General features: G+C 38.0%; 3 annotated features.

Moving 5' to 3' along the window:
- Positions 1,422–2,621: an enhancer, noted in NCBI's record as "P300/CBP strongly-dependent group 1 enhancer chrX:143882879-143884078 (GRCh37/hg19 assembly coordinates)". NCBI's record gives its function as "activates an origin of replication core promoter dependent on BRD2, BRD4, P300/CBP, MED14 and CDK7 cofactors, with strong dependence on P300/CBP, by STARR-seq in HCT116 cells {active_cell/tissue: HCT116}" and the evidence as "EXISTENCE:reporter gene assay evidence [ECO:0000049][PMID:35650434]".
- Positions 29,638–30,139: an enhancer, noted in NCBI's record as "NANOG hESC enhancer chrX:143855361-143855862 (GRCh37/hg19 assembly coordinates)". NCBI's record gives its function as "activates a minimal SCP1, AML or CMV promoter by ChIP-STARR-seq in naive H9 embryonic stem cells {active_cell/tissue: H9 hESC(naive)}" and the evidence as "EXISTENCE:reporter gene assay evidence [ECO:0000049][PMID:30033119]".
- Positions 50,043–50,619: an enhancer, noted in NCBI's record as "NANOG hESC enhancer chrX:143834881-143835457 (GRCh37/hg19 assembly coordinates)". NCBI's record gives its function as "activates a minimal SCP1, AML or CMV promoter by ChIP-STARR-seq in naive and primed H9 embryonic stem cells {active_cell/tissue: H9 hESC(naive and primed)}" and the evidence as "EXISTENCE:reporter gene assay evidence [ECO:0000049][PMID:30033119]".

The following is a 72,089-nucleotide window of genomic DNA, read 5'->3' as shown; positions in this document are numbered from 1 at the left end:
CAAACCTGCACATTCTGCACATCTAAAATAAATAAATATAACAAGAAAAAAAATCTGTATATAAATTTTGGCTCCCTGAAAAATTACTACTAATAGTATACCGTTGACCAGAAACTTTATCGATAACATAAACAGTTAACACGTATTTTGTATGTTGTATGTATTATATACTATATGCTTACCATAAAGTAAGCTAAAGAAAAGAAAAAGTTATCAAGACAATCATAAGAAGGTGAAAATATATTTACTATTCAGTAAATGTGGGTCACAGTAAAGATCTTCATATAAAGTGGAAGTGGATCACAATAAAGATCTTCGACCTTGTTGTCTTCACACTGAGTAGGCTGAGTAGGAGGAGGAAGAGGAGTTGGTCTTACTGTCTCAGGGGTGGCTAAGGTGGAAGAAATCCATGTATAAATGGGTCCATGCAATTCAAACCCATGTTGTTTGTTGTTCTAGGTTCAACTGTGTATGTATGTATGTGTATATATACATATATCCTCATAGTCTCTTTTTAGTATTAATTACTGAATCAGTGATAACTTTTACAAACTTCTCTACTGCAATGATCTAGGACTTTACACATTTTTTTTTCAAAATGATGTTTCTGTCATTATTATTATCATCATTATTATTTACAGATGAGAAATTAAATGTCCAAATATGTTAAATCACTTAATTTAGGTCACATAGTTTGTATTTGGTATAGCAAGGGTTCAAACTTTGGTATGTTTACTTTCAATTCATGTACCTCTTCTACTATACCACATTTTTTTTTAATTCAACAAGTATGTTTTGAGAACTGACTATGTGCCAGGTACTATGCCAACATGAGAGTATAGTGATGTATAAAATTGACATGGTCACTACTCTCAGGGAACTTATAGTCTAGTGGGGATGCATAACAATAATAAGTCCACAAGTAAAATTTATGTTAAATTTAAATAGTGGTAAGTGGTATAAAGAAGATAAAACAAGGTAAAGATAGAGGGTGACTAGGGAAGAACATTAGATAATGTTGCCAGATGGACCACTTAGAGGAGATTTGAGCTGAAATCTGAATAAGGAGAATGAGTTAACCATATGAAGAACATAAAGAATGTTCAGAGAGGAAGTGATTACAAGTACAAAGGTCTTGATTCAGGACCAAACAACATAATTTAGAAAGAGAGCTATGGTGGATGCAGATATTTGCAATGTGTTCAGGCAACCTGAAATCTTGAAGCCTTTCCTTTGTTTTGAGAAGTCTTGTCTTTTTTTTTTTTTTTTTTTTTTTTTTTTTTTGCAGTTGCAAGATTTAATAGAGTGAAGTCTTGTCTTTTTAACTCTTTATGCCTCTTTCTTCAAGAGGTGAAATATTAAGTATTTAACTTTTTGGCCTTTCTTGCTGTTATGTTTAATTTTAGATGTCAACTTGACTGGATTAAAAAATACCTAGAAATTTGTTAAAGCATTATATTTGGGGTATGTGTCAGAAGAGATTATCCTGTGAGTTGAGTGAACTAGGTGAGAAACGTCTGCCCTCTACGTAGACAGGTACCATCCAATCTTCTGAGTGCCCTGAGACAACAAACACAGAGAAAGGATAAATGTTTTGATCCATCTGCTGAAGCTGTGATATACCCTTTCTCTTTTCCTTGGACAACAACTCCAGGCTCCGCAGCCCTTGGACCCCAGGACTTGTACCAGCATTGCCCTGAGTTCTCAGGCCTGTGATCTTGGACTGGGAGTTATACCATTGGCTTTCCTAGTTCTGAGGCCTTCTGACTTTGACTGAGCCAGCATCTCTAGCTTGCAGCTATCATGGGACTTCTTGGTCTCCACAATTGTGTGAGCCAATTTCCCAATTAAATCCTCTTTCATCATTCTCTCTCTTTCTCTGTCTCTCCCTGTCACCTATCTCTTATTAGTCCTGTTTCTTTGGAAAGCCCTTACTAACACGCTTAGACATAGGGTACGGAAGTATGACTCAGGCTTCAACAATCAGACACAGTCATTTGAAATTTTGATTCAAGAGATAGAGGCCCGGGGAGGGGTCATTGGCCTTTTCTCTTTAGCAGTCATAATGATGCTGCAAAGTTACGTTCCTGGCTCAGAAATGATGTGGTACATATTTAGTGCTCAATAGCTGCAGTGATTCTCTCATGCCACCAGTTCTGAAGATAATTTTGGCTGCTATTTCTGTATGTATAGCCTGGAGCCTGATTCTTTAATCCTTCCAACAATTTTTAAAAATTTATTTTAATAAGCTCATTTTCTCATTAATTATTCAGCATACATCCCTGTTACTTTTAATTTAAAACCCTGAATGATACAGTTAGGGTGGCTGAAGCATAATGAGAAAGGAGACAAGTTATAGGAGATTGTGGTAGGCAAAATAATAGCTCTAGAAAGTTATCTACATCCTAAACCCCCAAAACTGCAAAGATAATTACCTTACATGGCAAAAGTGACATTGAAGATGTGATTAAGTTAAGGATGTCGAGATGTGGAGATGATCAGAGACTATCTAGATAAGCACAATGTAATGACAATGGTCCTTATAAGAGGGAGGAAAGAAGGTTAGAGTCCAATAAGAAGATGTGATGATGGAAGCAGGGGTCAGAGTGATGTGGGGTTATAAACCAAGATGTTTATGGAGCCTCTAGAAGCTGGAGAAGGCAAAGATTTGATCCTTTTTTGTAGTCTCCAGAAGAAATACAGCCTTGCCAACTTACCTTAGACTTCTGACTTCCATAACTGGAAGACAATACATTTGTGTTGTTTTAAGTCACCAAGTTCGTGGTAATTTATACAGCAAAAATTGGAAACTACTTCAGAGACATTGGAGAAGAAAGCACAGGGTTTAAATCTATCACTGAATATTTAGAGTGAACTGTAGTCTAAGTCCTGGGCTGAGGTTATAAAAGGAAATTAAAATTAAATCAGGCTGGATGATTGACTTGGGACTGCTAAAGCAGACACATAAATACACTAAACAACTCGTGTACATTGTCTATACCACTAGTAATGTAAGATAGCAACTGAAAAAAAATCCTATTTAGCTATGTGCTGTTCTAACCCTATTTAGAGTACTATGGCTCTTTCTAAGAACCACAGCACTAGAAGAGTATCGCCAAACTAGTACATTCAGAATAAGCCAAAGAAGGAGATAAAGTATTTAGAAATCATTTCATGAGAAATAGTTGGAGAAAGTGGGAATGGTTAGCAAATACTTATTTTCATATATTTAAAACTGTGTTATGTGAAAGAGTAGTCACTGTTTACATGGAGATAATACTGCCTAATGTATAGAGTTCTTTTCAGAATTAGTATATTTCTATATGCATATCACTATTTCTGCTATTATTAATACACAGTTGGCCTGTGAACAACACACGTTGGAACTGCATAAGTCCATTTATATGCGGATTTGTTTTCAACCAAACCAGGATCTGAAACACAGTATTCATGGGATGTGAAACTTGTATACACAGAGGGCCAGCTTTCCATATATCCAGGTTTTGTCAAGCCAACTGTGTGACTTGAGTGTGTGCAGATTTGCGTATTGTGTGTGTATGGTGGGGGTCCTGGAGATCTGAAACCAATCCCCCAGATATCTGAGGGATGACTGAATTCTGATTTTTCTAGAGGGAAGAACCTGGAGGAATACAGTTATGACAAATTAAATTTCAGCCAAAAATAAAGAACACTATTCTTGAATAACAATGCTAAGTGTCTACATATAGGACACTTAGGTACTGAGATCACTTCCCTTGAAAGAACCTAACCAGAAGGCAGACTTGTCAGGACAATTCAGAGGATATTCCCATTTTCACTGGGCAGTTACAGAAAACTGATCCTTGGAGTCACACACACACACACACACACACACACACACACATACACACACACACACACACATACATATATATATATTTTAAATGAAGATAGTTATGTTTTAATATTTTCTTAAGGGCCATAAGACAAGAGAACAAAAGAAACATGGTTTTTTTTCTTTGTAATAGCCGTTAGCTGTGTTTGCCCCACACATTGTTTCTTTTTCTGGGAACAAACATACAGTGAATTAGTTCTGTCTGATGAGTGTGAACAGAGTTGACTGTGTCCCTTCCTCACTGCATCATTTAATTAATAATGTCATACATTGTAGAGTCTTCTTTTCCCTCTGGTATAGTGGCAAGCAATGTTACAAGATGATGGCTGTTTCTGACAACCTGGGGGGAATGAGTAGCTACAATAGATGAGCTTCCCTGTGAAACAATGATGGATATGTCATCTGAGGAAGAAATAACTTCTTATTTTAAGTCACAGAGATCTGAAATGTATTTGTTACTGTAGCATAACCTAGCCTACCTTGGTCAATATAACCATATTGAATTCTAAATATTTTAGTGACTTGTGCGAGTTTAACATAGAGAAAATATTAGCATACCCTAAGAGAAATTGAAATAATTAACATTTTGATACATTCAATATGAATAACATTTTTCACTCTATTTTTGTTTTAACTGTGTACTTCCCCACCTTCTGCTACCCCTAGTTCCAGTTCCAGATAAAAGACGGAAGTGCAAGGAAACTTGAATTGCTCCTTAAGGCTTCCTGGTGTGGGAGATGACATGCAACTCTTTGTGGGAAGTCAAAGACTAGACAGTATATCATGACATATTATTTCCTTCACTTGAACAGAAAAGTGGAAAGTAACTGAGAGAAAAATAAGACACAATGGTGGGCTGTTAGAGATCTAAAAACTAGCATATTGTGAGATGACTGAAGCAAGCTTGATGGAAAGTTTTGTGAAGAGAAGTGAAACCAACCAAAGGGAAGCTTTATGAAAATTCTAGCACGTCTGGCTAGAGGGGAGTATTTGGACAATTGCGATGCTATGTGCATAACTTTTTTGTAGACAGTTTAGCCTATAAGCAAAGAAAGATGATGAATATAGGCAATTAAATTACATTCAATATACTCTTGTTATCATGGTAATTATCTTTTTATAACACATGAGACAGCATTCATTTTATCTCTATATTTGATTGTAAATATAATTTCTTTTATAACTGCCCTTAAGATGAGGGAGGCAAAGCCACTGAACATATTAAAACAAAGACAGGATTACTAAAATGTAATGGATTTGTTAAAGTCAAATCAAAGAATATGGAAATTTATGCTAATTCTATCAAACATTATCATCATCTGTTACTGTCCCACTGTTTCATTTAGCTCTCACCTTGCCAAATAACAGTTGTCCCAGATTGTATATTTCTTTTGTTTACCTGGAAGGATTTTGATGGTACCTCCATCTACTACCAACTCTGCCGTTAACCTGCTTTATTCATTTGGAAATGTCACATTTTTTAATGCTGGGTCTTGATTTCCTTCACTGCAAAAAAAAAAAAAAAAAAAAAAAACGGGGGGAGATGAAATGATATTCTAAACCTTTTGTTAGAAATCAAATTCAATTTATTTCCCAAAAGATAGAAGTATGGTGTTACTTTTGAGAAGCAAATTTTTGAAGAAAGCAATGATTATTTTTAATATAAAATAAAGGCACATAAAATAAAATTCAAGGAAGTGGTTAAGAGCTGAATATCCTTGGGTATCTGTAGATGAGGCCTGATGATAGTCCCAAAGGGAAATTAGATGCTGTAGGATTATATTTACCTCTCAAGAAACAGCAGGAACCATTAAGCATATACCAAATGTCAGCTAACAACTGTTATTAAGGAGGATTTAGCTGTGAATTTGTATATTTCTTTGTAAAGTAAAGGTTAAGGCTTAATAAGATACTCTGCATTTTGAATTACCTAGCAGAAGATATCAGCACCGATATTATCAAAGTATATAAAAATGCCTCACAATATTACGCTCTCAGGAGTGAAAGATTCACCTCCAAAAGTTTAAATTGTTCTGTGCCAGTGCCTTCTACATTATCTCCATGGAGAGACCTTGCAGAGTGAAAAGCTGAGCAAGTAAATGTCCTGATACATATCCCCTCATTTTACTTAGGACCTAGACGTGCTTTGTAGCCTCTGGCCCACTCTACTTTTCTGCCTCAGTGATAGCCGAGGGTAAAGGTAATCTAGACTATGTGGTGGAGAAGAGAGAATAAAGATAAGTGCCAGTTATGTTCCTAAGATCAATTACAATGCCAGAGATTGTAGTTTGTTCACAAAACTCTTGTTTTTAAGATTTCTGTCAGGAAGACAGAACCCTGGGAACAATGGATGATGTTCTAAAAACTTGCTTGGACAAGTGGATTCGTTTGGCACAAGGGGTAAATTGCAGGGTCATGAAAATGTGCCACTCAGATGTCATGCTTCAGGTAGCATGGTAGACTGATGGTCCCTGCTACTCTCCTTGTGAATCTACCACTACATGCCTGCCAAAGTCTCACTGCCCATGGGCTTCACCCAGCCAATGACTGAGCAGAGTGAAGATAGTAAGGTCTGTTGTGGAGGAACATAGAACTCCTACAATGGAAGACTTTAGTTTGATGTCTCCACATGGTCCTGGCTAAACGACCGTTGGAACTGCCCTGTAATCCTAGCCTCTGTCTACTTAATTCTCTTTCCTTTTCTCTCCCCTTTCAGAGGTGTCAGAACTGAATCACAGTATGAAGGCTCTCCTCACCTCCTGTTCCTTCCATAAATAAATATTTGGCATACCTCATCTTGTCTTGCAGTTTGCTTCTCAGGAGACCCAAGCTAAGGAAGCAGGGAAGATTGGAAGTACAGGAAAATGAACAGCTTCAGAATCAGCTTTCAAACAGTGCAGGTAGAAATAAAAGGACAAAGGCTTTCTCTTTCCATAATTTTGAGTCAATTTTTGTATTTCTTTTTAAAGTAAAGGTTAAGGCTTAATAAGATACTATGCATTTGGAATTATGTAGCAGAAGATATCATGTATGATATACATCATACATTGTGTGTGTATGTATATATGTATATATATACACACACACATACTGATAGATAGATAGATAGATAGATAGATAGATAGATAGATAGATAGATAGCATTGGTACTCCATACACGTCTAGGGCTCCCCACAAAGCTTTTAGGGAGTCTGCAAGATCAAAACTATTTTTTTTCACCGTGTAGACATTTGTACTGATGGTGTAAAACCAATGGTAAGTAACACAGCTTGCACCTTAGCATAAATTAAGAAAGTGGCATCAAACTGCACAAGTGGTCATGTTTTCTTCACTGTCATGCACTTTCAGTTTTAAAAATTCCAGTTTCACTGAAGAATGTACTTGATGAAGCAGAAAGCATGATTAATTTTAATTACTGTTCCACTCTTGAACATGTCTTTTTAGTAAGCCATATGACAAAATGAGAAGTATACATAAAGTACTTCTAAATCACATACTGATGTGAGATGGTTATCTTCAGAAAAAGCATTTGTATAATTATTTGAGTTATGAACTGCATTGGCGGCTATATTTCATGGAACATCATATTTTCCCTAAAAAAAAAAAAAACAGAAAAAAAATGATGCTTCTTCAGACTTGGTTATTTGAAGATATTTATAAATGAAATGAGTATGCCACTTCAATGAAAGCAAGGGATAGTAGCTACTGCCAATGATAATACTTGACAATTCACGGAAAATTAAAACTTTTGCAAATTTTGTATCTACCACCATGAGTTTCAGTTTCCCAATATCTCAGACCTTTTTTCATAAGATGCATGATGATATTTACAAATGTGAAGCAGTATTTTTACATGACCTTGCAGACATTACAAAATCATCCATGTGAAGAAAAATCCATTCACCACGCTAAATGTTCACTGAAACAGTTTCAGATTTCACACTGTAGTAACCTTTAAGAGACTCCTACCAGTTGAGTTTTGTTGTAGTATCACAGGATATTTAAAATTGTTGAAAAGGCAATTAAAATATCCTTTTCTTTTTCAGCTAGTAATTTGTGTAAAGCTGAATTGTCTTTGTATGCATCAAACAAAGCAACATCTCATTACAGACTAAATGCAAAAGCACATATGAGAATACAGTTGTGTTCTATTAAATGAGGTATTAAAGATATGTGCAAAAATTTTAAACAATGCCACTTCTCTCAATATATTTCATTTTGAAAATATAGTTTCTTCTTAAAATGTACTATTTATGTTAACATGTCATTGGTTTATTATTAGTATTACATTAAAGTCAATTAATAATTTATTTTCAGTTTAATTTCTGATGTGGCAAATAGCAACTGATATAACCTCTGTAAACAAAAGCTTTTTAGGCTTTTTAATAATTATCAAAAATGCAAAGGGGTCCTGAGACCAAAATGGTTGAAAATTGCTGATCTAGAAGATTGCTTTTAATCATCATCGTGTTGCAGAATTACAAAGCATGATGATGTCATTATTGTTTAACCATTCTCCCATTTGAGCAAATTCATGGTATTTTTTATCTTTGCCACAATTTCAAACGTCTTTTTTTCTTCCTCTTGGTGTCTCATGAGTAGGTCACCCTGTCTCATGACTTTACACATTTTTATGCCCCATCTAGGAACATACTTATACAGATTTTTGATTTGAAGCCCTGCTTAACCTTTAGCACTCAGGTTAAGTGCCACCTGAATAGTCGTAATCCACACAAACTAAACCCTTTTCTTCTTTCCCTGTCTCATTGTTTTCACACACTGATACATTCCTGCTTGCTGGAATAAGTTCCCAAGTCCTTATCTCATGCTTGTTTTATGGGAACCCAGATTATGATACTATCTGGCCCATAGTAGGTACTCACTGAGAGATTATTACTAGCATTTTGACTTTCCAGCATGATGATTAAGGGTAAGTTACATAGAGTTATTTTTAACTGGTCTGCCATACCACCAATAAATCACCTAAGTTGTGAACAGAACTTAATTGTTTAAATGAGGCACTCTAAAGTACCTCTCTGTGTTATAATATCTATGTGGTTAGTCTTGTGATATCCCTACTCCTACATTTCAGAAGGCCTCTGACCTCTGACCCATGATAAGACTGACCAGTTCTATCATTGGTATATTATTACTTCTTCCTGGAAAGGCTTCTTAGACCACCTGAGGACAGAGAATTGGACTTTTATGTGTTACAAAGATTCATTATATGTTTTTTTGTCTGTTTCTTCATTAATGTAGGTTTAACACTGATTGATCTAACTAGTTTTATTTTACAATAGTAACCTTTTAGCAAGATTATAGGGTAGAGAAAGTGTAGACCTTGCCTACCTTGAACTGGGGGAGGCTAAGACGTATACCAGAAGAACATAATGATTACTAACTGCACACATTGTCATAGGACAGTTGGTAGCACCGTGTCTTCAAGTCAAAAGATTCAAGAGGATAAAATATAAAAATATCTCCTCTTCTGATGGCAGAAACACATCAAAGAAACATGAGAGTTTTTCTACAGAAAATAACGTAATGAAAGATAGCTGGTTCATTGAAGACTATATAGCAACACGTCAGAGTTTCTCATTTATTTTTAGTGGCACAAGTAATGCTCAGTCTGAATAATCTCCTTTTCTCTTTTTATAAAAACAGCTCTATTAAGATATACTTTATATGCCATACAATTCACCTGCTTAAAGTATATGATTCAGTAATCTTTGTTACGTTGTATTATTACATTTTTTAATTTTAGTAAAAATGTATACAACATCTGCCAATTTAACCATTTTAAAATGTACAATTCAGTGACATTGTTCATACAATGTTGTGAAACCACCACCAAGATATCTTTATCCTTTTTTTAAAAAGTGCATGCATGTAGCTACTGTTTTCACTCAACATGTTACATATTTTACTCTACTCTCTTCTTGCTTGCATGATTGCCTTGGAGAAGTCAGATGCTATTCTAATCTTTGTTCCTCAATATGTACAGTATTATTTTATAAAAATTAATTATTTTTTTACATTTTTATTGGTACATGGTAGGTGTATTATTTATAGGGTACCTTAGATGTTGTGATACAGGCATGCAATTTGAAAGGAGGACAGCATGGAGAATGGGGTATTAATTCCCTGAAGCATTTATTCTTTGAGTTAAAAACAATCAATTACATTCTTTAAGCTATTTTAAAATATACAGTTAAGTTATTATTGACTATAGTCACCCTGTTCTGCTGTCAAGTAGTAGGTCTTATTCATTCTACTTTTTTTGTACACATTAACTGTCCCCACTGATATGGTTTGGATTTGTGTCCCCGCCGAAATCTAATGTCGTGTTGGAGGAGGGGCCTGGCGGGGGTGATGGAATCATGGAGGCGGGTTTCCTCCTTGCTGTTCTCAGGAGAGTGAGTGAGTTCTCACAAGATCTGATGGTTTAAAAGTGTGTGGCACTTCCCCCTTCTCTCTCTCTCTCTCTATCCTGCTGCCATGAAAGATGTGACTTGCTTTCCCTTCACTTTCCGCCATGATTGTAAATTTCCTGAGGCCTCCCTAGCCATGGGAAACTGTGAGTCAATTACTCTTTCCTTTATAGATTACTCAGTCTCCGGTAGTTCTTTACAGCAGTGTGAGAAGGGACTAATACAACCACTTTGCCAAAACACCCCACTACCCTTATCAGCCTCTGGTAACCATCCTTCTATTCTCTATGTCCATGAGTTAAATTGTTTTTATTTTTAGATCTCACAAATAATTGAGAACATGCAATGTTTCCCTTTCTATGCCCGACTTATTTAACATGATGATCTAAAATTCCATTAGTGTTGATGCAAATGACTAGATATCATTTTTTATACCTGCGTAGTATGCCATTGTGTATGTACCACATTTTCTTGATCCACTCATCTGTTGATGAAGAGTTAGATTGCTTCCAAATCTTAGCTATTGTAATCAGTGCTACAACAAACATCAACAAACATAGGAGTGCAGATACATCTTTGATATACTGATTTATTTTCTTTTCGGTATAAACCCAGCAGTGGGATTACTGGATTACATGGTAGCTCATTTCTTGTTTTTTTTTTTTTTTTTCTTTTTTTGACCCTCCAAACAGTTCTCCATGGTGGTTGTACAAATATACATTCCCACCAAGAGTGTACAAGGGTTCCCTTTTCTTTACATTTTCTCGAGATTTGTTTTTGCCTGTCTTTTGGATATAAGCCATTTAAACTAGGGGGAGATATCTCATTGTAGTTCTGATTTGCATTTATCTGATGATCAATGATGTTGAGCACCTTTTCATATGCCTGTTTACCATATGCATGTCTTCTTTTGAGAAATGTCTATTCAAATATTTTGCCTATTTTTGGATTGGATTATTAGATTCATTTTTACAGAGGTGTTTGAGCCCCTTATATGTTCTGGTTATTAATCCCTTGTCAGATGGGTAGTTGCAAATATTTTCTCCCATTCTGTTGGTTCACTCTTCACTTTGTTGATTGTATTCTTTGCTGTGCAGAAGCTTTTTTTAACTTGACGTGATTTCATTTGTTTATGTTTGCTTTGGTTGCCTGTGCTTGTAAGGTATTGCTCAAGAAGTCTTTGCCCAGACCCATGTCCTGGAGGTTTTCCCCAATGTTTTCTTGCAGTCATTTCATAGTTTCAGGTATTAGATTTAAGTCTTTAATCCACTTTGATTTGATTCTTATATTTGGTGAGAGTTAGGGGTCTAGATTCCTTTGTTTGCATATGGATATCCAGCATTTTCAGCACCATTTATTGAAGACTCTCTCCTTTCCCCAGTCTATTTTCTTGAAGTCATTGTCACAGATGAGTTCACTGTAGGTGTCTGGATTTGTTTCTGGGTTCTCTATTCTGTTCCACTGGTCTATGTGTCTGTTTTTATGCCAGTACCTTGCTATTGTTAATATAGCTCTGAAGCATAATTTGAAGTATGGGAATGTGGTTCTTCCGTTTTTGTTCTTTTGCTTAGAATAGCTTTAGCTATTATGGGTCTTTTGTGGTTTCATATAAATTTTAGGATTTTTTTTTCTATGTCCCTGAAGAATGTCATTGATAGTTTTATAGGAATTGTATTGAATAAGTAGATTGCTTTGGGTAGTATGGACATTTTCACAATATTGATTGCTTCAATCTATGAACATGAAATATTTTTCAATTTTTTGGTATTCTCTTAAATTTCCTTCATGACTTTTTAATTTTTATTATACAGATCTTTCATTTCTTTGTGTGGGAAAGAGAGTTTCTGGGATGCCAGATGATATGGTCTCCCCTGTGTGAGACACCCCTGGGGAGCCATGGGCGGCCTCTGTGGAGAAAAGTCTCCTTATTGCCTTCATATCTTTATGTACCAAGAGCATAACAGCTCAGTGGCATGCCACAGGTTGCTTGGGGAGATAACACTCCCTTGAAGCAGTGGAGTGTAATCAAACATCTTGGCTTCTCCTGAAAGCCACTCCCACCCATTTCAGTCCCAATAAGTTAAAGATCTTAAGTAGTTTAGCCACACGCCTTTGCTCAAGGAAATTCAGAAACCACCACTGCTATACATCTTATTGAGTGACTCACAGGTTCTCCTGATTAATCCTTTTAATCCTTTTCCTCATTCCTTCCTACCCCTCCCATTTGCCCTAAGAACAAAGAGCTTGTAAACCAATAAATTAGGCGGAGCTGAAGAGCTCTGGGCTGTGAGCAAGCCTCCGAGGCTCCTGTCCCCTGGCCCGCCTTTGAAAATCTTATTCTGTCTCTTTCTAATTCCTTTGTCTCCACTGGATTCGGGGTACCAGCTGGGTGGTGTAGGGCTGGTTTCCCCAACACTTTGGTTAATTTATAGGTATTTAATTTCATGTGTGGCTATTGTAAATGGGATTACATTGTATTTCGTCAGATAGTTTACTTTTGGCATGTAGAAATGCTACTGATTTTTGTATGTGGGTTTCGTATCCTGCAACTTGACTGAATTTATTAGTTCTAATATTTTTGTGTGTCTGTGGAGTTGAAACAGGTTGGCTCTGTGTTTCCACCCAAATCCACCTTGAATTGTAGTTCCCATATTTCCACATGTTGTGGGAGGGACCCAGTGGGAGACCCATAATTGAATCATGGGGGCAGTTTCCCTCATACTGTTCTAGTGGTAGTGAATAAGTTTCATGAGATCTGATGGTTTTATCAAGGGTTTCCTCTTTAGCTTGGCTCTGATTGTCTTTTGTCTGCCACCATGTAAGACATGCCTTTTGCTTCCCACCATGATTGTGGGGCCTCCCCAGCCACGTGGAACTGTGAGTCCATTAAACCTCTTTCTCTTTATAAATTACCCAGTCTTAGGTATGTCTTTATCAGCAGTGTAAACATGGACTAATACAGGAGTCTTTAGGTTTTCTCAAATATAAGATAATATCATTCACAAACAACAATAATTTGATGTCTTTTCTTCAAATATGTATATCCTTTATGTCTCTCTTGTCTGACTGCTCTAGCTAGGACTTGCAATACTTTGTTGAATAACAGTGGTAACAGTGAACATTCTTGTCAGGTTCTAGATCTTAGAAAAAAGGCTTTTAGTTTTTCCCCATTCAATATTACACTAGCCATGGTCCTGTCATATGTGGCTTTTATTATATTAAGGTATGGTCATTCTATACACAGATTTTTGCATATTTTTGTCATGAAGGGATGCTAAATTATATAAAATGCTTTGTCAGCATCAATTGAAATGATTATGTGGCTTTTATCCTTCATTCTGTTGATATAATGTGTCACATTGATTGATTTGCATATGTTGAACCATCCTTGCATTCCAGAAATAAATCACACTTGGTCGTGACGAATGATCTTTCTAATGTATTGTTGAATTTAATTTGCTAGAATTTTGTTGAGGTTTTTTGCATCAATATTTATCAGAGATATTAGTCTGTAGTTTTCATTTTTTTTATGTGTCCTTGCCTGGTTTTGGTATTAGAGTAATACTAATACTGGTATCATGGAATGAGGTTGGACATATTCCCTTCTCCTCTATTTTTCAGAGTAGTTTGAGTAGGATTGGTATTACCTCTTCTCTAAATGTTTGATAAAATTTGGCAGTGAAGCCATAGGGTCCTGGGCTTTTCTTTACTGGGAGACTTTTATTATGGCTTCAATCTCATTATTTATTGGTCTGTTCAGGTTTCAGATTTAATCTTGGTAGATTGTATGTATCTAGGAATTTGTCTATTTCTTCTGGATTTTTCAATTTATTGTCATATAGTGCTCCAGGGTTTGGTGCATATATATTTAAAATTTTTATATGCTCTGGCTGAATTTACCTTTTTATCATTATATATTGACCTTCTTTGTCTCTTATAGTTTTTGTCTTGAAATCTATTTTGTCTAATATAAGCATAGTGACTCCTCTTTTTTTATTTTCATTGGCATGAGATATCATTTTTTATTCCTTTATTTTCAGCCACATGTGTGTCTTTATAGATGAAGTGTGTTTATTGTAGGCAACAGATCAATGGGTCTTGCTTTTTATCCATTCAGTAAGTCTATATGTTTTGATTGAACAGTTTAGTCCATTTATATTCAATGTTGTTTTTTATATGTAAGGACTTACTACTGCCATTTTGTTATTTGTTTTCTTTTTGTTTGTGGTCTTCTTTCTTTTCTTCCTGTCTTCCTCTTGTGAAGGTAATTCTTTCTGGTGATATAATTTAGTGCCTTTTTATTTTTGTGCATCTGTTGTGTTTTTTGGTTTGAAGTTACAATGAGTCTGCAAATACCATCTTAAAATTCATAATTTCAACCGAATAACAACTTAACACTATAGGAATAAACAAACAAACATATAAAAAATAAAGCTAATAATCTAAGCCTTAACTTTAACCCCTTGCTTTTTAACTTTTTGTTGTTTCTAATTATATCTTATGGTAATTAATATGTCTTGAAAAGTTGTTCTACTTATTATTTTCGATTGCTTTATTGTTTACTCTTTCAACTTAGCATAGAGGTAGTTTATACACTACAGTTACAGCGCTATAATATTTTCTGTTTTTTGTATACTTACTACTGCCAGTAACTTTTATATTTTCAAGTGATTATTTATTGCTTATTAATGTATTTTTCTTTCTGATTGAACTGCTCTCTTTAATTGTAGGATGGGTCTGGTATTAATCAAATCAGTCAGCTTCTGTTTGCCTGGTAAAGTCTTTAATTTTCCTTCATGTTTGAATGATATTTGCACCAAATATACTATTCTAGGGTAATTTTTTTCAGCACTTTAAAATGTCGTACCACTTTATCTTGGTCTATAAGTCTTCCACTGAAAAATATTCTGCCAGGTGTATTGGAGCTCCATGGTATGTTATTTGTTTCTTTTCTCTAGCTGCTTTTAGAATTCTTTCTTTATCCTTGACCTTTGGGAGTTTGATTATTAAATGCCTTGAAGTAGTCTTTGGGTTAAATCTGCTTGGTGTTCTGTAGCCTTCTTATACTTGGATACTGATATGTTTCTCTAGGTTTGGGAATTTCTCTGTTATTATCTCTTGGAATAAACTATCTACCCCTATCTCTTTCTCTGCCTCCTCTTTATGGCCAATAATTCTTAGATATTCCCTTTTGAGGATATTTTCTAAATCCTATAGGCTTACTTCATTGTTTGTTTGTTTGTTTGTTTCCTCTGACTGTGTATTTTCAAATAGTAATCTTTAAGCTCACTAATTCTTCTGTTTGATTAATTCTACTGTTTAAGGACTCTGATGCCCTCGTTTGTATGCCCATTTCATTTGTCAGCTGGAGAATTTCTTCTTGCTACTTATTTCAATCTCTTTAATTATTATTAAAGTAATTATTTCAATCTCTTTGTTAAATTTATCTGAATTTATTCTTTGTGTTATTTTGAATTTGTGTTTTCTCAACATACCTATTTTGAATTCTCTCTCTGAAAGGTGACATATCTCTGTTTCTCTGGGATTGGTCCCTGGTGTGTTATTTAGTTAATTTGTACAGGTCATGTTTTCCTGGATGGTGTTGATACTAGCAGATATTCTTCAGTGTCTGGGCACTGGAGATCTAGGTAATTATTGTAGTCTTCACTCTCTGTGTATAACTGTAGCCTTCCTTTTTGGGAAGGTTCTTCAATATTTGGAAGAACTTGGGTGTTATGATATAAGCTGTATCTGCTTTAGGGGGAACCCCACGGCCAGTAACACTGTGATTCTTGCAGACTCTTAGAAGTACTGCCTTGATGATTTTGGACTATATCTGGGAGAATTTTCTGGATTACCAGGCAGAGACTCTTGTTCTCTTCCCTTACCTTTTTCTAAACATATGGAGCTGCTCTCTTTTTTTCTGAGTCATCAAAAGCTGGGGGTGGAGTCACACAAGTACCCATGTGACCACCACTGCTATGACTGCACTGGATCATACCTGAAGCCAGCATAGCGTTGAGTCTCACCCCAGGTCTGCTGTACCCACTCCCTGTATACTATCTATGCTCACTCAAGGCCCTTGGGCTTTATAATCAGCAGTTTGCAAAGTTTGCCAGGCCTGTGTTTTTTTCCTTTAGGTTGACAAGATCTCCCAACTTTTGGGTGAGTCCAGAAGTGCTATCTGGGGGTCAGGGATTAGATTCAAAAACCTCAGAAGTTTACTTGGTGTTCTATTATATTGCAGCTGAGCCAGGTGCAGTTTTTCTTACTCTTCCCTCCCCTTTCTGAAGTCAGTGAAGCCTCACCCTGCAGCCACAGCCACCTAGGCCACAAGGAGTACTGCCAGAATACTGCAGATGTTCCCTCAAGGTCCAAGGGCTCTTCAGTTAGCTTGTCATGAGTGCTGCCTGGCCTGGGACTCACCCTTCAAGGCAGCAGGTTCCACTCTGGCCCAGGGCAGATCCAGAAATTCTGTGTAGACCCCAAGGATCTAGAACCAGAAATACCATTTGATTCAGCAATCCCATTACTGGGTATATACCCAAAGGATTATAATGCATTCTACCATAAAGACACATGCACATGTGTGTTTACTGCAGCACTATTTACAATAGCAAATACTTGGAACCAACCCAAATGCCCATCAATGATAGACTGGATAAAGAAAATGTGCCACATATACACAGAGGAATAGTATGCAGCCATAAAAAAGAATGAGTTCATATCCTTCGCAGGGTCGTGGATGAAGCTGGAAACCATCATCCTCAGCAAACTAACAGAGGAACAGAAAACAAAACACCACATGTTCTCGCTCATAAGTGGGAGTTGAACAATGAGAACAAATGGACACAGGGAGGGAAACATCACACACTGGGGCCTGTTGGGGGATGGGGGACAAGGGGAGGGATAGCATTAGGAGAAATACTTAATGTAAATGACAGAGTGATGGGGGCAGCAAACCACCATGTATACTTATTTAACAAATCTGCACATTCTGCACATGTATGCCAGAACTTAAAGTATAATAGAAAATAAAAATAAACATAAATGCTGTATAAGAGTCAAGTCCTAAAATTGGGGACCCCAAGAGCCCACTTGGTGCTCCTCCCTCCTGTGGTCATGCTGGTACTTAATTTTTGGCTCTAATGAAGGTATTTTTTTTTCAGTGTAGAGTGTTGATAACTTGTTGTCTTTGTGGAATGGATTATCAGTGGATCTTTCTATTTCATCATCTTTCTCTCCCCTCTCTCTGTGGTATTATTTTCTCCTGGCTTTTTTTCAAACTTTTTCTTCATTTGTAATTTTTTATAGCTTTAAAACAATATGCCTAGGTGTAGGGTTTCTTTGGCATTTTTTTCTTCTTGATGGTCTCTGAGCTTTTTGGATCTCCAGTTTGGTGTCTGACATTAATTTGTGGAAAATGCTCAGTTATTATTTTTTCAAATATTTCATTATTTTCATTCTCCTTTCTTCTCCTTCTGGTATTCTTGTTTTGCATATTTATACCTTTTGTAATTGTTTTTTTCAGTAATTATTCTCTTTGGTTTTTATCAATTTTGTAGGGTTTTTTTTTAGATATCTTCAAGCTTAGAGATTATTTCTAAGATGTGTCTAGTCTACTAATAAGCCCACCAAAGCCATTCGTGATTTATGTTATAGTGCTTTTGAGCTCTAGCATTTTTTTTTATTCTTTCTTAGACTTTCTATCTCTCTGATTAAACTGCCTGTCTGTTTTTTCATGTGGTCTACTTTATTTGAGCCCTTAGCATAGTAACCATAGTTGTTTTAAATTTGTAGTCTGATAATTTCAACATCTCTGCTATATCTGAGCCTGGTTCTGATGCCTGTTCTGTCTCTTTACATTGTGTTTTGTGTTTTTAGTTAGTCTTGTACATTTTTACTGATAGCCAGTCATGATATACTAGATTAAAGAAACTGCCATACATAAGCCTTTAGTAACATGAGGAAGGAAAAGTATTCTATAGATTTATTATTAGGTCCCAGTCTTTTAGGGAGACGTACCTCTGGAATATGATCTTCACATGTGCTTCTCAGACTCACTCACCATCCCTTAGGTGGGACAGAATAGCTAGAGTAAACTGGAGTTTGGGATTTCCCTCTCTCATTTGAAAGACTAGAGGAAGCTGGAGTTGGCCAGTCCTCTTTCCTCAGGTCAGTTGGCTCTGATAAAACCACATCCAGTTAGGCTCTAGTAAGTTTATGCTGAGGGAAGACTATTAAGAAGAACAGAATATTCTAAGCATATTTCATATGTATATTTTTTCTCCTCCCCTTGTCAAAATCATGAGAGAATATTTTTCATAAGAACCTGGTCAAATCCCTAAATGTAAAACTCACAAAAATGGGGAGGAGGGTCATCCTCCATTACTGGCTCCTTCCTAGAGATTTAAGTCTCAGATTGTTCCACAGTGAGCCTCCAGCAGTTTGTCAATTACACATCAGGTTTTACTACCTTGGCACTGGTTCACAAAGGAATTTCTAGTACTGAGTTTCTGCTTTGGAATTGTGTCCGGAATTGGTGGGTTCTTGGTCTCACTGACTTCAAGAATGAAGCCGTGGACCCTCGCGGTGAGTGTTACAGCTCTTAAGGTGGCGCGTCTGGAGTCTGTCCCTTCTGATGTTCAGATATGTTCGGAGTTTCTTCCTTCTGGTGGGTTTGTGGTCTTGCTGGCTCAGGAGTGAAGCTGCAGACCTTCGCGGTGAGTGTTACAGCTCTTAAGGCAACGCGTCTGGAGTTGTTTGTTCCTCCCGGTGGGCTCGTGGTCTCTCTGGGCTCAGGAGTGAAGCTGCAGATCTTCGCGGTGAGTGTTACAGCTCATAAAAAGCAGCGTGGACCCAAAGAGTGAGCAGTAGCAAGATTTATTGCAAAGAACAAAAGAACAAAGCTTCCACACTGTGGAAGGGGACCCGAGCGGGTTGTCACTGCTGGCTCGGGCAGACTGCTTTTATTCTCTTATCTGGCCCCACCCACATCCTGCTGATTGGTAGAGCCGAGTGGCCTGTTTTGACAGGGCGCTGATTGGTGCATTTACAATCCCTGAGCTAGATACAAAGGTTCTCCATGTCCCCATCAGATTAGTTAGATACAGAGTTTGGACACACAGGTTCTCCGAGGCCCCACCAGAGCAGCTAGATAAAGAGTGTCGATTGGTGCATTCACAAACCTTGAGCTAAACACAGGGTGCTGATTGGTGTGTTTACAAACCTTGAGCTAGATACAGAGTGCCGATTGGTGTATTTACAAACCTTGAGCTAGATACAGAGTGCCGATTGGTGTATTTACAATCCCTGAGCTAGACATAAAGGTTCTCCAAGGCCCCACCAGAGCAGCTAGATACAGTGTGTCGACTGGTGCACTCACAAACCCTGAGCTAGACACAGGGTGCTGATTGGTGTATTTACAATCCCTGAGCTAGACATAAAGGTTCTCCAAGGCCCCACCAGAGCAGCAAGATACAGAGTGTCGATTGGTGCACTCACAAACCCTGAGCTAGACACAGGGTGCTGATTGGTGTGTTTACAATCCCTGAGCTAGATATAAAGACTCTCCACCTCCCCACCAGACTCAGGAGCCCAGCTGGCTTCACCTAGTGGATCCCGCACCGGGGCTGCAGGTGGAGCTGCCTGCCAGTCCCGCGCTGTGCGCTCGCACTCCTCAGCCCTTGGGTGGTCGATGGGACTGGGCGCCCTGGAGCAGGGGGCGGCATTCGTCGGGGAGGCTCGGGCTGCACAGGAACCCACGGAGGCGGGGGAAGGCTCAGGCATGGCGGGCTGCAGGTCCCGAGCCCTGCCCCGTGGGAAGGCAGCTAAGGCCCGGTGAGAAATCGAGCACAGCGCCGGTGGGCTGGCACTGCTGGGGGACCCAGCCGCTGGCCCGGGTGCTAAGTCCCTCATTGCCCGGGGCCAGCAGGGCTGGCCGACTGCTCTGAGTGTGGGCCCGCCAAGCCCACGCCCACCTGGAACTCCAGCTGGCCCACAGGGGCCACACGCAGCCCTGGTTCCCACTGGCGCCTCTCCCTCCACACCTCCCTTCAAGCTGAGGGAGTGGGCTCCAGCCTTGGCCAGCCCAGAAAGGGGCTCCCACAGTGCAGTGGTGGGCTGAAACGCTCCTCAAATGCCGCCAAAGTGGGAGCCCAGGCAGAGGAGGTGCCGAGAACGAGCCAGGGCTCTGAGGCCTGCCAGCACGCTGTCACCTCTCAGAATGGTGTAACTTTATTTATTCTCCTGTTACACTTTCCAATTTGGGGGTAACAGTGTGCCGTGTGGCCTCACTTTTATTACTGGTCTAAGAAGAGTTGTTGCTTTTTCAGTTTATTTACCTTTTACTCATTAGACTGAAGTGCAAAACTACAAGATTCTGTATACTGGAAGTCTCTTCTGCTTTTTTATTTTAAAAAGTAGATTTTTTTGTACTCATGCATAAATGCTATCAGGTTGTATGTTATTTTTTATTTAAAACTTAGTTGGCTTCCACACAAAGCAAGAAAATATTTTACAAAATGCTTTCAGTAAATGTCTTAAAATTTATCTCATAAAACTTAAAATAACATCTGAAACAGTCTCAAATATAAAAATATCAATCAAAAAATCTTAATCTGAAGCTCCTTTCTACATCCTGCCACTAACTAACTTGGCTTTCCTAGAGGACACCTTTTCTGTTCTGGGCTCTATTTTCCTTCTCTGTAAAATGAGATGAAATAAGTTGGTTTCTAAGATTTTCTAAGCCCTTATATCTCTAAAACAACCATCTGAACAAACATCTGTTATATGAAGGAAAATGCCAGATGCTGTAAAATACAAACAAACTTAAGATTCTGCTCTTGAGAAGCAATTTAATTAGAAGCTAAATGCAAGTCAAATGCTAATACATGAAACAAAAATCCAGGAGTATTGAGAAGTATAAGCAGAAGGTATTACACAGTGTTACATCATGAGTAAGCAATGGAAGCCTAGAGTTTTGAGGACTCGTGGTTGTCCAGGAATACTTAAATGACTTGATATGAGGGGAATGAAAATGACAATATCTTGTTAGAGCCAGTGATATTTGTCAATGAAGAGTTAGGGATGGATTAGAGATGAACTTAGAAGGAATCAGATCATAAATAATACAGAAGTCAAAATTGATATGCTTAAATCAGACTTTGGACGCAGGGAAATTCATACTAAGGGGAATAAAGTACCATATGACATTGATATACAAATTTGTATTCAATAATTAACGCCAAGAAAGTAATATTTGAACTAAGATTCAAAGGAAGAAATAATTTGAAGAGGTAAAGAATGCCATTTCAACCAAAGGAAATGCAGTGTGTAAAGGCACAGAATAGCAAAAATGTACTACATATTTGGGAAATGAAGAGAAGTCTGTTATAGTTGGACAAAGGAGAGTATCACACAGTATAGTGAAAGAAAAAACTGTAAAGATAGGTGGGGCTCAACGTAAGAGAGCTCAGAATACCACACCAAGGTATTTTGTTTTCTATCATTATTATTATTACTATTATTATTATTATTATTATTAAGACGGGATAGACAGGGTCTCTGTCACCCAGGCTAGAGTGCAATAGCATGATCTCAGCTCACTGCAGCCTCTGCCTCCCAAGTTGAAGCAATTCTTGTGCCTTAGTCTCCAGAGTAGCTGGGACTACAGGTACAGGCCACCACACTTGGCTAATTTTTGTATTTTTACTAGAGATGGGGTTTCGACATGCTGTTCAGGCTGGTGTCGAACTCCTGACCTAAAGTGATCCACCTGCCTCAGCTTCCCAAAGTGTGGGATTATAGGTGTTAGCCACCACACCCAGCCTTGGTTGTTTTTTTGTGTGTGAAGGAAGCTTTCAAGATTCTTAAAGAAGAGAGTGACATGATCTGAATGCATTTTGGTAAACTCAGAATCCTAACAACTCTATCGGCAACGTAAGAACAACAATAAAAATGGTGGATATTACATTGTAATAAGGCAAATAAGAAATGATGAGGAATTGGATAGAGAAAGTAAAATAAGAAAGAAGGAATAGATATGCAAGTGAAAACTAAAATAGCAGCAACAGGATTTAACAATGCAGGAAAGAAGTTGATGCCAGAGTAATACAGCAGTAGTGATAATAAAAGAACGCTATTAATACTAATAGATACAATTTTTTTATGTGTATGTGTTTTTTTTTTTTAAATTATACTTTAAGTTCTAGGGTACATGTGGCACAACGTGCAGGTTTGTTACATACGTATACATGTGCCATGTTGGTGTGCTGCACCCATTAACTTGTCATTTACATTAGGTATATCTCCTAATGCTATCTCTCCCCCTCCCCCCACCCCATGATAGGCCCCGGTGTGTGATGTTCCCCACCCTGTGTCCAAGTGTTCTCATTCAATTCCCACCTATGAGTGAGAACATGCGGTGTTTGGTTTTCTGTCCTTGCGATAGTTTGCTGAGAATGATGGTTTCCAGCTTCATCCATGTCCCTACAAAGGACATGAACTCATCCTTTTTTATGGCTGCACAGTATTCCATGGTGTATATGTGCCACATTTTCTTAATCCAGTCTATCATTGATGGACATTTGGGTTGGTTCCAAGTCTTTGCTATTGTGCATAGTGCCGCAATAAACATACGTGTACATGTAGACACAATTTTTTATGATCACTATTTGCCAGAAACTGTGTCAGGATCTTTACATATATTATTTCATTTAATCCTTACAATTACTCCTTGACAGAAATCATCCAATTTTACTAATGAGGAATCTGAGACTCGGAGAGGTTAAGAAATTTGCGTATGGTCACACAGCTTGTATAAAAAATAATTCTCAAGCATTTTGATATTTCTTACTTATTCTTTAGTCTTTCAGCAAAGGTTCATTGACCTCCTCACATCAATGTAAGTATTCTTTCTCCCACAAACTTTTCACATCATACGTAAATATTGTGTCTTTGTCAACTCTCTCAAATTTGGGGGTAAGGAATCATATCTGTGTATCACAATACCCTCAATTTCTAATATGTTTCTCAGTCAATAGGGGACACTCAACAATAATTCTTCATTTTTTTTGGAAAAATATATATAACATAAAATTTACTAACTTAACCATTTTGGATGTACAGTTAAGTAATATTATCTACATTCACATTGTGGTGCAAGCAATCCTCACAACTCTTTTTAGATTGCAAAAATAAAACTCTATATCCATTGGTCAACAACACTCAGTTGATTCTTTCACCAGCACCTGATGATTACTGTTCCATACAAATCTGTCTACTTTTGGTACTGCATATAATTAGAATTATACAGTATTTGTCTTTTTGTTACTGGCTTATTTATCTTAGCATAAAATCCTTGCCCTAGTCCACTTTGTTTTGCTATAACAGAATATCTGAGGCTAGATAATTTATAAAGAAAATAGGTTTATTCAACTCATAATAATGGTGACTGGAAAGTCCAAAAGAATAGTTCTGGCATCTGCTCAGCTTCTGATGAGGGCCCTGTGCTGCATGACAACATGGCAAAGAAGGAGGAAGAAAAAGCATGTACATGAAAAGAGACGAAACACAAAAGGTAACCTCCCTTTATAATAACCTGCTCTCATGGAAACAAATCCGTTCTAGTAATGTCTAATCCAGTCTCTTAAGAATGACATTAATTTATGTTTAAAAACCTAATCACCTCTTAAAGGTACCACATTGTAACATTGCCACACTAGAAATTCAGGTTCCAACATGAGTTTTGATGATGACATCCAAACCATAGCCATCCTTGAGGCTTATCCATGTTGTAGGTTACATCAGAATTTCCCTCTATTAAAAAGATAAATAACATCTATTATATGTATATATCACGTTTTATTAATTGATCCATGATGAACACTTGAGTTGCTTCCACGTTTTGCCTATGGTGAATAATGCTGCTATAAACATGGGTGTACAAATAGGTTTTCAAGACCCTGCTTTCAATAATTTTGGGTAGATACCAAAAAGTAGAATTGCTGAATCATATGATAATATGATTTTGTATTTTTTGAGGAACCACTATACTGTTTTCCATAGCAGCTGTACCATTTTTATATAACCACCAACAGTGCACAAGGGATCTTATTTTTCTACATTCTTACCAACAATTGTTATTTACTATTTGTTTTTCTCAACATAGCTTACCCATATCCTAATGGGTAAAAAGTGGTGAACAATAATTTCTGAATGAATAAATGAGTGCTTAACAATTAAAATGAATGTTTTTTAGCCTAATTTTTTCTTTAATTCATTTCATTCTTTCTAGAATAGTTATGGATTCCATTAGCTCTAATATATTTTATTCTGTGTTTTGCTTAGGCTGTATGAAAATACTGCTGAAACTTCCCAAGTAAAAGTAATTTTAGATTTTGTAATTTTTCTTCTCTTTTTGGTATGCATCCTACAAAGATGCCTTAAGAATACTCAGCTGACCTTCACAGTCTACCCATGGCATGTTTGGGTAATTTGCAAGTTTTAGATAGGCTCTGGACCTTGTTTTTCATGAGTAGGCTTTTATAAATCCTTGGGTTGGCAAAAATATAATTAATAAAATCTAATGGGTAAGAGCCACTTTATGTCTTTGTCAAGCCAGTGAAATTTTGTTTGTTGTACATGCATTGTAAAATTAAAATGCAGAAAATCATCTATAGAGATTTTCTTTAGAGGGAATGAATATGTTGTTTAAAATATGCTGCACAGCATATAAAACTTGGAGACAGTGATTTTAATTTCAAACAGAAAATTATCTATGAAGGTGCTGAAGAGTATTGCCTGTGTGCTTTCTTAAAGATCCATATAAGTAAAAACTTTGGTCTAATGTGCTTTTGCAAAAGCAAAAAAAATGACTTTCATAAATATATGTTTACCCAGTATTTTTAATTTGGCATTTCTACTAACACAAAAAGAGTGCTCCAGCTATCAGTTGTTTCTTCACCATTTTTTATTCACTGTTTAGAGGGACTGCTTTGGATTTGTAGTAACAATTTTATCTTTTTGTTTCCATTGGTAGAAAATAAATTTCTATCCAAACAAAACATCTATCTATATGTTATAGATGTCTATATATAGTATATGATATATAGATACGTATAGATTCATATAATGTATGTATAATTATAACATACAAGATATGATATATAATCTGTATAACTATGTATAACATATAAGATATATAATCTATATGATACATATTTAAAATCGAATTATTTATAATTCAAACAAAAGAGAACACAACCCCATTTACAGTGGCACCAAAAATAATAAAATAGTAATAAACCTAATTATGGAAGCAAAAGAATTATATTCTGGAAACTGAAACATCACAAAAAATAAAGGAGACACAAATGAAAAACATTCTGTGATCAAAAATTAAAAGCATAGTCTCTTCAAAAAATGGTTTTGGGAAAAGTGGATATCCACATGGTATTGGGAAAACCTGATTTCCAGATGCAAAAAAATAAAATTGGACCCATATCTTAAAACATACACAAAATTCAACTCAAAATAAATTTAAGACTTAAAAACAAGACATGAAACTGCAAATCTCCTAGAACAAAACATAGGTGAAGACCTTAATGGCATTGGTGTTGGCCTTAATTGATTGATATGACACCAAAAGCACATGCAACAAAAGGAAACGTAGATAAGAGAAACTACAAGTTTCTGCACATCAAAGGATACAAAAGTTGCCTTTTCATGAGTGAAAAGGCAACTTTTGAATGGCAGAAAATATTTGCAAACCATATATCTAACAAAAAGTTAATATCCAAAATATTCAGCAACTCAACTCAATAGCAAGAAAGCAAATAACCTGGTTAACGAATGGGCAAAAGACCTGTATGAAATAATAAGAAATATAAATATTAGTCTATTCACCCAGTGCCTGGAACAGAGCTCTTAAATGCCTCGTAATTTACTGAGTGATGGGATTCTAAGAGCATCTTTTAGTCTAGTATTTGGCCTCTGCCCCAGTTCCTGAGACAGAAATTGTAATATTCCCTTGCAGGTTGGGGTGCTAGGCAAATCTTTTGTTCTGACATTCGATCTTTGACTTCCAGTTTCTGACACAGAGCTGCTAAAAGCTTTGAGATTTCCTAGGTGATTAGAGCATCTTTTCTTCTAATGAGATGACTTTTGGTGAGTTCCTGGGTAGCCTTAAGATGGGGGTTGGTTGCCAGGGAAACCATTCCTGTAATTAGAGGATTAGAACTTTGAGCCCCACTCTCTGACCTCTAGGGAGGGCAGAAAGTTGACTTGATTACCGATGGCTAATAATGTAATCAATCATGCCTACACGATGAAGCCTCCATAAAAACTCAAAAGGACAAGAATAGAATGAGCTTCCAGATAACTGAACATGTGGGTATTCCTGGAGAGTGGCACGTGGGAGAGGGTATGAAAGCTCCATGAGCCTTCTCTCATACCTTGTGCTAGGCATCTCTTCTATCTAGGCGTTCATTTGTATCTTTTGTAATGTATTTTATGATAAATGGCTAAATGTAAGTCGCACATTTCCCTGAGTTCTGTAAGAACCTCTGGCAAATTCATTGAACCCGAGAATGGGTTATGGTAACTCTGGTTTATAGACAGTCAGTCAAAAATGTAGATGACAACCTACTACTTGTGATTAGCATTTGAAGTGGAGGGCGGGGCAGTCTTGTGGAACTGAACCTTTAATCTGTGGAATCTGATGCTATCTCCAGGTAGATAGTATAATAATTGAATTGAATTAAAGGATACCTATCTGGTGTCTTTGGAGAATTGTTTGCTTAGTGTGGGGGAAAAAAACACACATTTGATATCTGAGGTGTATTACTTAGGTAGTGAGAGTAGGAAAAGTACTTTGTTTTTGCTTGGTTTTAAAAAATATTATATCTCTTTAATTTAAATAGGCATGTCTCAAAAGAAGACACACATATAGCCAATAGGTATATGAGAAAATGCTCAACATCACTAATGTGAAAGGAAAATAAATTTTGGGACCCCAAAGTCACTAAGCTAAAGGGAAAAGTCAAGCTGGAAACTGCTTAGGGCAAACCTGCCTCTCATTCTATTCAAAGTCATCCCTCTGAGGCTCACCTGAGACAAATGCATATCTGATTGCTTCCTCTCTCCTATCGTTTATATAAAAATGCAGATTCACTGAGCCAGGCTAAATTGTGTAAGCAGTGGAAGGCTGATCAAGGACTCAAAAGAATGCAACCCTTTTGTCTGTTATCTGCTTCTAACCTGGAAGCCCTCACTTTAAGTTGTCCTGCCTTACCGGCTGGAACCAATGCACATCTTACACGTATTGAGGCTGGAACCAATGCACATCTTACACGTATTGATTGATCTCTCATGTCTCTCTAAAATGTATAAAAGCACACTGTACCCCCAACCACCTTGAACACATGTCTGAGTCTGTGTCACAGGTGTGTTCTTAACCTTGGCAAAATACACTTTCTAAATTGACTGAGACCTGCAGATATTTGGGGTTCACACTAATTATCTGAAAAATGCAAAGGAAGCCCAGAAAGGGAACCCTTGCTCACTGTTGGTGGTAATGTGAATTAATAGGGCTGTTATGGGAAATAGTATGAAAGTTTCTCAAAAAAAAAAAAAAAAAAAAAAAAAAAAAAAAAAAAAAAAAAAAAAAACAACAACAACAACTACCATATAATCCAGTAATCCCACTTCTGGGTATATATCCAAAGAAACTGATATCGACTTGTTAAGGGGGCATCTGCACTCTCATGTTCATTGCAGCATTATTCACAATAGCCAAGATATGCAATCAACCTAAGTCCCATCAACAGATGAATGGATGCAGAAAGTGGGGTGTATACACAACAGAATACTATTTAGTCTTTTTTTAAAAAAAGATGTTGGCATCTTTTTTTAAGATGATACAATCCTAAGCTTACTTGTAGGACAGATGTTGCACAGTAATGGGAAAGTCAGGAAAACTAGAAGCTACCACCTCTACTTAGCTCACTGATCAAAAACAGGCATGTCACTTTGAGACAAGAAGGCCATTGTCCCCATCCCCAGATTTGGACTAGTGGCACAGAGATATTGCCCGGAAGAGAGGCAAATCATAACAGAGATCTCTGGAGCTCTTTTCAAGATAAGAGATTTTGTTGGAAACATGTGAGGAAGTTCAAGGCTAAAAGGGCTTGAAAAAGATGCAAATTCTGCTGGTAAACAATGAAGAAGCATAATGGCATCTTCATGAAAACAACAAGCTAAACTGTAGGCCAGTTAGTTTATCAGAGAGGTCTCAGGAAAGAGGCAACTAAGAAGAGCCCTCCATGGGTCAGAACAAAATTTCAAGACTGTTTTCAAAGACTACCACTGCAAAGTGTCCTGAATTTAACTGTATTACACTGAGTAGCAGTTTATGCTTCACAGCATTATTGAAAACAAAAGAGTAATCAGTGGCAATTTGTATTGCTTAACAGCTGACTGTGATGCCTAAACAGACAGCTTAACAAAGAGACAGGGGAAAGACACAGGCCAAGACAGCCCTGATAATAACACTCTCATCCCAGGGTAAAATTATGCATGGCCAAAGTTCCCATTTTGAGGAGCAACATCAGAGGATTCAGACTGAAAAGAAAACAGACTTCACTAAAATAGCCCAGATAAGTCACTAAACAAATAAATAAGCAAAAAACAACAACAACAACAAACCAAGCAGGTGGAGGTGTGGATAAGTGTCAAAACTGGCTATAATGTTTTATGAAAAATATCCAAATTTCAACAAAGTATTATGAGATATGCCAATAAATAGGAAAGTGTGATACAGACACGGGGAAAAAATAGACAATAGAAACAGCCTGTGAAATGGCATACATGTTGTTTTTAACAAACACTTCTAGCAACCATTATACACATGTTCCCAGAACCAAAGAAAACCATGTTTAAATAAGAAATGGAAGGCATAATGACAATTACGGACATAGAAATTATAAAAGCAAAAACAAATTTAAGAGTTGAAAAGTATAATAACTGAAATTAAAAATTTACTAGATGGGGCTTAATAGAAAAATTGAATTGGAAGAATAAAAAATTAGTGAACTTGAAGATAAATTAACAGAGATTATGCAATCCAAACAACAGAGGGGAGAAAATAGAATGAAGAGAAGTTATGAAAGACTCAGGAAAATGTAGGACACCATTAAGTACACCATCATATGTGTAAGGAGAATAATACAAAGAAGGGGAGAGAAAAAGAAGTGGAAAAAATTATACAAAAAATAATAGCTAAAAAAATTAATTAAAAAAAAGTCATTAATCTACAAATGGAGGAAACTCAGAAAACTCCAAGAGGATAAATGCAGATTGTGAACCCATAAATCTGAGAAAGGTTTCAGTTAATTTCAAAAGTTTATTTTGCCAGGGTTAAGGATGCATGCCTGTGACTAAGCCTCAGGTTGCCCTGATGACATCTCACCAAGGGGGTCAGAGCACAGTTTGGTTTTATACATTCTGGGAGACATGAGACATCAATCAATATAAGTACAATGAAAAGGTGGGACAACTTGAAGCAAAGGCAGAAAGACTCAAGCAGGCAGGAGGCTTCCAGGTCATAGGTAAATAGACAAATGGTTAAATTCTTTTGAGTTTCTAATTAGCCTCTCCAAAGGAGGCAGTCAGATATGCATTTATCTCAGTGAGCAGAGGGATTTCTTTGAATAGAATGGGAGACAGGTTGGCCCTAAGTAGTTCCCAGATTGACTTTTCCCATTAGCTTAGTGATTTGGGGCCCCCAAATTTATTTTACTTTCAGAAGATCCAGACACAGAAACTTTACGGAAAAATATTGAATACCAGATACAAAGAGCAAATCCTTGAAGCAGCAAAAGAAAAATACAACATGTGTATACAGGAGAATCATAATAAGATTTTTTGCTAACTTCTCATGAGAACCAATGGAGACCAGGAGGCAGTGAGATGACGTATTTAAAGTGTTATAAGAGAAAGAAACATTCAATCAAGAATTTCATATTCAAACTGTCTTCATAATTGAGAGAGACATCAATTGAACTAATATTCGAGAGAGACAGAGATACGTAAACTTTCAGAGAATTCAAAAGAGCTGCCTTGAGGAAACTCAACAAAATTCAACATGACACAGAGAAGGAATTCAGAATCCTATCAGAAAAATTTAACAAAGAGATTACAGTAATTAAAAAGAATTAGACAGAATTCTAGAGTTGAATAATGCATCAGAGTCCCTTAATAGCAGAAATGATCAAACAGAAGAAAGAATTAGTGAACTTGAAGACAGGCTATTTGAAAATACACAGTCAGAGGAGTCAAAAGAACAAAAAGAATGAAGCATGTATATAAGATCTATACATACAACGGAGCTCCAGTACGCATGGCAGCAGACTTCAGTGGAGACCCAATGAGCCAGGAGAGAGTGGCGTGACATATTTAAAGTGCTGAAGGAGAAAAAGTTGTATCCTAGAACAATATGTTGAGGGAAAATATCCTTTAAACATGAAAGAGAAATAAAGACAGTCCCCCTCAAAACAAAATTTGCTGAGGATTTTATCAACACCAGATCTGTCCTACAAGAAATTCTACAGAGAGTGCTTCAGTCTGTTAAAAAAGAAAAAAAGAAGAAGTTTAATGAGCAATAACAAATCATCAGTAGGGACAAAGGTCACTGGTAACAGTAAATACACAGAAAAACAACAGAATATTATAACATTGTAATTGTGATATATATGCTACTACTATCATGAGTAGAAAACCTAAAAGGTGAAACTATCAAAAGCAATAACTACAACAACTTTTTAAGACATAGATAGTATAAAAAATATAAATAGAAACAACAAAAAGTTAGTAACCAAGGGGATGAGCTTGAAGGGTAATGTCTTTATTTGGGTTTACTTTGTTTGTAAGTTTTTCTGTTTATGTAATCAGCATTAAGTTATTATCAGTTCAAAATAATGGGTTATGACATATTATTTGAAAGCCTTATGGTAACCTAAAATAAATAAATATATATAACATAAACACACACACACAAAAGTAAGAAATTAAAACATACCAACAGAGAAAATCATGTTCACTAAAGGGAAGACAGGAAGGAAGAAAAGAGGAAGAGAAGACTACAAAACAACCAGAAAAAAAAATCTAAGTGACAGAAGTAAGTTCTTACTTACCGATAATAAAAATAAATTTGATTAATATTAATGCAAAAATCCACAACAAAATACTAGCAAACCAAATTTAACAACACATTAAATATATCAATCATCATGACCCAGTGGGATTTATCCCAGGGATGCAGGGATGGGTCAACATATAAAAATCAATCAATATGATATATCGTATCACCAGAATGAAGGACAAAGCAATATGATCATTTCAACTTATAGTGAAAAATCATTTGATAAAATAGAACGTCCCTTCATGATTAAAAAAATAAAAATACTGGATATAGAAGAAAGATACCTCAACACAATAAATGCCATATATGACAGACCTACAGCTCGTATTATACTGAATGAGAAAAAACTAAAAGCCTTTCCTCTAATATTTGGAACATGACAAGGATGCCCACTTTCACCACTTTTATTCAGCATAGTATTGGAAGTCCTAGCTAGAGCAATCAAACAAGAGAAATATATAAAGGGCACTCAAATTGGAAGGGAAGCGTCAAGTTATCCAGTTATCCTTGTTTGCAAATTATGTGAGCTTTTATTTGGAAAAATCTAAAAACTCCACCAAAAATCTATTAGAACTGATGAATAAATTCAGTAAAGTTGCAGGATACAAATCTACATACAGAAATGAGTAGCATTTTCATATAACAACAGTGAACGTTCTGAAAAATAATTCAAGAAAGTAATACCGTTTATAACAGCTACAAATAAAATAATATCCCTAGAAATAAAACTTAACCAAATAAGTTAAACATATCTACAATGAAAACTATGAAAGGTTAATGCTAAAATATTGAAGAGGACATGAAAAAAATGGAAATATATTTTATGCTCATGGATTGGAAACATCAATATTGTTAAAATGTACATACTACCCAAAGCAGTCTAAAAGTTCAATGCAATCCCTCTCCAAATACCATTGACATTCTTCACAGAAATAGAAAAAAAATCCTAAAATTTATAAGAAACCACAAAAGACCCAGAATAGCCAATGCTATCCTAAGCAACAATAGCAAAACCGAAGAAATCTAATTACCTGAATTCAAATTATGCTACAGAGCTATAGTAACCCAAACAGCATATAACTGGCATAAAAGTAGACACATAGACCAATGGAACAGAATAGAGAACTCAGGAATAAATACAGACATCTACAGTGAACTCATTTTCAATGAAGGTGCCAAGAACACACCCTGGGGAAAAGATGGTCTTCAATAAATGGTACTAAGAAAACTGGATATCCATATGCCAAAGAATGAAACTAGGCCCTTATCTCGCACCATATACCAAAATCAAATCAATGTGTTAAAGTCTTAAATTTAAGACCTCAATCCTGAAAATACTACAAGACAACATTGGAGAAATTCTTGAGGAGATTGGACCGAACAATGATTTCTTGAGTAATACCCCACAAGCACAGGCAATCAAAGCAATAATTGACAAATGGGATCACATCAAGTTAGAACGTTACTGCAAAGCAAAGGAAACAATCAAAGTGGAGAGACAACACACAAAATGGTAGAGAATATCTGCAAGCTACCCATCTGACGAGGGATTAATAACCAGATTATAGAAAGAGCTCGAACAACTCTATAGGAATTGGAGGTCATTATATTAAAATAAGCCAGGCACAGAAATACAATCTTCACATGTTCTCACTTATTTGTAGGAGCTAAAACAATCAAAACAATTGAACTCACAGAGATAGAGTAGAATGATGGTTACCAGAAGCTGGGATTGGTAGTAGGAGGAGGGGAATTGGGGAGGTTTAGTGGGTACAAATATATAGTTAGCAAGAATAAGATCTAATACTTCATAGCCCACAGTGTGAGTTCAATCAAAAATTTATTGTATATTTAAAAGAGGACAATTGCATTGTTTGTAACGCAAAATAGGGTAATTGGTTGAGATGATGGATATACCATTTATACTGATGTTATCACACATTGTATGCCTGTATAATAATATCTCATGTACCCCATAAATATATGCAGCTAGTATGTAGCCGCAAGAATAATAATTTAAAAAGGAGACAAAATAATTACATTTTCTTATAAACAAACACACAGAGAATTTCTTGTTAAGAGATCGGACTTACAAAAAATACTGAAGGAATTTCTTCAGGCTGAAAGCAAGTGACACAGACAGTAATTCAAATCCATACAAAATACCAAAGAACACTAGGTTAAGGTAATTATGTAAATATCAAAGACAATAGAAGTACGTATTTCCTCTCCTTTTAACTGACTTAAAGCAATTTGTATACAATTATATGTACATAGTGTGCAACACTTAAAATGTAATATATTTGACAAAAACAGCACAAAGGAGGCAGTAGATGCAAAGTTATAGTAAGGAATTGAAACCACATGGTAACTCAAATCCATAGGAACAAATAAAGAGAACTAGAAATAATAAAGTTAAGAAAACATATTCCAGAAATATATAATTTTCTGTTTTCTTCTCTCAACCTCTTTATGTTACATAAAATCATATAAAGTGGTAAAGCAATGTATTCTCGGATTTCTAACATATAGATTTCTTATAGGTATATTATTTATAGGACAAAAAAGGAAAAACACAGTTATATAGGAGAAACAGTTCTATGTATCAGTGTAATTAAATTAGCGTACATTTGAAGTACATTCTGATGAGTTAAAATATACAGAGTAAGCCCTAGAGCAATCACTAAAAAAAATTATCAGGCATAATGTGAAAACATCATTTAAGGAGTAAAATTTTACACTAGAAAACACTCACTTAATGTAAAATTGCCCTTAGTGTTTTCAGAGATAAGAGAAGACATATTATCCATAACTAAATAAAAGTTTTCACTAAAAATGGAACAGAGCGTAATAAATAGATCTTAGAAATTAAATATATGAGAGCAGAAATTTAAAGGAATCAAATTCTTAATTTAGAAGATAACATTGAAGAAATCTCTCAGAAATTAAAACAAAAAACACCAGAGAAGATACATGAGATAGAATCGTTTTTTTAGGAAAATGTTTAAGTAGGGGATTATTTCAGCATGTCTAACCTCAGAATGACAGGAGTTCCAGAAAGAAAGAATAAAGAAAAAAGAGAGAAAATTTCTGAAGTAAATACATTCATACAAGTGAAGAGTATGGCTTTCCAGATTGATAGGCTCCAGCATAATGAAGAATAAAAGGAATCTCATAATATTATGAAATTGTTAATACCAGAGATAAAAGGAAAAATGAAAATGTTACCGAGCTACTTTTGTCTATGATGAAGTAACAAGTATGAAAACAGCCCTTTCACTGTAACAATAGAAGTGTGAAAATTATATGAAGCAACTCTTTTCAGGTATTTGACAACAAGAAACACAGACTGCAATCCCTGTAGGTGTCAATATTTATGAGGTGAACCCCATGATTACTGCAGCTCTCTGCCTGTGCAACTCTTCGCCAACTACAGTCCAGCATCCTGGAGGCCAAGACAGTTCCACTGAGCTGATGAGGCAGAGGTCAGATTTCACAGTGGCTCAAGCAACTGGAACCCATGACACTAGACACCAGAGAGGAGAAAGCTATGCAGAGAAAAGGTCCAGAAGTCTCTTAGTGAGTCCCTCCATGAGTTAGTAGCTGAGATTTGGATTCCACATATTAAAGGTTTACTAAAAAGAAGCTTCTATAGGGTTAAAACCAGCACACAGAAACTAAAAGTTCATTATTGTTAGGTCATGTAAGAGTTCCAGTCCAGCCAGAACACAAAGACCAGAGTATCACTTTCATAACACTCTAAAATGGTGAATATTACAAAGTCAGACAATGTCAAGGGCTTCTGAGGATGTAGAACATCTGGAACTCTCTCAATAATTGCAGGTAAAAATGTAAAAGCATTCAATACCTTTGGTAAGCCCTTTAGTAGTATTTTTTCCTATAAAATCATACACTTACAAAATGACTGAGTACACATATCTCTAGGTATTAAGAGAAATAAAAATTCTTGTCAAAGACTCATACAGGAATATTTATAGTATGCTCGTCATGACAGCCAAAAACTAGAAATAATCAAAATTTCCGTCAACAGGTGAAAATTTGACACATCCATACTCAGTGACAAAAATGAATATGGATATGCACAACAGTGTGCATTAATCTTAAAAAATACTATGTTGCACAAAATAATCCAGACATAAAAGGGAACATACTATATAGTGTTATTTGTGTAAAACTGTAAGAAAGACAAATCTACTCTGTAGGAATTTAATTTAGATTAGTAGTTGCCTGGGGACAGGAAGGGTGTGGAGACTAACCAGGAAGAGAGGCATAAGTGTACTTTTTGGGTGATAGAAATGTTCTGTTAGGCTGGTGCCGTTATAAGCAATGGCAAAAAAATGCAATTGATTTTGCACCAATAAAATATATCTTGATTGTAATTGTGGCTACATGGATGCATACATCTATCAAATCATTTAATTTTACACTTTGGAATTGATTTAATATAATGCTATATATGAAAAGAAATAGGAAAATGTAACCGATGTTTATAAAAGATTAATAAAAATCAAATGCCAAATGACCCAGGTGTTGGATTTAGCAGTCTTTAAAGTAGCTACTTTAAATATTTAGAGTTTTAAATAAAAAAGGAAAAAAGAATAGAAGGAAAATGGCATAAATAGGGGATCTCTAAAGAAAGAAAATGGAAATCTATTAAAGAGATCAAAAGGAAAGACTAGATCTGAATAGTACAATACAAAATTACAATATCCATTGGATAGCCTTGACAAGTAGATTGGAGATGGCAGAAGAAAGAGCCAGTGAACACGAATGCAGAACAAAAGTAACTATGCAAGAACCATCTGAAGAATCAAGATAATAAGAGACTGAGAAAAAATGAACAGAGTTTGAGTCTTGTGCCACAATGTTAAATAATCTAATATACATACATTTATTTGGTGTCCCAGAAGGAGAAGAGAGTGAAAATGGATATCACAATATTTGATGAATTAGTGCCTGAAAAGTTCCCAGATTTAATTAAAAGGTATCAATTTATAGATTAGAAAAGCCCAGTGAACCCCAGGCAGGATAAATGAACACAGGGGTGCATGAATGTGCATGCATTCCTAGTTATATCTAGTCAAATTCCTAAACACTAAATTCAGAAGAATCTTTGAAGTAGTCAGTTTAAAAAAAAGACACATTAAGTCAAGGAGAACGATAGTATAAATTAGCTGATTCCTATCACAAACAATTAAGGCCATAAGACAATTGAATGTTATATTTAAAGAGTTAATAGAAAAATAGTCAACCCAGAATTCTGTATTAGATGATGATATTCTTCACGAAAAAGTAAAATAGACATTTCACATAAATGAAAGCTGAGATCATCTGTTACCAGAAGACCTGCAGTCAAATAAATGCTGATTGTTTTAGACAATCATTTTTGATGCCTGATGGAAGCTCGGATCTATAGGTAGAAATGTACACCACCAAAAAACAGTAAGTTAATGGGTAAATAAAACACTTCCTTGAAAAGAGAAATATAGAAAAAAAGCCCTTATCACACACAAAAAATAAGAAATATTACAATCATGCCTTAAAAATTCTAAAGGAAGATAATTTCCTGGATAAAATTATATATTTAGCCAAACCAAAAATGGATTATGAGTTAATCTCATGTTCAGATTGTAAAAAAACAGACAAAAAATCCAAAATATTCTTCTCATGTACCCTTTCTCAGGAAGTCACTGAATTATGTATCCCTCTAGAACAAGGGTGTAAAACAAGAAAATGGGAGACATTATACCCAGAAAACAGAGGTTTCAACTCGGGAGAGAAGTGACAAGACTGCCAAGACCCAGCCTCAAGGATTTTGATACTGTGAGCTGGGCGTGAAATCCAGACAGCTCTATTTTTATTATAATAAGCTCTAGGTGATTTTGGTGCAAAGTCTGATTTAGAAACCATTCTTGCCTAATTTTATAATAACCCTGTGAATTAGGCAGACCCAATATTTTATCCTTATTGTACAAATTCAATTAACCTCATGCATTTAATAAATAGCAAAACTAGGACGACTCTTCGATATTTTGAGATATTTGAGATATTTTCTCATTGCTTGAATGCAGTTATAATAGTGTTTTTCCAACTGTTGTTCTGATGTTCAGCAGCATCAGGATCTGCAGGAATATTTGTTTAAACTGTAAATTCTGGGCCCGAACCAATGGAGATACTGGTTTAAGAGGTTGGTGATGGGGCCAAGAAATCTGAATTATTAGCGAGCGTCCCAGTTCACTGCAGTTTGAGAAGCTTGATCTATAACTGACTCCAAAAAGGTGATTATTTACAAAGAGATTGGAGTGAGGAACCACAGCCAGCACAGAATGCGCTTTTGTAAAATGTACAAAAAGGCCTTCTCTACTTGTAAGAATTATAAATAGGTGCCCTTCTTTTCTGTTATCAGAGTAAGGACTTGGAATGAAATGAAGGAAGAATTCAGCCATCAATTATACCCTGGGTGGGCCAGGAGCCTCTGTGCATTGTAAAATCTACAAAAACATGGGAAAAGGGGAATTATTTATTTGCATATACAAATTTGGCACTCATGTTAACAATGATATTGATAATTTGAAGGCTACTTTTATACAGTTTTTATTGGAAGCCGGCTCAGTATACAATTTTAACCCAGTCACATGAAAATATGTTCAAATCTCATAAAGGAACAAATAAAACCTGCTTAGGAGAGGATTGCAGGTGTTTCATGTCCCTTGTAAATCCATTCTTTCCCTATTTCATTATGTGATTTTAGGGTTATTGATATTCACTTTCTTTAATCCTCTAGTATTTTCAAAACTATATTTAAGTGGTTCCCAACCTCTCAATTGAATGAAAGTGTGTTGGATGTAAATCTTTTCACTTTGTTGTCTCTTATTATTACATGTCCTCCTCACCTGTGACTTTTTGGCAATGCATCTGATTTTAGCTGGAAAAAAAATTGTAGATTGATGTTACCGCACATTTTTTCTGATTTGCATTATGTTCTTGCAGTCCTTACTTCTTAAAATCCCTTTTCAGTTTCCCTTCAGTTTCCCAGGGCAAATATTTCAGTATTTGGTGAATGAAAATATAAACTTGAACTAATGGTACAAAAGAAAAAATTAATTACCAGGAGCACAACTCCTCTTAGAAAATATTAAGTATGTTAGGATATTGGTAGAATTGATTTTTTCCCCTACATGCCTTTTCTAAGAGTTAAAAGTGAGTAGGTTCGTTTGGATAAAAGCCAGGCAATCAGATTTGCTCTTTCTATTCCCCTTCCCACCACCACCTGGAGAATATAAAATGGCACTTTAAAATTTGCAATTCCTTTAGCTTGAGCAAGAGCAGTGTTTATAATGTTAGTGTTTCAAATGTTATGCCTGAAATAATACTGCCCTATTTTTCTTTATTTCTTCTTCAAAATACAACCAAAATCTGACAACTTATCCCAGTCTTCACTGTTACCATCCTACAATCTTGATCAAATTACTGTCACTTCTGACCTGGATGACCTCTACAGTCTGCTAACTAGTCTCACTGTTTTCACTCTTGTTCCTCTTCAAATTGTTCTCAGAAGAACAGCCATATTGATCCTATTAAGGTATACATCAGATCATATTCTTCACTCTTCAATATCCTTTGAAGGCTTCTCAACTCATTCTCGGTAAAGGTCAAAATTCATCTGGATTTTATATATATATATATATATATATATATATATATATATATATACACACACACACACACACACACACACACACACACACACACACACACACACACACACACACCTTCCAGAGATCCTCTCACCCCCTTATCTCTCTGATATTGTTCCCTACTGCTCTTCATCTATCTCACTCCAGTAATTCTGGCTTCCTTGAACACCCCATACATGTCCCTGCTTCAGGGCCTTTGCAATTGCCAATCTTTCTGCCCAGGAGCTCTTCCCTCAAGTATCTTCATGGATAAATCCCTCATCTCTGCAAATTTTTATTGAAATTGAAACTCTTACCCCTTTCACCAGTCTTGCTTATTGACATGGTTTACTCTGTGTCCCCAACAAAATCTCACCTTGAATTGTAATAATCCCCACATGTCAATGGCAGGACCAGGTGGAGGTAATTGAATCATGGGGGGGCAGTTTCCCCCTGCTGTTCTCATGATAATGAGTGAGTCTCATGAGATCTGATGGTTTTATAAGCATTTGGCATTTCCCCTGCTGGCACTCATTTTCTCTCATGCCACCCTGTGAAGAGGTGTCTTCTGCCCTGATTGTAAGTTTCCTGAGGCCTCCCTAGTAATGTGAACCTGGGAGTCAGTTAAACCATTTTCCTTTATAAATTACCCAGTTTGGGGCAGTTCTTTATAGCAGTGTGAGAACAGACTAATACACTTATCCTTACTTTATTATTTTATTATTCCTGACTTCATTATTTTCCATAGCTTTTTTACCAACTGATATATTGTATACTTTTCTTATTTATTTATTCTCTGACTACCTCTCTCACACACACAAATTATCAACTCCAAAAGAGTAAGAACTTTTGTCTGTTTGTTTACTACTCTACTTCCATAGCCTAAAATGATTCTGGGTATATACTCAAGACTATTTCTTGAATGAATGGATGATTGAGTAGATGGATGGATTGTTAAATGGATGATTAGTATTATATATACCAGAATTTTGCTTTTCAGGATATGGCCAATAGAACTTTGTATACATGCCTTTTTACTGCCTTTCTAATAACCATTAAAAGTCCTCATCAGGTGTCTCCTCCCTCCAACATCCCCTGCCCCCAGAGATGGAGTCTTGCTCTCTCACCCAGGCCAAAATGCAGTGGCATGATCTCAGCTCACTGCAACCTCTGCCCCAGCGGTTTAAGCAATTCTCCTGCCTCAGCCTTCCAAGTAGCTGGGATTACAGGCATGCGCCACCACTCCTGGCTAATGTTTGTATTTTCAGTAGAGATGGGTTTCACCAGGTTGGTCAGGCTGCTCTGTGAACTCCTGACCTCATGATCCGCCCCCCTCAGCCTCCCAAAATGTTAGCATTACAGGCATGAGCCACCGCACCTGGCCTCATCAGGTGTCTTAGTTACAGTTCTGAACATTCACTCAACCTGTCTGTCAATAAAATCCCCACCCATTCTATTTTTAATATTGGAAAATAGACAAATACATATACATTAGAATAAAAACTTCTTCCATCTTTCCATACTTCTCCACAGCAACAAAACTATGCACCTGGTTAGGTACCAATTACGGTTATGTGAATCTCTATTTTTATTGTACTTTTTAATCCTCACAGAGTGTTTAATTACTTCATTTAGAGAGCAAGTGAATGCTTTTTGTCGTAGAATTTCTTGAAAAATAGTAGAAATGAAAACAAGATAAAGTATTTCTCAACCCAAATTAGTAGTGTGGGAAAATGGCACAAAACCATGATAGAAGCACTACTTCATGAATGTAGCCAAGCCTGGCTTTTGGCCATTTAGTGGAACTCTTTTGCATATGTTGATTTAATTATATTGTTTAATGGAATGTGTAATACAAACATGACCTTGGGATAGAGATACTAGAGTTTTGTTTCTATATGACCTCAAACAATTTTGTTCACTGTTGTCAAAATAAATGGAATCAAGAAGAGATAGACCACTTAGTTTAGGAATTATGGAGATATAGAAATAAAATATATTTGTACACCACTTTATACTTAACACATACAAACAACAAATCTCATAACTGAGATATTGTGTAGTACAATCTACTCATTTGAAAGTAGTTGAACTTGAGGCTTAGAGGAAGTGACCCAAGGTCTTTCACAAAGATTCTTTCATTTGATGCTAACAATAATCCTGTTAGGTCGGTAACCTTAATTTGCATAGAAGAATTTTGAAGCTCAAAGAAAGAGCATGATTCATATAAAAGGCATTGACCTAAAAGAAATAAATCCTGCTTTCCATTTCTGACTCTACCTTCTAGCTTTTCCTGTAAATCCTTGGCGGATTCTCTTACCCATTATTGGTTTCAATTTTCTCATTTGCAGACAAGAGAAGTGAAAATAAATTACTTTCTAACCTCTCGTGTGATGATTCTACAGCTTTCTCATAGTAAGGCAGTCAGGCCATGACTCCAGTCAGTTTTGTCTTACCTAAAGCCAGCACAGTTTACTCTACATGTTGCCTCTTTGTATCTGGAACAAGAAGATCCTTATTTTATTGTGAGAATACGACAAAGTTAGATACCACTGATAGTTGTAACTGAGCACTCCTAAGTAAAGGTTGAAATTATATAATTTCACAATTGGGAACTAAAAAAAATTTCCTTCCTGTTTTTAATGAAATGAAAAAAAATCTTTAGACATACTACCCTTGATCCAGATGTGATGAGCAGATGGCACAAATCTCTTTTTTTTTTTTTTTTTTTTTTTTTTGAGACGGAGTCTCGCTCTGTTGCCCAGGCCGGACTGCGGACTGCAGTGGCGCAATCTCGGCTCACTGCAAGCTCCGCTTCCCGGGTTCACGCCATTCTCCTGCCTCAGCCTCCCGAGTAGCTGGGACTACAGGCGCCCGCCACCGCGCCCGGCTAATTTTTTGTATTTTTAGTAGAGACGGGGTTTCACCTTGTTAGCCAGGATGGTCTCGATCTCCTGACCTCATGATCCACCCGCCTCGGCCTCCCAAAGTGCTGGGATTACAGGCGTGAACAAATCTCTTTTTGAAGAAGAGTAGGGAAGCATCTGCAAAAACATTTTCACTTTCAAAGGAGAGAGTATTACTTGAGCCCTTATTGAAAGAGAAAGATTTCACCCTTACCATTTTGTTTGCAGAAAGAAAAGTGTGTAGCCTATGTGTAGCCTATTACTCTGCTTCGTCTTCTTGGGAAAAAAATTCACTGAGACGCAGCTGGGGCCATGAGTGAAGAATAATTTCTGTGTATGAAGACTCGGTGACCTGCATTGGGAGGGAATCAATATCAAATTATTGAAGCCAGTGATAAAATCATTGCTTACGAATGTGATGAGGTATATAATGTCTTTGGAGCCAGGTAGACATGGATTCATATTCTGTCTTTGTCATTTATAATTTGTGCTTCCTTGGGCAAGTTGTATATATTTGTATTTCTCAGTGGATCAACAGAGACTAGCACAGAGTAGGCACTGCATACCTGTCAGAGGAGTGAATGAAGTTTTATTTCTTATTCACATCTTTATCTATAAAATGTAAATAAAAATTTCTGCCTGGCAGTGATTTTATAAACATTAAATGAGAAAATATATGTTAGGTTCTTGTATTAGTTTTCCAGGGCTGCTATAACAAATAAACATAAACTTTGTGGTTTATAGTAATAGAAATGTATTACTTCAATCTCATTCCTTGTTATTGGTCTGTTCAGGTTTCAGATTTCTTCCTGATTCAACCATGGCAGGTTGTATGTATCCAGTAATCTGTCCATTTCTTCTAGATTTTCCAGTTTATTGGCATATAGTTCCTCACAGTAGCCACTAACGATATGTTAAATTTCTGCAGTATCAGGTCATAATATCTATTATTTCATCTCTGATTTATTTGAATCTTTTCTCTCTTTTCTTAGTCTAGCTAAACATTTGTCAATTTTGCTTACCTTTTCAAAACATCAACTTTTTGTTTCATTGATCTTTGTATTTTTTTCATTTCAAGTTTCTTTGTTTCTGCTCTGATATTTATTATTTATTTTCTTCTACTAATTTTGGGTTTGGTTTACTCTTGCCTTTGTAGTTCTTAAGGATGCCTTGTTAGATTGTTCATTTGATTTTTGTTAGGTTTTTTGGTGTAGGCATTTATACCTATAAATTTCCCTCTGAGTACTGTTTTTGCTGTATCCCATAGGTTTTGGTATGTTGTGCTTCCATTTAATTTGCTTCCAGAAAATGTTCAGTTTTTTTCTTAATTTCTTCATTGACCCGCCAGTCATTCAGGAGCTTTGGCAAGTCTGCTGCCAGACATACTGAAAATTCACTGTGTGTTATTTTTTTTTCTATTGCTGCTTTTAGGATCTTTTAAAAATCCTTGATATTTGGAAGTTTGATTATTAAGTGCCCTGAAGTAGTCTTCTTTAGGTTAAATCTGCTTAGTGTTCTGTAACCTTCTTGTACTTGAATACTGATATGTTTCTCTAGGTTTGGGAAGTTTTCTGTTATTATCTCTTTGAATTAACTTTTGACCTCTATCTCTTTGAATAAATTTTCTACCCCTACCTCCTCTTTAAGGCCAATAACTCTTAATTTGCCATTTTGAGGCTACTTCATAGATTCCGTAGGCATGCTTCATTTTTTTCTGTTTTTTCCTCTGACTGTCCGTTTTCAAATAGCTGGCCTTCAAGCTCACTAACTCTTTGTTTTGCTCGATCAGTTCTGTTATTAAAGGATTCTAATACATTCTTCAGTATGCCAATTACATTTTTCCACTGCTGTATTTCTGCTCAATGCTTTTTAATTATTTCAATCTCCGTTAAAATTATCTGATAGAAATCTGAATTCTGTCTCTGAGTTATCTTGAATTTCTCTGAGTTTCCTCAACATAGGTATTTTCAATTCTCTTTCTGAAAGTTTACATATACCTGTTTCTCTAAGATTGGTCTCTGGTGCCTTATATAGCTTATTTGCTGTGGTCGTGTTTTCCTAGATGATGCTGATGCTCATAGATATTCTTTGGTGTCTGGGTATTACAGAGTTAGATACTTATTTTCGTCTTTACTTTCTGGGCTTGCTTGTACTTGTCCATCTTGGAAAGGCTTTCCAGATATTTAAAAGGAATTGGGTGTTGTGATCTAACCTGTATCTGCATTACAGGGCACCTGAAGCCCAGTAACACTGTGCTTCTTGCAGACTCATAGAGGCACCAATTTGATAGTCTTGCATGAGATCTGGGAGCATTCTCTGGATTATTAGGTAGAGACCCTTATTTTCTTCCTGTACTTCCTCACATGCAAATGGAGTTTTTCTCTCTGTTCTGAGCCTCCCAATGCTGGTGGTGGATTGACACAAGCACACCTGCAGTCACCACAACTAGGATGGTGCTGGGACAGAACTGAGAACATCATAGCACTGGGTGTTTCCCAAGGCCTATTTTAATCTCTCCTTGGCTACTGCCTATGTTTGCTCAATAACCTGGGACTCTACAATCAGCAAATGACAAAGATAGCCAGGCCTGTTTCCTTCTCTTAATGGTGGCAAGTTTTCCCTGGTCCCACATGTGTCTAGAGTTTCCATCAAGAAATCTGAGACTAGAATCAAAAGCCTTAGAAGACTACCTGGCATTCTATTGTACTCCAGCTGTGCTGGCACTCAAAGCACAAGACACAGTCCCTCCCACTCTTCCATTCCCTTTCCAAAAGCAGAGGAGCCTCACCCCAGAGCTATTGCCACCACAGCCAGTAGGAAGCTCTTCCAGACTACCACTGATGTTCCTTTAAGGTCTAAGGGCTCCTCAGTCAACTGGCAGTGAATTCTGCCTGGCCTGGGACTCACCATTTATGGCAATCGGCTCCACTCTGGCTTAGGGGAGGCCCAGAGATGTTACCAAAGACTCAATTACTAAAATCAGGCACCACAAGAGCCTACTTGGTGCTCTATTCCCCTGTGGCCATGCTGGTACCTAAGGTGCAAAACAAAGTCCCCTTTACTTTTTCCTCTGCTTTGCTCAAGCAGAAGGAATTTTGTTTCATGGCCACCAGTATTGTGCTGAGTCTCAGCTGAAGCCAGAAAGTCCAAGAGCCCTCACCCAAGGCCCTCAACATAGTGTCTGGTTATCACTGAGTTATTCAGGGCCCAAGCTTCCTCGGTTAGCAGGTGATGAATACTGCAAGGACTAGGTCCTTTTCTTCAATGCAGTAGGTTCCCTTCTGGCCCAAGGTTCCCTTGCAGGTCCAGAAATGCCATGCAAGAGTTAAGTCCTGGAATCAGGGACCCTAAAAGCCCCCTTGATGCTCTGTCCTTCTGTGACTATTCTGCTACCTGAAGCCAACAAGTCTCAGAGGCTCACTCAAGGCCCCAGATGAAGTACCTTGGTATCACTGCTAGTTATTCAGGGCCTAAGGGCTCTTCAAATAGCAGGTGATGAATCCTGCCAGGATTGGGTCCTTGCCTCCAAGGCAGTGGTTTTCCTTATAGCTTTAGGTGTGTCTAGAAAAGTTGTGTGGGAGAAGGGGTCAGGTATGGGGGCCTCACTACTCTGACTGGTGCCCTATCCTGCTGTGGCTGAGCTGGTATCCAAGATGCAAGATGAAGTCCTCTCCACTCTTTCCTCTCCTGTTCTCAAGAAGAATGAATCGTCCTCTTTTGAAGCTGTGAGCTGTGCAGCCTGGGATTAGGAGACTGGTGATGCTAGCACTCCCTTAGCCACCACAGCTGCATCTTCAATTGAGGTACCCATGTCCTCTTATTAGAACTGACCAGGCAGTTGGTGTAACTGGCAGAAAGTGAGGAAAAGTAGGGTGGAGTGAGGGCCTACCCAAGAACTGCATGGGCCAAAGGGATCTTCCTCACCCAGCCAAGGGAGAGGGTAAGGAATTGTGCTACCCCGCCCTGAAACCATGATTTTCCCACAAACCTTTGCAACCCATGGATCAGGAGGTCCCCTCATGAGCCCATGCCACCTGGGCCTTGGGTCCAAAGCAAAGAGCTATGCAGACCAATGGTGGCTACTTGGGGTGGGCAGCCACTTGGGCAGGCACTGAGACACAGGAGTTTTTGTGTACTCTGTCTCTGAGAACTATAGTGAGGCAGGAGATCCATCCACTCTCACGGGAAGGGGGCTGAAGCCAGGGAGCCAAGTGGTTTCACTCAGCAGGTCCCATTTCCATGGAACTCCATAAGCTAAAACCCACTGGCTTGGAATCTCTGCCAGCCAGCACAGCAGGCTGGAGATTGCCTAAGAAGATTGAGTTCTGAGGGGGAAGAGACAGCCACCATCACTGTGGCTCCATTGTGCCATTTTCTCCTGCCACCGGTGCCAGCAAGACTGCGTGGCTTGGACTTGGAGTGGTTTCCCCACAGTGCAGCACAGCAGCTGTGACAGTTCTTGGCCAGACTGTTTCTGTAAGCGGGACCCTGACTGATTCCTTCTCACCGGGTGGGGCCTCCCTGCAGGATTTTCAGCATCCCCAGCCAGAGGTTTATAGACAGATCTCTGTTGTCTCTGAGAGGAGCCCCAAGGGGGAGAAGTGGCTGTAGTATTGTGGATAAGTGGTCTTAGCTTTTTTTTTACCTACCAGCTCTGTAGCGTCAGGGCAGCCCAGACAAGGGGTATTCCCCCCAGCACAACACCCCCACTCCACCAATGGGAAGCCAGACTACTTATTTAAGCAGGTCTCTGAACCTGTTCCTCCTGACTGGATGAGACATCCCAAGAGGGGCCTCCAGACACCTCATACAGGAGATTTCCAGCCAGCATCATGTTGGTGCCCCTCTGCGTCAGAGCTCCCAGAGGAAGGAACAGGCTGCCAACTTTGCTGTTCAGCAGCCGCCACTGGTGATACCTCCAGGTGTGGGAGGGATCCAGGCAAATAGTGGCTGGAATAGACCCCTAGCAAACAGCAGCATTTCTACAGAAGAGGGGCCTGACTGCTAAAAGGAAAACAAACCAAAAGCGACAACATCAATTAATAAAGACCCCACAAAAAACCCTATCCAAAAGTCAGCAGCCTCAAAGATCTAAGGTAGATGAACCCATAAAGATGAGAAAGAGTCAACACAAAATGCTCAAAACTCAGAAAGCTGGAGTGCCCCTTCTCCTCCAAATTATTGCAATACCTCTCCAGCAAGGGCTCAGAACTTGGCTGAGGCTGAGATGGATTAATTGACAGAAGTAGACTTCAGAAGATGGGTAATAACAAACTTCACTGAGCTAAAAGAGTATGTTCTAACCCATTGCAAAGAAGCTCAGAACCATGATAAAACATTATAGGAGTGATAACCAGAACAACCAGTTTAGAGAGAAACATAAATGACCTGATGGAGGTGAAAAACACAACATGAGAACTTCACAATGCAAACACAAGTATCGATTGCTGAATAAACCAAGGAGAAGAAAGGATATCAGAGCTTGGAGACTATGTTGCTGAAATAATACAGGCAGAGAAGATTAGAGAAAAAAGAAAGAAAAGGAACAAACAAAACCTCACATAACTATGAGATTATATAAAAAGACAACCTATGACTGATTTGGTGTACCTGAAAGAGGCAGGGAGAACCGAACCAAGTTGGAAAACATATCATCCAGGAGAACTTCCCCAACCTAGCAAGACAGGACAGCTTTCAAATTCAGGAAATCCAGAGAACCCCAGTAAGATACTTTATGAGAAGATCAACCCCAATTCATAATCACCAGATTCTCCAAGGATGAAATGAAGGAAAAAATGTGAAGGGCAACCAGAAAGAAAGGCCAGGTTACCTACAAAGGGAAGCCAATTAGACTAATAGCAGACCTTTCAGCAGAAACCCTATAATCCAGAAGAGATTAGGGGCCAATAATCAACATTCTTAAAAGAATTTTTGGCTGGGCACGGTGGCTCACGCTTGTAATCTCAGCACTTTGGGAGGCCGAGGAGGGCGAATTATGAAGTCAGGAGATCAAGACCATCCTGGCTAACTCAGTGAAACCCCGTCTCTATTAAAAATACAAAAAATTAGCCAGGCGTGGTGGTGGGCACCTGTAGCCCAAGATACTCCAGAGGCTGAGGCAGGAGAATGGCGTGAACCCAGGAGGTGCAGCTTGCAGTGAGCCAAGATTGTGCCACTGCACTCCAGCCTGGGTAATGGAGTGACACTCCGTCTCAAAAAAAAAAAAAAAAAGAAAAAAAAAAAAAAAAAAAAGAATTTTTAACCTGGAGTTTCATATCCAGTCTAACTAATCTTTATAAGTGAAGGAGAAATAAGATCTTTTTCAGACAAGCAAATGCTGAAGGACTTCATCATCACCAGGCCTGCCTTGCAAGAGCTCCTGAAGGAAGCACTAAGTATGGAAAAATAAAAATTATTACCATCCGCTACACAAACACTCTGAAGTACACAGACCAATGACACTATGAAGCAACTACATAAACAAGTCTGCAAAATAATCAGCTAGCATCATGATTACAGGATTAAATTCACATATAACAATACTAAAATGTAAATGGGCTAAATGGCAAAATTAAAAGACAAAGAACAGAAAGCTAAAGAGTGAAGATCCATCAGTATGCTGTCTTCAAGAGACCCATCTGAAACACAAAGACAGATATAGACTTAAAATAAAGGGATGGAGGAAAATTTACCAAGCAAATGGTAAACAGAAGAAAACAGAGGTTGCAATCCTAGTTTCTGACAAAACAGACTTTAAACTAACAAAGATCAAAGGAGACAAAGAAGGACACTGCATAATGGTAAAGGTGTCAATTCAACAAGAGCTGACTATCCTAAATATATATACACTCAATACAGGAGCACCCAGATTCATAAAACAGGTTTTTAGAGACCTACAAAGAGATGTATACTTCCTCACAATAGTAGTGGGAGACTTTAACACCCCATGGTCACTAGTCACTATTAGACAGATAATTGATTCAGAAAATTGATAAAGATATTCAGGACTTTAACTCAGTTCTGGATCAAGTGGACCTGATATCTACAAAACTCTTGATGCCCAAAACAACAAAATATACATTCTTCTCAGCACCACATGACACTTACTCTAAAATTGATTACATAATTGGAAGTAAATCACTCCTCAGCAAATGCAAAAAAAAAAAAAACACAAAAAGCTGAAATAATAACAACTTCTCAGGCCACAGCACAATCAAATTAGAACTCAAGATTAAAAAACTCACTCAAAGTCACACAATTACATGAAAACTGAAAACCTGCTCCTGAATGACTCCTGGGTAAATAATGAAATTAAGGCAGGAATCAAGACATTCTTTGAAACTAGTGAGAACAAAGAGACAATGTACCAGAATGTCCAGGATGCAGCAAAAGCAATGTTAAGAGGAAATTTTATATAACTAAATGCCAACATTAAAAAGCTAGAATGATCTCAAATCAACATCCTAACATCACAACTAAAAGATTTAGAGAACCAAGAGCAAACAAACCCCAAAGCTAGAATAAGATAATAATTAACCAAGCTCAGAGTGGAACTAAAAGAAATAGAGACAGGAGAAACCCTTTTAAAAAATCAGCGAATTAAGCAGCTAATTTTTTGAAAAAAATAAAACAGACTGCTAGTAGACTAATAAAAAAGAGATGAGAATTAAATAGACACAATAAAAAATGATAAAGGGGATTATTACTGACCCCACAGAAATACAAACAACTATCAGAGAATACTATAAACACCTCTATGCAAATAAACTAGAAAATCTAGAAGAAATTGATAAACTCCTGGACACATACACCCTCTCAAGACTGAACCAGGAAGAAGTTGAATCCCTGAATAGACCAATAACAAGATTGAGGCAGTAATAAATAGCCTATCAACTAAATAAAGCCCGGGACCAGGTGTATTTACAGCTTAATTCTACCAGAGGTACAAAGAAGAGCTGATACCCTTACTTCTGAAACTATTCCATGTGGGAGTTCTGTCAGGCTGGTGGGAAAAATTTGAAAGATAGTTATAAGAAATAGGCACAAACCTTGAAAGGCCGGGGGGTTTGCATAAACTCCAGTAATAGATCTGGCTGAAGGCAGCCTAATCCTTACCTTGAGTAAATAGCTTAAAATAGGTACAAAGGAATGTAAGGGAGTTTATCTAAATAGCTTGTTTACTCATGTGGTCCTAAGACAAACCTTTGATTACCTGCGGGTGCATAATTGCTCTCTATTTGTGAGATCTGCAATGTCAATTACCCTCTAATGGTGTTTACTCAAGACCTTTGTCATTTAATCTATACTGAATAAATGTGAGCTTCACTGGCTACTTGGGGCCGTGGCTGTGACTCTTTACAGCACCCTCCTTGGTGTCTGTGAGTGGCCCCGACCCTCAGCCAGACTGACAGGCAAAATATCTGTCTTGGTGTATGTTATTCATCCATCATTGGGTCAGGGTCTGCGGGACACACCCCCACAATTCCAAACAATTGAAAAGGAAGGAGTCCTCCCTAACTCATTTTATGTCATTATCTTAATACCAAAACCAGTCAGAGATACCACAACAGCAAACAACAACAACAACAAAAACTTCAGGCCAATATCCCTGATGAACATATATGCAAGAATTCTCAATAAAATACTGGCAAACCAAATCCAGCCGCACATTAAAAAGCTTATCCACCACAGTCAAGTTGGCTTCATCCCTGTGATGCAAGGCTAGTTCAACATATGCAAATCAATAAATGTAAAATGTCACATAAACAGAACTAAAGACAAAAACCACATTATTTTATCAATAGACCCAGAAAAGGACTTTGATAAAATTCAACATCTCTTCATGTTAAAAACTCTGAATAAACTAGGTATTGAAAGAACTTACCTCAAAATAATAAGACCCGTTTATGACAAACCCACAGCCAACATCACACTGAATGGGCAAAAGCTGAAAGCATTCACCTTGAAAACTGACACAAGACAAGGATGTCCTCTCTCTCCACTCCTGTTCAATGTAGTATTGGAAATTCTGGCCTGGGCAATCAGGCAAGAGAAAACATAAATGGTATTCAAACAGGAAGAGTGGAAGTCAAATTGTCTTTTCTGCAGATGACATGATCCTATTTCTAGAAAACCTCATCATCTCAGGTCAAAAGCTTCTTAAGCTAATAAGCAACTTCAGCAAAGTCTCAGGATAAAAAAAATCAATGTGCAAAAGTCACAAGCACTCCTATACACCAACAATAGACAAACAGAGAGCCAAATCATAAATGAATTCCCATTCACAATTGCTACAAAGAGAATAAAACACCTAGGAATACAGCTAACAAGGTACGTGAAGGACCTCTTCCAGGAGAACTACAAATCACTGCTCAAGGAAATCAGAGATAACACAAACAAATGGAAAACCATTCCATGCTTATGGATAGGAAGAATGAATATCATGAAAATGGCCGTAATGCCCAAAGTAATTTATAGATTTCATGCTATTCCCATTAAACTACCATTGACATTCTTCACAAAATAAGAAGAAAATATTTAAAAAATCATATGGAACCAAGAAAGAGCTTGTATATCCAAGACAATCCTAAGCAAAAAGAACAAAGCTGGAGGCATCACACTAACCAACTTCAAACTATACTACAAGGCTGCAGTGACCAAAACAGCATTAATCCTGGTACAGAAACAGACACACAGACTAATGGAACAGAATAGAGAACTCAGAAATAATACTAAACATCTACAACATTCTGACAAAAACAAGCAATAGGGGATAGGATTCCCTGTTTAATAAATGATGCTGGAAAAACTGGCTCGCCATATGCAGAAAACTGAAACTGGACCCCTTCCTAACACCTTATACAAAAATTAACTCAAGATGAATTAAATACCTAAATGTAAAACCCCAAACTATAAAAACCCCAGAAGAAAATCTAGGCAATACCATGCAGGACACAGGCATGGACAAAGATTTCATGACAAAATCTCCAAAAGCAAGTGAAACAAAAGCAATAATTGGAAAATGAGATCTAATTAAACTAAAGGACTTCTGCACAGCAAAAGAAACTATCATCAAAGCGAACAGACAACCTACAGAGTAGTAGAAAATTTTTGTAATCTATCCATGTGACAAATGTCTAATATCTAGAATGTATAACTAAGTTAAACAAATTTATAAGAAAAAAAACGCCATTAAAAAGCAGGCAAATGCCATGAACCGAGACTTCTCAAAGAAAGAAATTTGTGCGGCCAACAAACATATAAAAGAAAGCTCAACATTACTAATTAGTAGAAAAATGCAAATCAAAACCACAATGAAATACCATCTCACTCCTGTCAGAATGGTGATTATTAAAAAGTCAATAAACAACAGATGCTGGTGAGGTTGCAGAGAAATAGAAACGCTTTTACACTGTTGGTGGGAATGTAAATTAGTTCAACCATTGTGGAAGACTGTGTGGCAATTTCTCAAACATCTAAAACCAGAAATACCATTTGACTCGGCAATCCCATTACTGAGCATATACCCAAATGAATATAAATCATTCTGTAACAAATATACATGCATGCATATGTTCACTGCAGCACTATTCACAATAGAAAAAACATAGAATCAACCCAAATGCCCACCAATGATAGACTGGATAAAGAAAATGTGGTACATATACACCAAGGAATACTATGCAGCCATAAAAAGGAATGAGATCATGTCCTTTGCAGGAACATGGATGGAGCTTGAAGTCATTATAATCAGCAAACTAACACAGGGAACAGGAAACCAAATACTGCATGTTCTCACTTATAAGTGGGAGCTGCACAATGATAACACATGGACACAGGAAGGCAAACAACACACACTGAAGCCTGTTGGGAGGGGTGAGGTGGGGAGAGGGAGAGCATTAGAAAAATAGCTAATGAATGCTGGGCTTAATACCTAGGTGATTGGTTGATAGGAGCAGCAAACCACCGTGACACGTATTTACCTATGTAACAAACCTGCATATCCTGCACATGTGCCCTGGAACTTAAAATAAAAATAGAAATAAAAAAATTTCCTATATCGTATATTCAACAAGTTTTAAGACTCAAGAAAGTAACTTCTACCTCAAATCTTTCTTGAGATTATTAGAACTTGTGTAAATTTAATTGTATGGCATTTCTTCTTTCTTGGAGTATATGAGTTTGGTAGACAGGTAACAAAATCCATATTATAATGCTTAGTGGCACAGAGAGATATAAATGATTGCACATAGCATTGTATCTTAACTAAAATGAAGTGATAGCTGACTGCATATTTGGACTTTATTTCATTGTTTCAATGCATTTAAAATAATCCCCCAGTGCTAAACACAGATTCTGCAACAAAATGTTTGAGGATGAAAGTCAGAATTGAATCATTGAATCATTAAGAGATTTGATGTCAGAAAAACCTGGTTCCAGACTCACACTCCACTATTTATTAGCTGTAATCTTTTGGACAGGTTGCAGAGCTTCTCAGCTGGTATGGTCAGAGCACACAGGTGCTCTGTGAAAGGGTTACTAGAGGGCCAAGATACTCTTAGTCTTAAGGCAGCCAGAACCTCCTATCCTGTGTACTGTGGCCAAAAGTGGTATTCTTTTGTTTATTAGTCCATTTTCATACTGCTATGAAGAAATAACTAAGACTGGATAATTTATAAAGAAAAAGGAGGTTTAATGGACTCACAGTTCCACATGGCCAGGGAGGCCTCACAATCATGGTGGACAGCAAAGGAGAAGCAAAGGCACGTCTTACATGGCAGCAGGCAAGAGGGCATGGGCCAGGGAACTGCCCTTTATAAAACCATCAGATCTCATGAGACTTATTCACGATCCTGAGAACAGCATGGGAATACCCGCCCCCATGATTCAATTACCTCCCACCAGGTTTCTCCCATGACATGCGGAGATTATGAGAGCCACATTTCAAGATGAGATTTGGGTGGGGACACAGTCAAACCATATTTGGTTACTCCCATGTGCTGCTGTACAAATATTATTAATTTCTAAGTGTGTCATGTGGTTAGAAAATAAACGTTGACAAGTTGCTGATGTCTGAATCTCAAACATTTGCTGTAAAAAGATGGGATTGCTGTGAGAATTAAGTTAGATAATATTCTTTCTGGTAAATAAGAACTCAGTAGATGTAAATTATTAGTAGTAGTAAAGGGTAAAGATATGTGATAATAAATGTATAAGTCAGTTATTTAAGAATCTGAGCCTTCATGAAAAAGGAAAGCAGCATGGATAAATAATTACTTTATATAACCTTGTGCATGGTTTGATTTACTTTTATTATATATATAGATGATAAATATGTATAAGTTTGCTATATATATTTAAAGTAGTGTATATTATATATAAGTTATATATAATATATAACACATATATAAGTTGTGTGTGTGTGTGTATATATATATGTGTGTGTGTGTGTGTGTGTGTGTGTGTGTATATATATATATATATAAAACTAGTGAATTTTTCAAAAATTATCCAAGACTCCAGTGTTTCTTCTCAAGGGAATCTCCACAAAAATATTTTCTTTCTTTTTCTTGTGTTTTGTTTTTATTTTCAGTGGTGCTTCCTCCAGGTTTTGAAATTAACCAGAGCACTTCCATTATTGAGTGAACAACTGTTGGAGGAAGATGCTTTATTTTGTTCATTCTATTATTGAGTGAGGAATGGTTGGAGGAAGTTGCTTCATTTTGTTCAGTGGTAGTTGTTTACTCCTTATGCCCAGATACCCCATTTGCCATGCTTCTTCATCAGCCTGTCATGTTTTCCATTATCTCTGGTAGAGTATTTGACAATTTTCTGGGATTCATTTTGTTGTCAGTCAGAACATATTTACTTAGTTGTAAGCCTGCCACCAGCCTTCGCTTCCTAACTTTTATCTCAATAATGGCATTGCAAGAGCTTGTAGCAAGTGGTATGCCTTCCTTCCATACTAAACAGATATCCTACTTACAGCTAAGTCTATCTGGTAGCTGCCATGAAATTTTTTCCATTGTGTAGTTGAAAACTAGACTGAAGGGGATATACCTGATTTTAGCCAAAAGAAAGAGACAATTTCATCCTCATGCCTGAAATCTGAAATTTGAAGAAATTTTCCTATTTAAGATATTCTATACCAAAACAAATTTTGCCTTTTAAAAAATATTTACCTCCTAATTTGTATCAGGCACTATGCCACAGACAAGAGAGACTAAGAGTAGAATTCTACATGTTCCTGAAATCTAGAATCTTACAATTTAACCTTCACCAGAATCATCTGAAAAACTTGTAAAAATAGGATTCTAAGTGCTCTTTACAGCAGGTCTGGGTTGTGGGCTTTCGAATCTGCAAGTTTTACAAGGATCTCAGATAATTGTGTTATTTCTGACCTTTGAGAAACACTGCCTGATAGGCGACACAGAGAGATAAAGCAAGAAGAATAGCTTGGTGCTAGGAATGTGATTACGGTGTTCATTGGACAGTCAAAAGGTACCTTTACTGGAGACCTGGGTCACTGTCATGGTACAATGTGGGGATTAATTTGCATAGGCAAATTTAGGTCAGAATATACAAGACTTTGAACATCAGCTTCAGGAGTTTGAATTTATTCCAGATGTCACAGCATTTGAGCTACAGTAACTAGGTCACTGAAAACCACTGGGTGATTTGAATAAAAGGTGATTTATCAATTTTTTTAGGATAGTTGCTCTGGCAACAAAACCTAAGATGAATTGGAGCAAAAACAACTAGAGAGTTTCTATAGCTAGGAGGCATCTGTTGTTAATTGTGCAGGTATGAGATGGTAAGTATTCAGACTAGAGTCGTAGCAGTGGAAAAATATAAATGGCGTACAGTAGAAGGATTGCCAAGAAACCATAGGGGTGCAGAGGCTGAGGGTAAAAAAAAAATAGAAGGGCTTTAAGATTTGGTAGTTAATAATGAAAGATTGAAAATTCTGCTGACTGATACAGGAAGATGATAAAGAAGGAATGATTTCCTGGGAAGATTGAGAGTGTAAGTTTGGACACACTTGATCTGAACTGAGAAGATAAATATTCAAGTAGAAATTTTATTCTAACAATTGGAGATACTGACTACAAGCTAAGAAACCCAATATAGACCCCACATGTTCTAACAATGGTGAAATGACCCCAAACTCTATTTTCTGCTTTAGGTTTCATAATAAAAATTTATTAAAACACCACAAATGATCTTTTTTTGGCTATATCTAGAATAACATTTATAAGAGATAGATAATGATAATATGGTAACAAATACCATAAAGATAGCAAAGATTAGGTGTCCAAGAAGAAAATAGGTAGAGTCAGAGGGCAGTAAACAACCTAACCAGCCAAAAAAACAAACAAACAAACAAACAAAAACAAAAAAAAAAAACCACTGCATGCATCATCATACACTTTGATCAAACTCACAATGTGTTTACTCTCCTTATCAAGGGTCATTTGAAACTTATGATAAATCTTATTTGAGAATTGTATGACCAATACTAAATCAGAATCAACTAAATTTAATTTCTCTTTCGGCCAATTTTATCTCCATAGGTATAACATCCTCAGGAGGGTATAAATCAAATGCAAAGAACGCCTGGTCCTCAATGTCTAAATTGTCATAGGACTTGTTAACCGTGTACAATTTTATTTTCTCCACCACTTTTGTATTGCACTGTATACTGGTATTTGGAAGAGAAAAGGAGGTTTTGTCGTAGAAGTTGTATAATTCTATAGTGTCATTTTGTTGTCCCTCCCAACAGAAATGGCCCTTCCCCATATACCAGATGCTATGTCCCATGGGGGTGGATATTAGAGGCCAAATTTGGGAAAAATCAGGGTTCCAAGTGGCTTGAGGGCATAGCAATTCTCCTTTTCTCTTTTCACAATCTGAAAGGGATAAGGGATGCCTTGTGTTATTATCAGCTAAAATAGCCCACCTATTTCCCAGGGGAAGTATTCTTGTATTGTTTACAATAGTCCCAATGCCTGCCAGTTGAACTGAATGACAGAGTACAATTGAGCCTCATTTAACTTCGCGGTGCCTGGGCTCTGAGAATACAATGTTTAAGGTCACATTTACCATCCAAAAATCTTCATAAGTTTTGGGAACCATATATTTTTCCACAGGTGTTTGGATTGTGCCTCAGTACTGAGGATTGTAGGCCATTGCTTCATAGCCACCTCAGATTCCATTTGTAATAAAATAGACATGAGCCCCTGTTGGGTAAGAGTGCATGCTTGTTCCCATCTTTGGGTTTGGGAGTATGTTTTCATGGTTTTTCTGGTTTATTCTATCCATTTGATGAGTGCTGCATTATCTTTGAAAGCAACTTCCCATCCTTTTTCCTCTTCCTGGAATAGCATTCCTTCCATGTGGCCTATTTTTTATAGGGACTTTTTCTCTAAAGAATGTCTCCCTTCATTAGTCATGAACTCAGCTTGCCCCAGTATGCCTAGCCTAGCTCCAGTTCCTGCAGGGAGGCTGCGCTTTAGTTTTTTGGGTGGCCAATTTTGGTGTATCCACTGGGAATGCTGTTGCCATTGTATACTGATGGCATTTATACAATTTGGAAAAATGGAGTCAATCCAGAACTGCTGGGCATCCCAAACAATCGTTAGGTGAGTGGAGGTTACACCTAAGTATACCCTTGTCTGGGTATTCCATAAGGCTTCCCAGAGGCACCCTGGTCTTAGGGTGGAATTTGTGCTCTCAGGGCCCTCTGTCCACCAGTTGACTCCTATCAATATTTATTTAAGGGCAGTGTCAGTGTGGTTGGTGCTGGATAGGGGGATCCAGCCGCAAGCACAGGGCTGGTGGTTATTTGGGCAGGCCATGCTATGGCAGTTTACACAAGAGGCAGCTAGGTGTTTCCCATTGTAACCAAGCAGTTGTCTCAACTGATTATCCTCAATATCTATTGCTATGCAATGTTTTACCTGGTTAGACCCTCTCAGCCATCGTCCTGAGGCATTGTTAGGCAAGTATTCCTGCAGGGAGTCATATTTGGTTGAAACCCTATAATAGAGGTACCCTAAAAAGGGGGGACCTCGGAGAATGCTTAGAATGTTGCTGTTCCATATAAGAGTCTTCATTTCATCCTGGTCTATATCATACCAAATGATGTGGGCTCAGTCTGCAGGAAGATTGCTGAGGTGTGCAGGGGACCAGGAGAAATTTTCAGGTTTGAAAAGAGAAGGAGTGTGCAGTAGGCAGACAGAGGAGATTGTGGGAATAAGAATGAACAAGTAAAACATTTGCCTGGAATGAGAATGAACAAGTAAAACATTTTCCTGGCTTTAGCAAGGGAATGTATGGCCACACCCATTTAGAAAGTTATACCAAGGAAGATTGCATAGATTCCAAACAGCTTCTTAGGGGTCTCAGTTAAAACATTCAGGGATTTAGCAATATCCTATAGCAATGAAAGTAAGAATGAGGGTTATTTTAGGGTTCATGAGGATTGGCCTGATCCGGTGTCTCTGCAAGTATGCCGGCTTTCGTTGTATCCCTAGAGACCGACTTAGCCTCCACTGTTCTGTTCATTTACAGGCTTGTGTCAGAGACCGGTTCAGAAGTCCTTGGGCGGTCAGGAATGTGGCTGGGTGCTCGTTTTAGGTGTGAAATGTGACTCCAAAAAGCGATTCCCTTTAACTTTGCAGTGCAAGAGTTGGTTAAGAGCACCTGATAAGGTCCTTTCCAGTGGGGTTGTAGGGAGTCCTCCAGTTGGTGTCTTTTCCAACATACAAAGTCACCTGTCTGTAATCCGTGGTCTTTGGGGTGATCAGCCCCACCGGGAGCTAACTGTGGAAAGATCCTGTTACCAGCTTTGTATTATTTCTTAAGGTTTTGAGGAGCCCTTGACAATAGTGCCATATTTGCCCTTTGAGTAAGGCCGGTTTGTATAAGTCCTCAACCAGCTTCCTAGGTCTCCCTGTTATGATATCACAGGGCAATAAACAGTGTTTTCCAAAAGGAGTGGATCTAAGATTAAGCAAGACCAGTGGGAGGGCTTTTGGCCAAGGGAGGTTAAAAACCTCTGTCAACTTACCTAATTGAGTTTTTATTGTGCCATTTGTCCATTCCACCAACCTGGAGGATTGGGAATGGTAGGCACAGTGAAAATGTTGTATTATGGGCCAGATTTTGCAAATGGATTGAACAACTTGTCCAGTAAAATGAGTCCCACGATCACTGTGCAGTTCGGAAGGAATTCCCCAAACTGGAACAATTCTCTCTAACAAAATTTTCCCTACTGTTAAGGCGGTAGCCCTCTGACAAGGAAATGCTTCTACTCAATGAGAAAACATACAAACTAAGACCAGCACATATTTGAAAATTTGAGATGGAGGCATCTGGATAAAACCCAACTGCCGTACTTCAAAAGGTCCTATTGGCAAAGGAAAATGACCTTGGGAGCCATGTAAGGGCTTGCCGGGGTTATGTTCTGGGCATATAGTGTATTGAGAGTGTATACCTTTGGGGCTACCATGAGGGATAATTTCCAAAAGTATTGTTTTCCCCATGATACCATTTTTTTCAGGAGGCTGATGAGTCTTTTCATGAATAAACTGAAGGAAAGGCAATTGTGCACCTATGGGAACTATGACTTTTCTTGTTGTTGTTGTTAGGCCCTGGCTATAATTCCTTGCTTGGGTCAAACATTCCTCCCTTCTGCTGCCAGGTTTGTTTCTCTTGAGGGGTACAGGCTTGTCGATACTGTAAAAGAACGTTAGTGAGGGTATTTGTAGGATGAAAGGTACATTCCCATGCAGGACAGGCCACCTTTCCTAGGGCAGCATTCTTTGCTGCAGCATCAGCTAGATTATTTCCTTTTGCTTCTTCGGTGTTATCTTTTGAGTGCCCAGGAACTTTTATGATTACAAATTGCTTTGGCATCTGAATTGCTTCTAGTAACTCCTAGGCTTGGTGCTAATTTTGTATGGCCTGTCCGGATGAGGTAAGAAATCCTCTCTGTTTCCATAGAATGTCAAAATCATGGGCTACTCTGAAAGCATGTTGGGTATCAGTATATATATTTGCCACTTTTCCTTTGGCTAATTTACAAGCTCTAGTTAATGCTATTATCTCTGCCATCTGGGATGACTGGACTCCTTGGAGTTGGGTGCTTTCGATTATGTTTGTTATGGAAGTGATGGCATATCCTGCCTGGTAATGCCCCTGGTTGTCCCTTAAATAAGAACCATCCATGAACCAAATTAATTCAGCGTTCTTAATGGGAGTTTTCTGTAAATCTTCCCTAGGGGAGAGTAAGATATTAGTTAGTAGATTGAAGTTGTTTTCCTCTTCCTCTTGTTGTTCACCTGGAAGGGGGAGCAGGGGAGCAGGGTTAAGAGTGTTACAGTGCTTCAAAGTGATGTTGGGAGCAGAAAGCAGGGGTACCTCATAAGAGGCAAGGTGCCTAACAGAATAGTGTTGAGTGTGGTGAGAGCTTAGAAGAGATTTCACAGAGTAGGGGACCCTACTGTGTGGTCAGAGGGGACCCTAGGACAAATTCTTCGACGTTTTTGCATAAGGTGGCTGAAGCTGATACCACCCTCATACAAGGAGGGTGCCCCGTTGCTGGATCTAACTGTTGACTAAAATAACTAATTGGTCTGTGATTGTCACCATGTTTTTGAGTTAATACTCCTACAGCATTCATGTTTATTTCATGTACAGAGAGGGAAAAGGGAAGACTATAATTGGGGTGGCCTAGAGCAGGTGCTTGTGTGAGAGCCTGTTTTAGACCTTCTATGTGTTATTTTTCTCCCTCCTCCCAGTGGATTGGGTTTGGCTGGGTCTGTTTTAGTTTTTTACATAGGGGTTGGACCATTAAGGAGTAGTTTCGAATCCAGTTCCTGCAACAGCCTGTTAACCCTAAAAATCCTTTTAATTGCCTTTCAGTTTGGGGCAGGGGAAAGGTCATAACAGCAGAGATTCTCTCAGGGTTTATCAGTAGCCCCCTTGGGGAAATCATATGTTCCAAATATTTAACTTGGGGCAGGCAAAATTGTAATTTCTCATTTGATACTTTTCGTCCCTTCAAAGCAAGCTGTTGTAATAGGTGGACAGTATCTTCTCTGCATTTTCCCAGGGAGGATGAACACAACACTAAATCATCCGTATACTGAGTGTAGATTCATTTGGAAATTCAGTGTCATCTAAATCTGCCTTTAGTATTTGAGAAAAATAAGTAGGACTTTCAGAGTAGCCCTGGGGTAAGACTGTCCATGTGTATTGGTAATTTTCACAAGTGAAAGCAAAAAGATACTGGCTAATTTGCTCTATAGGTATGCTGAAAAATGCACTACATAAATCAATAACAGAGAAGTGGCTGGCAGTGATAGGAATTTTGGACAGTAAGGTGTGGGAGTTAGGAACAACAGGGTGTCTAGAAATTATTATTTTATTTATAGCTCTTAGGTCTTAAACAAATCTCCAGCCTTTACCATTTGGCTTTTAACTGGGAGGATTGGTGTATTGCAAGGGCTGGTGTGGGGTATTATGAATCCTTTGTCTAAATAGTCCTGAATGATTGGTTTGATTTCTAGTAAGGCTTCAGGTCTAAGGGGATATTGCCTTACATTTGACAGGGGTTTGGATTTATTTATGCTTATCTCTACAGGGACTGCTGACTTAATTCTTTCAGTATCTGTGGAAGAGCTTGCCCATAAGGAGTCTGGCACCTTAGATAGAGAAAGGCTCTAATTTTTCCTGTCCAGAATCTTGATTAACTTTCACAAGCATAATATTACATGTGGGCTTTTGTAAGTCTTCTATGTCTCCCAAGTTGAGAATCATTTCTCCCTTCTGTGAAAATGAGATGTGAGCATTATGGGCCTCTAGGAAATCCCGTCCCAGCAGGTGTATGGGGACTCTATCTACTATTAAAAAAAGTGATGCCCCACTAGTTCTCCTAATGGACATTGAAGGGGATTTGATTTAAAGCCTTTAATAGGAGAGTTTGAAACCCCTAGCATTTGGACTTTTTCTTTACTCCGAGGAAAGTGTTCTTAATCAAGGTAGGGTTGAGGGCTTACAGTGTAGCGCCAGTGTTGACGAGGACTTTGGTATTTTCTCCATTTATGGATATTTCTGCTTCTCTTAAATCATTAGTTAGAAGTGGAGGGAAAACCCTCTCTATGCCCTCAGAGCATCCCTATTCTGATTTTTGAGTTGTTCTAGTGCCTTCCTCTGGGGCCCTTTGCCCAATTTGTGCAATCACCCATTTAAGTTTTTTGTATTATTTCTTTAAATGCCCTTTCTTTTTGCAATGGTGGCAAGTTGCTTTCTTTTGGGGTTGCTTAGATCTCTGGGAAACATGGGACCCTTGCAAACTCCCAACTTGGTTACTAAGTTGTTTTAGTTGTAAACTCATAATTTTAGAGACTCCGTCCTTTTCTTTCTTAATGATTGTGACAATTGGTCAGCTAGGGTGACTAGGTGGCTAGTGGGGCAAGGAACCCCAAGCCACATTATTCCTCTTTATTAGGGTTGCTAACTCCTTATCTAAACCTTGAATAAACTCAGAATTTAGTAAGGTGTCACTTCTAATGTGCTCAAAGTTTTCATGAGGTATTCCTGAAAACTGTTTGAATGTCTTTTCAAACCTGATATAAAAGTCAGGTATGGTTTCATTTGGGCGTATTTTACATTGTTGCACCTTTGCCCAATCTATAACCTTGGGGAATATCTGTGGTATAGTTTCACAGAGGTGATTGCAAAGCTCTCTGTATTTCTCTCTACCAGTTGCATCTATTCTGTCAAAATCTTCTAAAGACTGTTTCCAATCTGCTACCCTAAACCATTCTTCAGCTTTGTTTTTGGGGACCAGTAACTCAATCAGCTGATATAGGTCAGAGAACCCTGGATAACATGTCTTAAGCATTAATTGGAACTCCTTAGGAAACCCAAAGAGATCTTCAGTTGGATTGGCGAATCCAGATACCAGGGCCTTAAATTCTGATTTGGTCCAGGGGGTATGTATCATGTTAGAATCTTCTCTGTCTGTGGGTTTTACTCTAAAAAGAGCAACTACTATATTATTTTCTCCAGCTATTTCTGGTCCCCCTGTGTCTTGAGGGGGTAGGGAAAGAAAGAGGAAAAATGAAATTGTCCAGACAAGGAAGTTCAGAGAGCAGAGGGTCAGGAGAAGCAGAGGGGAGACAGTTTCTGGAGCCTTCCTGATTTCAGAAGTGGCTTCTACTAATTTCTTTAAATCTGAGAGAGTTTCAAACATTTTTTTATTAACTTCCTGGAGGAAGGCAACCTTATTGTTCCCTCTTTTTGATGATTCTAGGTGCCAGCTAAAGTATGACTCCCATTCATTTTCTTTGATTTGGGAGCCTAATTTTTCCAATCTAGCATGCAAGAAAACCAATTTAGGGATATCAAAAGTTCCCCATTTTAGAAACCTCAGACCTAGGTAATCTTTAGTAACATCTTCGCATTTACATAAATACTTGCAAGTAATAGTGCCATAATTATTAAACATAAACTGAGCTTGGGTGCCCATAGAGGGCTGCTCACCTTGACTTTCCTCTTTTTTGGAGGGTTTATTTCCCATCCAATCTCTCTCTCTCTTTTTTTGGGGGGGTAGGGTGGGGGGAACTGACCTGTGGCCTAGGGTTTTTGTGTTGTGGATCAATATGTGCTGCTTGTGGGAAGGACTCCACAGTGGGTCACCACTGAGTCGTTTCTACCCTCTTACGTGTCTCAGTTTCTCTCTTCAGAGCTCTATTACCTCTGAGAGGGCTCAAAACACCGGGTGATCAGCCCTTATATGTGTTTCCTGGATAAGCCTTTTTAAATCAATATTTGTTGAGGTGTTTCCCATAGGGCCGCTGCACGTCACGGGGGATCAACCCCCTAGAGACTCCACGAGGCCCCTGGTCACCCAAGGGCGCCTTTCAGCTGGAAGGAGAAAAATGCCCCTTCTCTTTGGAGGTGAGGAACTCAGTCTCTCATTTACTTATGAAAAATAACAGTTCAGTTCCTCAGGCAAAATGCATACAGACAACCCAATTGAGATTAATTCTGATAGAAAAAAATAGAGAAAGACCCTTCTGAATGCACCTCTGAAACTAAAATTAAGATTTCAACCAAATTCCTGGGAGAAAAGAGAGAGAAAATAAAAACCAGCTCAGAATAAATCAAGTACCATCAACCAAAATGGAAGGTCCAGGGCTCAGGAGGACTTACCAGTTCCACTAGAGGAGAAGCTCAGACTCGGTGAGTCTTCAGTGGGCCCCTGCTGGTACCTTAGCTCCAGTTTTGGGCAACTTCTTAGGGGTTCTGAGTCTTCTCTGAGGCTCCACATGTTTGGGTGCCAGATTATTGTCGACAAAAAGAGTCAAACTCTGTAAAATATTTGAAGAGATTTAATGTGAGACAACTATGAGTTACAATTGCCCGTGACACAGCCCTCAGGAGGTCCTGAGAACACGTGCTCCAGGTGGTTGGGGTACAGCTTGGTTTTATATGTATTAGGAAGGCATGAGACATCAATCAAATACATTTAAGAAATACATTGGTTTGGTTCAGAAAGGCGGGACAACTTAAAGCGGGGCTTCTAGGCTATAGATAATTTCAACATTTTCTTGTGGACAGTTGGTTGAGTTTATCTGAAGACCTGGGATTAATGGAAAGGAATGTTCAGGTTAAAATAAAAGATTGGGGGGACCAAGTTTTATTGTGCAGAGAAATCCCTCAGATAGCAGACTTCAGAGGGAGAGCAGATTGTAAAATGTTTCTTATCAAACCTAAAAGAGTGCCTGGCTCTTTGTTGATTATCTCCTGGATTTGTAAAGAAAGGAAGGAAGACAAAGGGGGAAGGAGAGTCTCTGTAGAATGTGGATTTTTCCCATAAAAGACTTTGCAGGGCAATTTCAAGGTATGGCAAAGAAATATATTTTGGGGTTAAATATGTTTTCCTTGTCTCCTAATGTTATGCCAGAGTTAGACTGAAAAGTAAGTCACAATTTATAGGGTCAAATAAAACCCATCTGATGAGAGTTGATGGTTTGTAGGGCATGACTCTCTAGACTCCTTGGCTAGGAATTTGGGCAACATAAAATATCAGAGCTTAGTCCTCAGTACAATATGAAAGGACCATGTAGGGAGTGAATTTCAAGCTTCAAATACCAAAGGCAAATGAAATTTGGCTTGGCTATTGATAAGCTATGACATCATTTTCTACCATGCTGCGAAGGTGTCCAAGGTGATACTGGAAAACCCCCAGAGGCTGTTATTCCACTGATTGTATATTTTTTAATGTTTTCTGGATGGTATTTGGGTAGATTTCTAATAGTCTTTTTAGACTTCACTACAATACTTTGAATAATTATTTAATTGTATACTGGCATAAATTAGCTAAATCCTAACAAAATATTGCTTTAAAGATGACGCAATAATAACAAGTGTTGCATTTATTCTTTGAAGCATGGGCAGAAATGGATAGCTAAAATATTTAGAATTTGTTGACTATAAAATTGCATTGAAAATATATGAAAAGTGATTCACTTCCTTTGTAGCCTATATGCAAAACATTCATTGCTTTTAAAAGCCCCTGAAAATGAGACCACCTGCCTCTGCCATAGTGGGTTAGTAACTAAAAAAGCAGCCCCTGTTGGCTGGCTACAAGTTTCAGTCTCTTCCTGCTGTCAACTTCTCATTTAGTTGGAGGTCATTTATACATTTCTGCAATCCCAGGATTACCCAATTTTTTTTCTTCTCAGAAGAAACATGATACAAAAATACAACTAGTAGTCTAACCTTGTGTTTTTTCATTTCTCCTTCGAGCAACATAGCTAGGGATAGCTTGGGGACCTAGATTGTATGAAAATAAAGCAGATGTGAGTAACCTATTGGCTACTCCCTTTCTCTTTGTGTCAACCAGTGCTATTATTGGGAGAGACTGGTCAGAGAAAACCTGGTAGCAAAGAGAGGGATGCAAAACTTTTTGCTTCTGGTTGAGCCCACCTACAACAGAAGGGTGAGTTACTGATCAGACCTCTGTTAAATATTTTTTTTAAAAAAACAAACTTGGTGTAAATTCTCACACTTCTGCAGGCTTGTGTTATTTATTTCTTATCTGGTATTCAGAGAAATATATTGCTGCTTGTCATACTCTTCAGTGTAATTCTAAAATAAGGCCTCACATTTGACAAGAATGCCACTATGATTTTTTTTTCTGTTTTACCAATAATAATGGGCTCTTTTGATGTTTTTGTGAAAGAAAAAAAATATGTGCCATAAAAAGATATCTATACAGAGAGCATCAATTTTTGTCTGTCTTGTTAACTGATAAGCTCACAGTAACTGACACTTAATAGGAGCTCAGAATGACTTAATGAATGAAAACTTACATGTTCTAAAATATAAATAACATAGAAATTCAGGCAGAAATGAACACTCACCTTAATAATACTCTTGAAAAGAGACCAAATGCAAATTTCAGCATTGTTCACAGAAACCAATCATGCCACATAGTGTAAGTTCTTTGGTGTTTACAAACTAATAATAGCTCTTCATATCCTAAAGATTATCCTTTCAGAAAATTGATCATTATTATAATTTCAACAGCTTCTAGTGGAGATTCAGGTTTGATTCTTTTATTCTTAATAACATGTAATTGAATCTTCAGTCATGAAATTTACATTTTGAATGTATCAGTATTCTCTTATAGTAAGCAAATGTTGGAGCATTGGGAATTCTCTGGAGAATCAAAACATTGTGATCAGGAACAGTCCACTGAAAGATATGCTCTTTTTTTCAGGTTGAAATTTCCTTAAACATTTTTTATTCCAATAGCTTTTGGGGTACAAGTTTTATTATTATTATTATTATTATTATTATTATTATTATTATTATTATTTGAGACGGAGTCTCTCTCTGTTGCCCAGGCTGGAGTGCAGTGGTGAGATCTTGGCTCACTGCAAGCTCCGCCTCCTGGGTTCATGCCAGTCTCCTGCCTCAGCCTCCTCAGTAGCTGGGACTACAGGCACCTGCCACCATGCCCGGCTAATTTTTTTGTATTTTTAGTAGAGAAGGGGGTTTCACCGTGTTAGCCAGGATGGTCTTGATCTCCTGACCTCATGATCCGCCCACCTCGGCCTCCCAAAGTGCTGGGATTACAGGCGTGAGCCACTGCACCTGGCCACAAATGTTTTTTTTTTTTTTTTTTTTAATTACATAGATGAATCGTATAGTGGTGAATTCTGAGGTTTTAGTGCACCAGTTACCAGAGTATTGTACATTGTACCCAACATGTAGTTTTTTATCCTTCAGCCAACTACAAACCTCTCCCTTCTGAGTCTTCAGTGTTTACTATTTCACTCTGTATGCCTTTGCATACCCATAGCTTAGTCCCCACTTATAAGTGAGAACATAAAGTATTTGGTTTTCCATTCCTGAGTTATTATAATACTTCACTTAGAATAATGGCCTCCAGCTCTATCCAAGTTGCTGCAAAAGACATTGTTTCACATTTTTTATGGGTAAGTAGTATTCAGTGGTGTATATATACCATATTTTCTTTATCCACTCATTGGTCAGGGGGCACTTAGGTTGATTCCATATCTTTGCAACTGTGAATTGTGCTGCAATAATCACCCATGTGCAGGTGTCTTTGTAATATGATAACTTTGTTTCCTTTTGGTACATACCCAGTAGTGAGACTGTTGGATTGAATGGTAGATTAAATTTTTGTACGTTAAGAAATCTCAATATTGTTTTCCATAGAGGTTGGACTACTTTAGATTTCTACTGGCAGTGTATAAACATTCCATTTTTACCACATCCATACCAACATCTATTGTTTTATTGACCTTTTAATAATGGCCATTCTGGCAGGGGGTTAGGTGGTATCTTACTGTAGTTTTAATTTGCATTCTCCTGATGATTACTGATGTTGAACGTTTTTTTTTTTTTCATTTGTTTGTTGGCCATTTATATATCTTCTTTTGAGAAATGTCTATTTGTGGAATTCACCCACTTTTTCATAGGATTTTTTTTCTTGCTGATTTGAGTTCCTCCTAGATTGTGAATATTAGTTCATTGTCACAGGCATAGTGGTATGGTTTGTCTCTATGTCCCCACCTAAATCTCATGTCAAATTGTAATCCCCACATGTCAGGGGAGCGTCTTGGTGGGAGGTGATTGGATCATGGGGGTGGATTTCCTCCATGATGTTCTTATAATAGTGAGTTCTCATGAGAACTGATGCTATAAAAGTGTGACGCTTCGCCCCTTGCTCTCTGTCTCCTACTGCCATGTAAAATGTGCCTTGCTTTCCTTCTACCTTCCACCATGATTATAAATTTCCTGAGGCCTCCCCAATCATGCAGAACTGTGACTCAATTAAACAACTTTTCTTTATTAGTTACCCAGTCTCAGATAGTTCTTTATAGCAGTGTGAAAATGGCCTAATACAGAAAGTTGGTACTGGGAGTAGGGCACTCTTATAAAGATACCTGAAAATGTGGAAGCAACTTTAGAACTGGGTAATGGGAAGAGGTTGAAGCAGTTTGGAGGGCTCACAAGAAGACAGGAAGATGTGAGAACGTTTGGAACTTCATAGAGACTTGTTGATGGTTTTGAACAAAATGCTGACAGCGATATGGACAACGAAATCCAGGCTGAGGTGGTCTCAATGGAGATGAGGAACTTACTGGGAACTGGAATTAAGGCCACTGATATGGTTTGGCTCTGTGTCCCCACTCAAATCTTACCATGAATTGTAATCCCCACGATCCCCCACGTGTCAACGGCAGGACCAGGTGAAGATAATTGGATAATGGGTGTGGCTTTTCCCATGTTGTTCTTGTGATAATGACTGAGTCTCAGGAGATCTGATGGTTTTATAAGCAGCTGTTATTTCCCCTATTTTGCACTCACTCTGTCTTGCCACCATGTAAAGAAGATGCCTGCTTCTTTTTTTTTTTTTTTTTTTTTTTTGACAGAGTTTTGCTCTTATTGACCAGGCAGGAGTGCAATGGCATGATCTCCGCTCACTGCAACCTCTGCCTCCCAGGTTCAAGTGATTCTTCTGCCTCAGCCACCCAAGTAGCAGCAATTACAGTCATGCACCACCACACCTGGCTAATTTTGTATTTTTTAGTAGAGATGGGGTTTCTCCATGTTTGTCAGGCTGGTCTGAAACTCCCAACCTCAGGGTGATCTGCCCACCTTTGCCTCCCAAAGTGCTGGGATTACAGGTGTGAGACACCACACCCGGCAAGATGCCTGCTTCTTTTTTGCCTTCTGCCATGATTGTAAGTTTCCTGAGGCCTCCCCAGCAATACAGGACTGTGAGTCAATTAAACCTTTTTCTTTTATAAATTATACAGTCTCCAGCAGTTCCTTATAGCAGCATGAGAACTGACTAATACACTGAATTGGCACTGAGGTAGTGGGGTGCTGCTATAAAGATACCTGAAAATGTGACAGTAACTTTGGATTTGGGTAACAGTCAGGCTGGAAGAGTTTGGAGGATTCTGAAATAGACAGGAAGAACTGGGAAAGTTTGGAACTTCCTAGCGACTTGTTAGATCACTGACTGAAATGCTGATGGTGATACCGACAATGAAGTTGAAGTCCAGGCTGAGGTGGTCTCAGATGAAGATGAGGAACTTGCTTAGGGCTGGAATAAAGGTGATTCTTGCTATGATTAAGCAAAGAGACTGGTGGCATTTTGCTCCTGACCTAAAGATCTGTGGAACTTTTAACTTGAGAGCAATGACCTGTAATTGAAATTTATGTTTAAAAGGGAAGCGTAGCAAAAAGTTTGGAAAATTTGCAGTCTGACCATGTGATAGAAAAGAAAAACTCATTTTCTGAGGCGAAATTTCAGCCAGATGCAGAAAGTTGCAAGGAGCTGATTGCTAATTACCAAGTAAATGGGGAAAATTGTCTCCAGGGTAGGTTAGAGGTCTTCATGGCAGCCCCTCCCATCACAGGCTCAGAGGCCTAGGAGGAAAAAATAGTTTCAGGTACCAGGCCCAGAGCCCTGCTGCTGCTCTGTGCAGCCTCGAGACTTGGATCACAGCCCTGCATCACAGGCAAGGCTAAAAGGGGCCAATATACAGCTCAGGCCATTGCTTCAGAGGATACAAGCCCCAAGCCTTGGTGGCTTACACATGGTGTTTTGCCTGCAGGTGAGCCGAAGTCAAGAATTGAAGCTTGAGAACCTCTGCGTAGATTTCAGAAGATGTATAGAAACACCAGAATGTTCAGGCAGAAGTTTGCTGCAGGGATAGAGCCCTCATGGAGAACCTCTGCCAGAGCAGAGTGGAAAGAAAATGTGGGGTTGGAGGCCCTCCACAGAGCTCCTCCTAGGGCACTGTCTAGTGGAGTTGTGAGAAGAGGGCCACTATCCTCCAGAGTTCAGAATGGTAGATCCACTGACAGCTTACACCATGCACCCAGAAAAATCACAGACACTCAACACTAGCCCGTGAAAACAGCTGGGAGGGGGGCTGTACTCTGGAAAGCCAGCCCCAGTGACGGAGCTACCCAAGGCTATGGGGGCCCACCTCTTGCACCAGTGTGACCTGTATGTGTGACATGGAGTTAAAGAAGGTCATTTTGGAACTTTAAGGTTTAATTTTCGTCCCACGGGATTTCAGACTTGCATAGGGCCTGTAGCCCCTTTGTTTGGGCAAATATCTCCCATTTGCAATAGGTGTATTTATCCAATGCCTGTATACTAATTGTATCTATGAAGTAACTAAGTGGCTTTGGATTTTATAGGTTCATAGGCGGATGGGTCATGCCTTGTCTCAGATGAGACTTTGGACTTAAGACTTTTGGGTTAATGCTGAAATGAGTTAATAATTTGGGAGATTGTTGGAAGAGAATGATTATGTTTTGAAACGTAAGGACATGAGATTTGAAACTGGCCAGGAGTGGAATAATATGGTTTGGCTCTGTGTCTGCACTGAAATCTCACCCTGAATTGTAATCGCCGTAATTCCCATGTGGGAATTCCCAAAGGGTGGGGCCAGGTGGAAGTAACTGGATCTTGGGGTCAGTTTCCTCCATGCTGTTTTTGTGATGATGAGTCAGTCTCATGATATCTGATGGTTTTACAAGCATCTGGCATTTCCTCTGCTTGCACTCACTGCATCCTGCCACCTTGTGAAGGAGGTGCCTGCTTCTCCTTTGCCTTCTGCCGTGATGGTAAGTTTCCCCAGGCCTCCCCAGCTATGTGGAACTGAGTCAATTAAACTTCTTTATAAATTACCAAGTCTCAGGTATCTTTTCATAGCAGTGTGAGAACAAACTAATACAGTCACTCTGGCTATGCTTTAGTAACAGGACTGGTGGTATTTTGTCCCTGCCCTAGAGATCTGTGAAACTTTGAACTTGAGAGAGATGATTTAGGATATCTGGCAGAAGAAATTTCTAAGCAGCAAAACATTCAAAAAATAACCTGGCTGCTTCTAACAGTATAATCTCATACGCATTCATAAAGAGATAATCTGAAATTGAAAGTTATGTTTAAAAGGGAAGCAGAGCATAAAAATTTGGAATATTTGCAACATTACCATGTGGTAGAAAATAAAAGCCCATTTTCCGAGCAGATATTCAAGCTGGCTACAGAAATTTGCATAATTAAAGAGAAGCTGACTGTTAATAGCCTGAGACAATGGGGAAAATGTCTTCAGGACATGTCATAGACCTTGTGGCAGCCCCAAGCCTTGGTAGCTTACATGTGGTGTTGGGCCTGTGGCTGTGCAGAAGGTACAAACTGAGCTTTGGGAACCTCTGCCTAGATTTCAGAGGATGTATGAAAGCAAATGGATATCCAGGTAGTCTGCTGCAAGGGTGGAGCCCTCATGGAGAACCTCCACTATGGCAGTGCAGAGGAAAAATGTGGGCTTGGAGCTCCCACACATATTTGCCCCTGGGGCATTGACTAGTGAAGCTGTGAGAAGAGAACCACGGTGCCCCAGACCC

This window comes from Homo sapiens, chromosome X (genome assembly GCF_000001405.40).
Source record: "Homo sapiens chromosome X, GRCh38.p14 Primary Assembly".
NCBI classification, from domain to species: domain Eukaryota; kingdom Metazoa; phylum Chordata; class Mammalia; order Primates; family Hominidae; genus Homo; species Homo sapiens.
The sequence above is the reverse complement of the archived record's forward strand: the minus strand, read 5'-3'. Positions and strand labels throughout refer to the sequence as shown.